The sequence below is a fragment of the Boleophthalmus pectinirostris genome, unplaced genomic scaffold (assembly GCF_026225935.1).
Source record: "Boleophthalmus pectinirostris isolate CB_2022bp ecotype Guang Dong unplaced genomic scaffold, ASM2622593v1 HiC_scaffold_23, whole genome shotgun sequence".
NCBI lineage: Eukaryota > Metazoa > Chordata > Actinopteri > Gobiiformes > Gobiidae > Boleophthalmus > Boleophthalmus pectinirostris.
In genome coordinates this window covers 36,501,717-36,573,805 of record NW_026571207.1, presented here as the reverse complement: position 1 = coordinate 36,573,805, position 72,089 = coordinate 36,501,717, and the positions used below count along the sequence as shown (strand labels likewise).

Genomic DNA, 72,089 nt, shown 5'->3' with positions numbered 1-72,089 from the left:
CTCTCCGGTCCAGTGCAGGCCTGTAGTCTGATAGTCATGTGGGTTTTATATTCGCTTCATGAGTTTATGCGGCTAAGTTTCCACTTTTGTCTTTTCTCTGTGTTAAATCATGTGGTCTCTGTCCCAAGACAAATGAATAATAATAGATAAATAATAAAAGATAATCTTATTTTACCGTAATCGAGTGAATAAACATTTATGTGAATGAAGGAATCTAAATGTGATTTTAAAAGGGTGACTCAGCTTATGTGACCCCCAAGTGAAAATGTTGAACATGTGTCCCTTCATGAAAAATGTTTGGACACAGATTTGGTGATACCATTAAAGACATAAATGTCTCGTGAAGCTACTTAAAGGTGCACTATGCAACTTTTCAGGTTGAGCTGTCTCCATAATAACAGAAACTGAAGATGATCAATGTAATGTGCCTGTGCAGTTGAAGTCAAACATGAAACATGTTTAGTGTGAGCTCCAGTGGGGGCATGTGTTGGAGGGGGGGCACACCAGCACCAGGGGGCATAAGACAGATCTGTTTAGGGAGCAGTGCTCTGGTCTTTCATCATAAAACAAACGTGTCAAACATGCCTGATTTCTGTGGAACAGAGACGATGCAGGGCTCAGTATTTGATATTAAGTTTGCTGTGGTGAAGAGGGGGACAGCAGGGACACACAGCTCTTATTGAAAAGGTGTGATCTGATGAGCTGTGCTGTCCGCTCACCTCTCCATAACTCTGCTCCTCTATTACACTTTGATTTCACAGCCCGACATCTGTGCTCTGGATGAGATTGTGCTATTGAATTCTTCTTATTGCGTTTTTACCCTTTGCTTTAAAGAGAGTGTCGAGCCATGTACAACTTATACTTTACATTTCATAAACTTGTCCTGTCATTTGTGTCCTCAGGCACGAGGTAAACATACAGCAGCTTTTACTGATGACATAGTTCTTTATTTATAATTATAAAACATAGGATGAATGAGCCTCACATGAGGGGCTATTTGGGTTGCCAGTTTGAACCCTGAAATCCAGTTGCTATAAAAAGAGGGTATTTTATTAGACTGATTCATCAGCCGATTTCACTTGGTGGAAACCGTATGACCTGGCAGCATTAGGATTCGTTTGCTCGACAGCAGGCAGGTATTTTTTTATTTAACCAATCGCTGCTATTTGGTCGTGACATATGTAATGCACCAAATCCCGTAGGAAGAAGGACAATAACGTCTTTCCTCTTGATAAAATTCACCAACCATTCTCTTTGTTCCGGTTTTAGATCCTCAATTGTGAGAATCGTTGCCAACACAGAATGTCTGTCTTCGTCTACATCCATCTCGACGCTTTGTTTACTGTTGTGCTGTTCCACAAAAGGGACACAGACAAATGCAACGAGTTTGACGTCATGGCTTCACAGCTCACAGATGATTGGCCAGTGCACAGTCTACAACTTCCGGGGTTCTTGCAAATCGTCTAGTGCAGGGGTGTCTGGATCCGGCCCTCCAAGACCTTTAATCTGGCCCTCGGCTGATTTTCTACTAACATAGTTTAATTATATTTTCTATTAAAATCTGTTAATTTTCTGCTGTGCTGAGTGTCGCAGCGTCTCCAGCGTCTCTGTACGTGGCCCCTCCCACCAGAGCAGCACAAATGAAGACTTGTCTCTTTCCAAACGCTCTTAAAGGACGATCGTTTTGACTGTTGACTGTGACACCCTCATCAACAAAATGTCCAACATGAGAAAAGTGGAGCCGAGTGCAGGATTTTACAAGAAAAATTGACATATTCCTATTTGCAAACAAGTTCATGTTAAAACATTGAGTTGAAATTGCATTTTTCTTAAAGTTTCAGGTTGTTCATAATATTATAATATTTTGTAAAAGAAAGAGTTCATGAATTAAAAAGATTTCTGTAATAGATTTGAGTTTTTCTGCACAAATATTTGAACTTATTGTTATTTTTGGGGTTTATATGACATGAGTTTTCTGATCCAGCCCCTTTGGGATCAAACTAGGTTGGATACGGCCCCCGGACCAAAATGAGTTTGACACCCCTGATCTAGTGTATTCTGGTTCCTGACCTAGTCGCTGGAGAGAAATTAAATTGAGCGGAGGCACTAGGTGGAACCAGCCTGGCTAATATTTTACTGCTTTGGGGTATTAACTTTCTAACACATATTTCGATCACCATGTTACTTTTTATTTTTTGAAAATGCTATATCCCCCCAAAACACTCACAATTTTAATTAACTTCTCTTTAAGTTTGACACTCAGTTCCTTCTCTTTTTGCTCCTCACACTAAGTCACTCCCCCTTCAGAGTGCTCACAACACAATCAGCGTGCATCCTGCTAATGACACAACTGAACATCACATCAGTTTGACATGTTTCTGAGTACAGTTTGTTTCATGTGTTTGTATATTTGTGGAGACTGTCGTGTGGGAGCATGGGTGATGAGGCTTGTGGGCGGAGCCTTGCATAAAACGTTACAGCTAACTGTAAGGAGGGTTTGAATGGGGCTCAGGAGAGATCTCTAGATTACTCAAACCTGTATGGATGACATCTTAAATTTCTTCAAGCATGTTTTTGAGGAGGGAAAAACATTATAACATTTTGGAAGCACCAAAACCTTGATTTTGAGTCAGTACCCTAAATCGACTTTCTACCATATTTAAACATTGTCCATTCATTAAAATAATAATAATAATAATAATAATAATAATAATAATAATAATAATAATAATAACACGCCTGAAGAGGTTTTAGATGAATCCATGCATGCGTTTATTTGTTTTTCAAAATAAAACCAAAAGTAAGAAAACAATTTTCTTCATTGTTTGTCTCCAAAACCAAAATGAAAAAAACTGATAACAATTAATTTGTTTTCAGTTTTCGATTTTGTGTTTAAATGAATCATGGAAAAAAGGGATAATGACCATTTCTTGTTTCTGTGACTTAAACTGCGATGTCGGACTGAACCAGGACTGAACCTGGACCAAAACAAGATTAAACCAGGACTAAACCAGGACTGAACTGGATATGAGTGTCAGGACAGCCCTGCGTAGACTGTCCGGTTATCAGGACTGAGACCGGGACCAGACCGGGACCAGACCGGGACTGAGACCGGGACTGAGACCGAGACTGAGGTTTTATCCTGGTTTAGACCTGGTTCACTCCTCTTTTAGTCCTGGTTCAGTCCAGGTTCAGTCCAGGTTCAGTCTTGGTTCAGTCTTGGTTCAGTCCGGCATCTCAGTTTAAGTCACGGAAACAGGAAACAACCGTTATGTTTTTTTTACACTACAACTTCTTCAACTTCAACAGCTTCACAAAACTGTAATTTCATTAGATTTGAAGGAGAAGTGACTTAGCATTGAGAGCAAAAGGAGAGGGAGCTGAAAGAGTCACAAAACTTAACAAGTGATTAATAAATATGTATTTTTCGGTGAATGTAACATTTTCAAAAGATTAAAAGTTAACACTGTGATCTAAATGTATTATGTGTTAGCAGTTAGATTAAGCATTTTTAGAATTGTGTTTTGTTTAATTTGAATCATATAAAAATAACAGATAAATGTGATTTGTGGATGACTAAAGCGGCCGCTCGTGCTTGTGGTTGGGCAAACACCTGCAGGGGGCGTCACACACAGAGAGTAAAGGTCTGCAGCGTTTCATTGAGAGGCCTGTGGTTTTCTTTCAGGTCCGGTGTGATTGTTTTGGCTCGGTTCAGGTCATGAGACGGGCTCGCGGCTGAAAGGTGAGCTCACTACTGTGCTTTTGTGCCACAAACACATTTAGATTCTCCTTTGAGCTAACGGACGCAGTGAAGAAGCAACAGAATCAAAAATGACACCGAGGCTTTTTAACCACTGCAAAATGTTTAGAACTGTGTGAAGGACCTAATGTAAACTGTCAATTGTCTGCTAAATTCTTGTAATAAAGGTAATAAAAGAGGAAAATATTATAAACCAAATCAAATTTGTTCTGTAGAATTGACTTTTTAGAGTTTTTAACCATGTTCTCATTTACCATCTTGAAGCTGTATTTAGAGTGATTTGTGCACGTTTTCACAATAAACTCAAGTTTTCACTACTACCTGCACAGACTTTGGTCTCCAGTTTTATTTTCTTAATAGGCAAGGCAAGTTTATTTGTAGAGCACAATTTGTACACAAAGTAATTCAAAGTGCTTTACAGAATAAGAAATTACATTAAAATCATAATAAAAACAAATCAAAACATAAATAATCATAAAGATTAAAATTAAAAAAGAGAGACATAAATTGGAGAGAAGAGTGCAGAATGAAAACCTTTCAGTTAGATGCACAGTTAAACAGAAATGTTTTGAGTCTGGATTTAAACAGCGTCACAGAAGAGTCTGTCTCACATGTTCAGACTGTTCCAGGTTTTAGCTGCATGAACCTGAAACTCTGACTCCCCTTGTTTAGTCGTGACTCTGGGCACCAGCAGGAGGCCGGTCCCTGAGCTCCTCAGAGTGTGAGATGTTCATATGACACTAACATGTCACAGATGGACTTTGGTGCTCGTCCATGGAGACACTTGTACAAGCAGAGCTGCTTTAAAGTCTCTGAGTCACAGGAGCCAGAGCAGAGACCTGAGCACAGGACGCATGTGCTCGTACTTCCTAGTTCGAGTCAGGACCCGAGCTGCAGCGTTCTGGATGTTCTGGATGTTCTGCAGCGTCTCACAGCTCGTTTGGAGAGACCAGTGAGCAGAACATTACAGTATCTAACCTACTGGAGACAAACGCATGGATAAGTTTCTCCAAGTCTGATTTAGACAGTAAACCTTTGATTTTTGCTATGTTTTTTAGATGGTAAAAAGGCTGCAGATGTTATTTAATTTGATGTGGCTGTTAAAGTTCAAGTCTGAGTCCATTATTATCCCGAGATTTCTTGCCTGATTTGAAGGTTTTAGAGAGAGAGACTGGAGGTGACTGCTGACACTGTCCCTTTGTTTCTGTGGACCAAACACTATGACTTCAGTCTTGTCTGAGTTTAGCTGGAGAAAGTTGTTTTGCATCCACACACTGATCTGTTGGATGCAGTGACAGAGTGAGTCCACTGGTCCATAGTCTCCTGCTGCCAGAGAGACGTAGATCTGAGTGTCGTCTGCATAATTGTGGTAGGACACGTTATTGCTGCTTATTAACTGGCCTAATGGCAGCATGTAGAGATTGAACAACAGGGGGCCCAGGATTGACCCCTGAGGCACCCCACAGGTCAGGGCCATGTGATCTGAGACACAGTTTCCAATTTCAACTAAATAATAGGTATTAAGCATAGGATTCAGCAGCACTGTGTAGTTATTTTGGTACAAATGAAAAATAAATACATAAATAAATAAAATAAATCCTTGCTATTGTGATGTGCAGCCATCCATAGGAGGGACTGACAACTGCAGCGGCTCTTGTTTTAGATGAATATTGTGATTTAAAATGTCCAAAATATACCATAAAGATCCACAGGTGTCAGATTATAACAATTTCTCCCCCCCGTGACTTTACCGTCCTGTCAAATAAAGCGACCCCATCTTCACATCCAGCCTGGTGGCAGAGGAGCGGGCAGTGCCTTCGTATTCATGTCAGGTGAAAGAAGTGATAGATTTTGTTCTGAATGATACAGTGTTTTGGAGAGCAGATGTCTTCTGCAATTGAGAAACATGTGATACAAATGAGCGGCTGTGATTGGTCCCAAGTTCGGGCGGAGGTCATTTGTTCTGGTCCCATTACAAACACTTCTGAATTGTAACAGAATGTAGAAGGGACCGGCTGCTCTGGCAAGTGAAAATAAATTCTCTCAAATATTTCTGGGTTGTTTGGTATTTCTGTACTGACAAGAAATCAAGAACTCAAATGCAGAAATTCCAGCCAGGCCGATTTCAGATATCTAAAATATGCATTTTTAAAAGTTAGAATACATATATTTATCTGAATATATTTGAAACCATGATTTATATTTCAGTTTCTCTGCACACAGATTTAATTGTTGGATTAAGCAAAAGTGCGGTGAAAATGATAGCCTCTAATCCAAGATAAAACTCTTAATAGCCGAGTTTATCCTAAACTGATGGTGTCAGTGTCAGATCAATACTATACGTGCCCAGGATAAGGAGGTATCAGATCACACATCAGAGAAAAGTTCACAACTTCTAACAGATGTAACTGACACTTTAGAACTGCACAAAGAAGTACAACTTTTTTTTTTTCTTTTTTGTAAAACACAATTCAGTTTCAATTCAAATTCAGTTTCAGTTAATATTCCCATATGGAAAAGATATAGACAAATCATACACCATTTTAACATGTTTCATATGAATCCTACAAGATTTGTATTTGACAGTGAAAACACTTACAAGATCTTTGGTAAATATGTGCAGCATGAAACATATAAAACTTTGTAACCTGCAAGAGCTGAATATGACACTAATCCCACACACAATGTCCTCACAAGTGTTGGACAAATGTCATTTATTTCATAGAAAAACAAGTGAAATGGTGATTGTTTCCTTAAACTTGATTGTTGTGTTGTGTGTGTATGAGAGTGAGAAAGAAAATGATCACAGTGTGTGTTTCTGTGTGTGTGTGTGTGTGTGTGTGTTGGGGGTAAACACAGTAATGTAAATATTGCATTAAAACCTTAAAAAACATCTTCCACTGATCTCACAGTGAACAAACATCAGGCTGTAAAAATATTTTTACTCTGCAAAATCCTAATTATTACAAAGGTTATATTGACTTGTAATATTCCAAAAAGCAGCTTTACACTTCTGTTTTTTTCACATGCCTCAACTGACAAGACGTCATATCAGTTACAAATACCAAGGTACTTGTACTTGTCCTCAATATCTGCTGTTGTTCCCTCTGGAATCAGCAGCTGGTTCGTTCTATTGGTGAGTTACTGGACTTTCACATGATAGATCTGGGTTCAAATCCCCCTTCAGACTCTGATTGTTTATTCTGCAACATATAATGAAAGAATACAAACATTACATGGAACACAAAGAAAATGTAGTTTATCATGCACATTACCTGTAAATGTCATGCAAAATGTTCACTTTATCTTTACTAGTTTTTCATAATATAGTTGTATGAGAAAAATACAAAAGGGGAAACACTTTCAGGAGTAAACCACACATGACACATATGAACCTTATATAAAGATTTACTACAAAGACACTGGTAAATTCTTTTATTTTCCATATGGGATTCCACATATTTGAATTCATTCAATGTTAACATTTGTATGAAATAAGATGTAGTTCATGTATTGTTTATGTAAGTAAAGGGTGAACACATTTTCAAAATCAAAAACTGGGACATTCCTGGTTGTGACAGTTGGGTGATAATAAAATTGTGAAACGAGCGCATAATTATTCTGCACTCGGCTCATTTATGACTAACACGTGGTCACATTTTCTTTGTGTTTTTGTCTTTTTTAAGCAGCTTTTCTGTAGTTTACCTCAACAAATGACAATGTATGTCTGTACTGTTGACAGGGATCAGATTGGTCAAAAATAAGAGACACCTGTGACATTTCTTCTATAAAACTGGAACAAATCAATGATTTTGGATAAATCCGCAGGGACAGGGGACACAGGCTCAAAACTGGCACTGTCCCAGGGAAATAGGGGGGTCTGGTCAAGTGGTAACGAAGGGAAACAGGGGCAGATTTTTGACATTCAAATGTCTCTTATTCAGAAACTAGAGGGACTATTGAAATAAGTAAAGTATCAGAATGTAGGAAAGAGTTACACTCCAACAGGGTCAAGTTAAACCTGTGATATTCTTTCAAGTTGTTGACAAAAAATTTAAAAACTCATGTCAGTAACGGAGGGAATGAAATATGCAGCACTTTTTGGGCAATAAATCCAAACAGTGATAACTCTTGGTTCTCACTTCCATATCCTTAACAAACTGGTTTGAATATTTGCTTCATATAGTTTTCTACCATATGGTACAAGATTAGGTTGAAAAACCTCTTACTTTTTGAGTCATGAGATTTTTTATGAAGAAAGGTCATGGTAACGGAGGGAAAAGTAACGGAGGGAAAATTGTGTAAGCAAGTAGAAGGTGCAGGATTTTGGGTAATTTGTCACTTTTTTCTTCTGAATACTTTAATATTACTTCAAAATGAAAGGAAACAATTTCTATAAAATATGTCAGTCCTTCCAAGCAAATTTTTATCATTTTAAATACTTTTTTTTTTTTTTTTTTTTTTTTAAATCCTGTACCTTCATCAACAGTTCAAAGATGGAATAACACAAGATATGATGAAATACATCCATTTATTGACATGATTTTCAGGTCTTTGAAATTTGGGAAATAATTTTTGTTCCATGTTTCATACATGGTCTGTTTAAAACATATGGAACTTTAGAACCAAAAATGGTCCAGAAAAAAGGTCAACAGTTTCATAAACTAGAGTACATATGTATCTGTTCAATACATTTTTATATCAGATGCATTAACTTGAATTTTTGGCCTTGCTGTTTACTTCTGCTTGACCGGGCACAGGGACGTCTGGTCACACTATTTTAGTATCAACATCGTCAGCATCTCCTACCAAAGTAACTAAATTTGTCCATTGTTTTGATAAGGACTAGTTGTTGGTCTTAAAACTTTAAGCTCATATGACACTATTTGATCTATGTTCTCATGATGTTTCCTCACCACAAACACACCTGTTCTTGTTTTGTTTGTTTTGCTTCATTCACACTTCTTCAACACACAAACCCTGCACATTTATGTTCATCTTCTCTCAAACAAAAAAACACTCTGTTCCACCCTGTGTTTTAAACTCCTTACACCTTCACTAGAATAGTTTGGATGATGAAAAGGTAAAAAGTAACATGAAAACTACCACTACATGACATCATCAAGTGGTACAGAGCATTTTGAGCTTTGGAGATGTAGACAGACTGATAATAGAGACTTATTCAGACATGTGTGAATGATACAAAGCATATCTCTAGTTATATTTTGGATGAGGTAACAACATTCTAACATGGCTTAAAGAGTACAAGACTCATTTGTGCTTCATATTAGGACCTTTAAGTATGTTCCTATTATCCAAACACAATTACATTCTTTTTTTAAAGCAATTTTTTTGATTCAAAACAGACAACCTGCATTTCTGTACTTGGCCACAATGTTCCTCTATTTTATACACAACCGTTCAAAAGTTTGGGGTCACTTAGAAATTTCCTTGTTTTTTAAAGAAAAGCACAGTTTTTTTTTTCAATGAAGATAACGTTAAACTAATCAGAAACACACTCTGTACATTGCTAATGTGGTAAATGACTATTCTAGCTGCAAATATCTGTTTTTTGGTGCAATATCTACATAGGTGTATGAGGCCCATTTACAGCAACTGTCACTCCAGTGATCTAATGGTACAATGTGTTTACTCATTGTGTCAGAAGGGTAAAGGATGATTAGAAAACCCTTGTGCAATCATGTTAGAACAGCTGAAAACAGTTTAGCTGGTTAGAGAAGCTATAAAACTGACCTTCCTTTGAGCAGGTTGAGTATCTGGAGCATCACATTTGTGGGGTCAATTAAACGCTCAAAATGGCCAGAAAAAGAAGAACTTTCATGTGAAACTCGACAGTCTATTCTTGCTCTTAGAAATGAAGGCTATTCCATGTGAGAAACTGCCAAGAAACTGAAGATTTCCTACAACAGTGTGTACTACTCCCTTCAGAGAACAGCACAAAAAGGCTCTAAGCAGAGTAGAAAGAGAAGTGAGCATCTTGACCGTACGTACGGACGCAAGAAGTGTCCATCCAGTCAATCCAACTTGTGGGAGGATTCTTGAAGCGTGGGGTGAAATTTCTCCTGATTACCTCAACAAATGAACAGCTAGAATGCCAAAGGTCTGCAATGCTGTAATTGCTGCAAATGGAGGATTCTTTGATGAAAGCAAAGTTTGAAGGAAAAAAAATATATTTCAAATACAAATCATTATTTCTAACCTTGTAAATGTCTTAGGGATGGGCATGATTAATCGATCAATCAATAATTGATCATTAAGAATTTAATCGATTACGTTCATTTTAATCGACAAACCGAATGTATGTTGCTGTGTGTGTCGTGACCAAACAGGTGTGTACATGTGTCTCTGCATCAGAAGGAGCGAGACACAAACAGTGGGTCAGTCTGCAACGTACCGAAGCACAAATGCATATTTAACGATGACTTATACAAGAAATTCCATGCTTTCCGTTGCGTTCGGGACAAGTGTGAGTCCATGTGCACAGTGTATAAAGCAGCACATATGTTTCTGTGTCCAGTGGGAAAAAGTTTTGCCAGGTGAGAGTCGCTCAATGTCGATGACGAGTCCCCGCCCCCTCTCCCCCGTACGGTGTCCTGGTTTTGACAAACACAAATCTGGTCACACTAACCTGTATTCACCTGAAGTCATGTCTTTTAATCCTGACAGAAACTGAACCACATCAGTGACACAAGAGCTGTAGTTTTATCTTCGCTTAGTTTATGCAAATTAGCGATGTGGTTTTAATTTTCGTTTCTGTGAGAGTTGAACAAAACTGAATTAAACACATTATAATGTCAAACGGGCTGATGTGGCTCTAGAGTCATTACAGTTTATATGTCGTAAAGTTGAATTTATTTATGCAGATTAGTAGTGCAGATAGTAATAATAATAAGGATGATCATTTTAATATAAAAACGTTAATGATTAATCGATAATCGATCGTTAATTCTTCTGATGATCGATTAAGAAAATTTCATCGAATGCCCATCCCTAGTCTTGACTATATTTTCTATTCATTTTACAACTCGTGGTGGTAAATAAAAATGTGACTTTTCATGTAAAATACAAAATTGTCTGGGTGACCCCAAACTTTTGAACGGTAGTGTATACTTGTGATATTTTTTTTTTTTTTTTTTTACCAGCCATATTTGTTTTAGACCAAGTGTGTCCCTGATTTATTAATCCACCTGCCAACTATTCAACTATAGACTGTGTAAAGGAGTGGACTGAAGGAGAGTGACGTCACCCACAGTGTTTGGCTCGAGGGAAAATGAAGCTCGCTCACTTCTTCTGAGCTGAGGAGTAAAAGCGAGCGGCGGTCCTCTCAGGTCAGTGGACTTTCTCGGACATCTCCGGTTCTTCTGCTCTGGTGAGTATCCTGTGGTCTGAGCGGCTCGTCTGGAGTCTGCAGATTCGGCTTTTACATCGCCCTCAGGAGTACACTTTATAATGGAGGGATTTGAGGCTCGATCAGACACAGGGCAACAAAACACGCCGTACAAAGAAGAAAAAGAAAGCAGAGGATGTGACTGCAGGCTGCGGGGAGTGATTTACAATAGGTTTACAAGAGAATAACAGAGCCGAGAGGAGCCGAGCGGAGCCGGGGTGGCCTCCATTCTAACGCCTCATCTCATCTGAATACATTATACTGCTTTTGTTTCTGAGGACTTTTTATTCACCACACGCTAATGTGGAGGAGACGTATCCATTTCCCTAACCCTCAGGCCCTCCCAGGAGTTTCCAATGAATATGTCTCGCTCACTGTGTTTACTGCAGGAAACTGAATCGGCGGCCTGGTGCGAGAACAGGATTTCGAAAGTGTATGTACACACAGAACTTTGACTGAGGGGTGCTGTGATTTGAATCTCCCAAATCATATAAACATATTTGGAGAACTCTGAAACTCTGATCGTGCTCAGAACTCTGCTGCATTTAACAGTGCACCAAACACCCTGGGGAGTCAATGGACCAGCAGGATGGTCTTCGTCAGGGCATGAGACTAAAAGCGGGCACACAGTTGACTTGAAATACATACATTAAATCACTGAATGTGTGTGGAATATGTGGACCCGCAGAAAACCAACGAGATTCAACAACCGTCCTGACAACAGACCATCACACATGCACAACAACAAAAGTACAAACAGCAACCACTGCACCACACATCAGCACTGCATTTTAATATACGTGTTTAATTAGCAAAAGGTTGAAAAATGTTTTTTTTTCATTATATATATTGTATTAATTACACATGTAAGTTATAGTATATCTCAACACAATTGTTCATAATCCGTGTATCATTCGTTCATTCGTTTTTCAATATAAAACCAAAAATAAGAAAACGAAAAAACAACTGTTTTCTTCATTATTTGTCTCCAAAACCAAAATAAAAAAAATGGATAATGATTCTTTTTTTCAGTTTTCGATTTTGTGTTTAAATGAAGAACAGAAAAAAACGGATAATGGCTGTTTACATGACTTCTGTGACTGTGATGCCGGACTTCTGCACCACATATGGACTGAACCAGGACTGATCCAGGTCCGTGACCACACCAGGACCAGAGCGGGATCAGACCGGGACTGAGACCGGGACCAGACCAGGACCAGACCAGGACCAAAGTGAGACCAGGGCAGACTCTGAGCTTTGACTCTGAGCCTCCGCGGGGTCTGAGCCTCAGCTTCGAGCGCCGGCCCTGCTGCGGGCTCTGAGCCTCTGGTCTGGTCTCGGCCTTGTCTCGGTCTCAGTCCCGGTCTCGGTCTCGGTCTGGTCCCAGCCTGGTCTTGGTCTCCGTCTCAGTCTGGTCCCGGTCTGGTCCCGGTCTGGTCTTGGTCTCAGTCCCGGTCTGGTACTGGACCTGGATCAGTCCATACGTGGTGCAAAAGTCCAACATTGCAGTAACGAATCATTATCCGTTTTTTCATTTTGGTTTTGGGGACAAATAATGAAGAAAACTGTTTTTTTTTCTTATTTTTGGTTTTATATTGGAAAACGGATGAATGAATGACACACGGATTGTTCACGTAGAGCATAAGCGAGTATTCTGATTTAGGAATGATGAGCACCCTGCTTTTGCATGACATGACACCTGACGAGAGTTGATTATGTTCATGGCAGCAGGTCAGGACATGATTCATATTTCTTCCCAAATCAACAGTTACAGATGCTGTAGGACATGGGGAACAAGAAAAAAATGATTTAAAATACGATTTCATAGTCAACTTCTGCGAGTAAATGAGGATTATATTGATGCTACACACTGAAAAAATGTGTGTTTGGTAAAATGACAAAACAAGGTCCAAAATTTGGTGTGGTGCATTCACATTTCATTTTATCATGATATAGAAGCTGATTTTCTAACTCAGTACATGACAGTGATGCGGCGCTCGAGTGGGACTTTCAAGTCAGGGGGACGCTCGAGCCGGTATTCTTGGGTCGTGATGAGTTCACAACATTCTAGACCTGGAATCTCCAACATTCACACGAAACTAAAATTGGCACGTTCAAGGTCTCAGGATAAAAATAAATAAATAAATAAATGTAACATTTTGTGCACATCTTCAGAAAGCAGTGACAATATTTAACACCAAAAATATGATTGTAGTCAGTTCAAATAACTTCAGGCCAATGTACATGACAAATATAGCAAGTTGAGGTTTAAGGTTCAGGTGGATAATAAGTTTGGATTTTCCTTTCAAAAACTGTGAATCTCCTCTACCAGTCCTCTGAAACTATGACAGCAACAAACTTTAGACCACGAACACAACCCTTTTGAAGCAGATATTAGTGATAATGCTAAATTAAATTACTAAATGCCCCTGAATGTTGCTTGTAGACTGGGGCAAGAGTGATCCAGTTCATTTTTAGAGCTGAGACAACAGTCTGATAGAGCATACTCTGATTTATTTGTGCATGTAAACTCAAATGATGGGTATTGGTCCGGTCAAGTGGTAACGGAAGGAAACAGGGGCAGATTTTTGACATTCAAATGTCTCTTATTCAGAAACTAGAGGAACTATTGAAATAAGTAAAGTATCAGAATGTAGGAAAGAGTTACACTCCAACAGGGTCAAGTTAAACCTGTGATATTCTTTCAAGTTGTTGACAAAAAATTTAAAAACTCATGTCGGTAACAGAGGGAAAGAAATATGCAGCACTTTTTGTGCAATAAATCCACTTTTTGACTCATGAGATTTTTTATGAAGAAAGATCATGGTAACGGAGGGAAAAGTAACGGAGGGAAAATTTCGCAAACAAGTAGAAGGTGCATGATTTTGGGTAATTTGTCAACTTTTTTCTTCTGAATACTTTAATATTACTTCAAAATGAAAGGAAACTATTTCTATAAAATATGTCAGTCCTTCCAAGCAAATTTTTATCATTTTAAATACTTTTTTTTTTTTTTTTTTAAATCCTGTACCTTCATCAACAGTTCAAAGATGGAATAACACAAGATATGATGAAATACATCCATTTATTGACATGATTTGCAGGTCTTTGAAATTTGGGAAATAATTTTTGTTCCATGTTTCATACATGGTCTGTTTAAAACGTATGGAACTTTAGAACCAAAAATGGTACAGAAAAAAGGTCAACAGTTTCATAAACTAGAGTACATATGTATCTGTTCAATACATTTTTATATCAGATGCATTAACTTGAATTTTTGGCCTTGCTGTTTACTTCTGCTTGACCGGACCCTTATGTCTCTCTAACTATAGTTTCTGATTATTAAAAAAAAAAAAAAAAAAAAAAAACTTTCTGTACCTGATGTTGAATCAGAAGTGAAAAATCTGTTCTTGTTAACCCTCACACACCCAGTCCCTCACTCCTGTGTTGAACCATGACGTTCTGAGGTACTCCCATGGCTGTTTCCATATGCTTCTCCATAGCTTCTGTCCACTTAGTGCAGCACTTGTACCTTTCTGATACTGAACCTTAACACATTGTGCCTGTTAGATTTAAAAAAGAAGTGTCCCTCGCAACAGCTTCTATAGGGTTCTCATCCGACGTAATCCCTTTTAAAACGTTCTGTCCTCTCGTCTCTTCTCTTTAATGGCTGCTTCATTGCACTGCGCCGTGTGAACTAAGGACATGTACCTCAACAAGATCAGGTCAGTCAGGTACAGGACGCTACATACACCCACACACTCCGCTACACATGCCTGAGAGCTGATGAGAGTATACACCGACTGTAATTTAGATCCAAGTAAAAATATATATATATATAAAAAAATCAAATGTACTTTTTATTAAAAAAGCAGATTATTACATCTTGCAATGTGTAAATTGAAATCACACATTCCTGCTTTTACATTTTTAAAACATATACAAACTCGGAGCAGGTTGGGGAGCCAGGGAACCTCTTTCACTATTTAACAGAATACTGCTACTGTGAAGTAGTTTTATATGAAGTCTGATCTCACCGGCTTTACATCCTCTGTCCATTTAAACCACATCTTATAAAATAAGTCCAGCTGCACTTTCAATAAAAATGAAACCTTTTCCATCGTGTAGATCTCTCGCACAATGTCAATCCAGTTCTCAATTGTTGGTCGCTCAGGTTTAAGCCACTTCCTTGTTATTGCCTTTTTACTTGCTGCAAATAGAATATAGAGTCATCTCTTGTTCTTCTCTAATATTAATTTACCAAGATACAAAGCTTCAAATGCAAAGTAAAAATGTTATATCAAATGCAGTAAGGAATAATTCAGACCCTATGTTACCCATATACACCAGTACCACTGTTTTACTTGTACTTTATTACATACAGTGTTGAGAGTAATGTGTTATAAAAGTAACTAATTACTCATCGCTTTTTGCTGTAACGCAGTAATGTGGCATTACAGGGAAAAAATAGTAACATTTTACTCTGTACAAATGTGAGTAACGTGTGTTACAATGCTTTTTTAACCTGGATTGAAGTGGTGGGTTTTCATTCAGACAAATTCACTAAAATCACTTTGATCAGCAGTGATGAAACGCCAGAGCTGTGGCCATGTAGACCTGTCAGGTAACCGCAGGCAAAAGGACCAACACCGAACTCCACACTGTTTAGACCTGGTTTAGACCTGGGTCAGTTCTGGTTTAGACCTGGTTTACAGTCGTCCCTCGCTCTATCGCGGTTCACTTTTCATGGTCTCGCTGTTTGGCAGATTTTTTTAGTGCAATTTTTCATGCCTTTTGTTTTTACAGTGTATGAACATGTATTGTGTTCCTCCCGCTGCGTCCTGATTGGCTAAGGGACTCCTGTCTCCTGTACAGTACAGAATGTTTTCAGCTGCCAAATTTAAATAAATACTCAATCTCTAGCAGTTTGTGTTGTATGTTTGTAAGTTTTTTCCTCGACAAAACCCACAATGTCGATGAAACTTTCTGCACTGACAAAGACTCCTGCGGTCGCATTCAAAAGACAGAGGAAGATGTAACCATCGCACAAAAAGTTGGACTTCTGGACAAGCCGAAGGAAGGTAGAAGTTACGCGCTGTAGCAGAGTCTTGCACCGGGTCTTGTACTCGCAAATAGTTGCTGAAATCAGGACCACGAGCCCGAGCAGCAGGGTGTCCATAAAGCGCGATCGGGCAACAGCCGCTCTTACCTCCGTGAGTTGCAGAGCAGAGCCGCTCCTTTCTCCTGCGGTCACCTTCAATCCCGTCCCGACAGTGAGTCCTGTTCTAGTCCTAGTTCAGTCCTAGTTTAGTCCTCCTCTTCAGTCCTGGAATCAGTCCGAGGTTAGTCCTGGTTCAGTCCATATACGGCGCAAAAGTTCAGCATTTTCGCAGTTATTTTGGTGAGAGTAACTTAAAGTGCTGCAATAGTAATGTAATGCCTTATATTTTAAATACAGTAATACTGTAATGTAACAAATTACTTTGAAATGACAGTAATAAGTCATAAATAATGCATAACAGTTTTAAAGTCACTTGCCCAACAGTGATTATGTACACTCCCTGTATCTTAACTCTATTCAAAGTATTTGTAGTATTCTAGATTAAATGAGTATGTTAGTCATTCTTTCTTTTTTTTTTCATAAAAGCAAAATTGTGTTTCAAAGCCACCATGATTCAGTGCAGCAGTGTAGTAAAAATAATATAGAGTCCAATCAGAGTCTGATTTTACAGCCTAAGTGCTGTTGGCAGAAACTGTGGAGCAGTTGAGTAATACTCTGAGACCGACGCCGTGGACATGGCGAAGAATCAAAGTGTTGCACTTAAGAAACAAGAGAGGAGAAGGAGAGACCACCGCAAACAGGCTGGTGTTTCCTCTGGAAGGTCTTTCACCACTAAAAAAAAGTCTGTATCACCTGTAGACTATATATAGAAATGGACATACACTACCGGTCAAAAGTTTTGGAACACCACATTTTTTCCAGTTTTTTTACTGTTTACTGTTGACCATGAAAGTGTCCACCTTTGGCAGATAGAACAGCTGAACACACTCCTGGTTCCTTCTTTTTACAATAGAAATACACTACCGATCAAAAGTTTGGGGTCACTTCGAAATTTCCTTGTTTTTGAAAGAAAAGTACTGTTTTTTTTTTTTCAATGAAGATAATGTTAAACTAATCAGAAACACACTCTGTACATTGCTAATGTGGTAAATGACTATTCTAGCTGCAAATGTCTGTTTTTTGGTGCAATATCTACATAGGTGTATAGAGGCCCATTTCCACCAACTGTCACTCCAGTGTTTTAATGGTACAATGTGTTTACTCATTGTTTTAGAAGGGTAAAGGATGATTAGAAAACCCTTGTACAATCATGTTAGAACAGCTGAAAACAGTTTAGCTGCTTAGAGAAGCTATAAAACTGACCTTCCTTTGAGCAGGTTGAGTATCTGGAGCATCACATTTGTGGGGTTGATTAAACGCTTAAAATGGCCAGAAAAAGAAGAACTTTCATGTGAAACTCGACAGTCTATTCTTGTTCTTAAAAATGAAGGCTGTTCCATGCGAGAAATTGCCAAGAAACTGAAGATTTCTACAACGCTGTGTACTACTCCCTTCAGAGAACAGCACAAAAAGGCTCTAAGCAGAGCAGAAAGAGAAGTGGGCATCTTGACCGTACGTACGGACGCAAGAAGTGTCCATCCAGTCAATCCAACTTGTGGGAGGATTCTAGCAGGACTGACACCGCTGTGGTCCCGGTTTGGGGTCTGGTCTCAGTCTCGGACTGGTCCCGGTCTGGTCCCGGACCTGGATCAGTCCTGGTTCAGTCCATATGTGGTGCAAAAGTCCGACATCGCAGTCACTGAAGTCACGTAAACGGGCCATTATCTGTTTTTTCCATTTTTCATTTAAACACAAAATTGAAAACTGAAAAAAACGAATCATTATCTGTTTTTTTTTATTTTGGTTTTGGAGACAAATAATGAAGAAAACTGTTGTTTTTTTCGTTTTCTTATTTTTAGTTTCATTTTGAAAAACAAATGAACAAATGATACTTGGATTAGTGAGCACCTTTAACTATCTACTCCCTTTTTACTCACCTTAACAAGTGCACTTTTAGTTTTAGGCTCTATGCAGTCATGTTGAACCCTGATAAAACAAGCTTCCATGCGTTGTGCTCGGGGCTGGGTGCGTCTCTCACATTGATCCGAGCTGTCATGTTTACTGCAGGTGGAGTCACACAGTGGAACTCTGGGAATCGTAGTGCGCCGGATCGATGAGCTGCTCTGTGAGTGCTCTGTGGCTCTGGCCCCTCTCCTCACACCGCCGGGCCCCTCTTATCGACGCCTCTCCTTTGGCATGAAAAGCTCCCTGGCTGTGCCGCCACTAGACAGGTATATTTAGCATTTAGCCGCTGGCAGCGCTCATCGATTTGAACCTGAGAGAGGAGGTGACAGTAAAAGTCTGAACTGTGCGTTTTTTATGAGGAGAGGAGTGAGTTTTTCCCGTAGATTCGCCCTCCCTCTCACTGTACCGGGGCTGCACATGCGCCCTCTTATGGCTGGGTTCACATGATGTCATAACTGTAAAGACTCATTTTTATTTCTCTGGCTCCTTTTGCTCAGAGGTCACAGCAGCCAAACCGTCCTGACAGGATTTCACTATAGGACTGAGAAAGTAGAGAGAGCATTATGCAAAATCGATTTTGCAGCTTTTAACCATGTTATAGTTGTTTCCTTCTCTTTGACCCTCTGAAGTTGTACCTGGAGTGCTTTGTGCATCTTTAATTGCTTCTTTTCAAGATGCCATATGGCCAATCAATTCCTGTTTTCACTGCCACAGATACTGCTCTGCACTTACCCTGTTCTCCAATTTGAGTTTCTTAATCAGTGATACACGTAGGATTTGGCAGCACTGCGTGATTTTGGTACAAATGAGACTTCCGGCAACTTCACAGCTCTTTGTTGTGATGATGTTTATGGTGACGTCAGCTCGTGACGTTTAGATGAACATTGTGATTTATCCCTTACATACTATTCATTTCCGAAGCCTTCACAGTATGTTTCGGGTCAAATTTGACCCAGACCAAGAATTCCCTCATAGTAAGTGTCAAAAACAAATTTGGAACTACAGATCTATTTAGAATGTTTAAATAGACTGTCCCACTTTAATAAATATGTGTAATATATTATAATATATATATATATATATATATATATATATATATATATATATATATATATATAATATATATAAATATAAATGTTTCAGAAAGCAGGAAGAGCATTTTGTTTTTTAAGTTTTACAAAAACATCTACTATCACAAGTATCATGTCCTGTTTTACAAAACACCTAAAAACATAAAAGCCATTATGATTTTTATATTTTATTGCATTTGAAAATGACATGAATATTCTGGAACTGTTGGAATTTATAATATATCCATGTTTATCCACTGCGGCCCTTATGCTTATTTCAAACTAGTCAGTGCATTCAGAGCAGTGGTAGAAAACCTTGTGTGTGTGGGACTGTGTTTCTGTGTTTTCCACATTTGCAGCAGGTTGTAGCTGTTTTTCAGTCCTTCTTTGCAGGGCTTAAGTTGCATCTCCTTCTCTTCTGTGCCCTTGTGTTGGTTTCTGGTGTGACTTCTTGATCAGGGTCAGGTTCAGATCACTGCACTGGTCTCACCAACGCTGCTGAAGCTGCTGTGTGGGGAACCTGGTGTCTCCTTTGCATACAGGGTCCTAAAATTTGTAGCACCTGTACAAATGTATACAATTTTAAAATATTTAAATTTTTGTGTATTTTGGCAAAATTTAGGAAAAGTCATCAAATTTCAGGATAAAAGAATGATGCTTAGGGTATTTTTTCTACTGTTGAATGGAACGGGTCAAATTTGATCCGAACAGTATGTGAGGATTAAAGTGTCCAAATGATGACATAATGATCCAAAGGAGTCATAGTCTAAAACTACTAGAATATAGCAGGCTCAAGGACGATGTCTTTTTCAAAGAGGAAGTATTATGCAAACCTGTTTTTGTTTTTTTTTACATGCAGGCACAATGGCAGTGTAGGTTTGGTTGAGGTTTGCACAGGTGACATGTCTCCACTCCACTGTAGCTCTGAGAAGAAGTGGGCTCTCCTCATGACATGTTCACAATACACAAGTTCATTAAAACTCAACTTTTGCTTTAGTTTTTTCAGAGTTTGTGCCATTATATATTTATTCATCAACTTCACCTTCTGTGATACTGAGCAGTTTGTCTGTGTTACCATGGGGACAAGCCTACAAAATACAAACAAACCCAAACTACTGCATATGCTTGGTGACCTTTATACAAAATCAGTCTCATAGAGCAAATGGGAATTGAAACTGCTCTGTATAATTACCGTTTTTCCTTCAACACCAGTGACAGCCAGTCCAGACGTCAGAGGTGTAACCAACTACAGAAGTTCTTATTGTTTGTTAATCTTTGCATGCATTGATAAGTCGATTAAAAATAAAAGTCTCACATCTGTGACCTGAGCATGTACCCCAGGAGCACAGGACAAACCCTTCATTATTATGAAGCTGCATGATTATTTGTATAGAAAAGACATACATTCATAATTCATTCCAAAATGTCCAGATAATTCACTCACTCTCTTCTCTGCTGTTGTCTCTCTGTTGCACATCTACATCTGTTATAAAAGCACTCAAATAATTAGTTGAGAGAGAAAGAGAGACAGGGAGATACTGTATTGATCCTGAGGGAAATTCAAGTTTTGTTGAATTGTGGCAGCTGATGTTGCTGCAACATTTCCACTGTGTGTCTCAGTGTCCTTTGTGTGTCAGTCAAAGGTCTCAGGTCAGTGTAAAAGGAGCACTGGTCAGGGAGAGTCAGCAGATCCTGTGGAAGAGCCAAAAGTGTCCCTCCTCAGTGTCCTGCAGCGTCACAGCAGAGTCCAGGAGACTCTGGTGTTTTGATTGGTCACATTGGCTCCAAGTGTTTCCTCTGGAAGGACTTCTGCCACATATGCACTAAAAAGCCTGTAGTGTCTCAAATATCCACTCCTTAGCTAACTTCTTGCCCAGTCTCCATGGATATGGGAAAAATAAACAGCTCATTACACAAAATCCACCAGTCTCTTACTTACTGTGTGTCTGTTGAAGTGCACATGCTGCTCTTCTGAGTTTGTTAAAATCCCTGATATGGTTTTAAAAACTGAGCTCAAATATCAAAAAGTTTCAAAAACTGCTCAGTTTGTGAGCATTATTTGAATTTATCAACTATTAAACTTAAAGAGAAAGTATTTGCCTGTGGTTTATGAACTGCTAACACAAACATTAATTAGATCTTCATGTTACCTTTTATTGTTCTGAAAATGTGATGTTTGCTAAAAACACTGTACTCCCCCGAACAACACAATCAGTGTGCAGCACAAGAGCCACTGCACGTCGCATCAGAAATGTGTCGTGTTAAGTTTTGTGTCATCTTTTTCGTATATTTATGGAGATTGTCGTGTGGGAGCGTGGGAGCGTGGGTGATGTGGGTGATGTGGGTGATGTGGGTGATGTGGGTGATGTAGGTGATGTGGGTGATGTGGGTGATGTAGGTGATGTGGGTGATGTGGGTGATGTAGGTGATGTAGGTGATGTGGGTGATGTAGGTGATGTGGGTGATGTGGTGATGTGGGTGATGTAGGTGATGTATGGTGATGTGTGATGTGGGTGATGTAGGTGATGTGTGATGTGGTGATGTGGGTGATGTAGGTGATGTGGGTGATGTGGTAGATGTAGGTGATGTAGGTGATGTGGGTGATGTGGGTGATGTGGGCTTGGGGGCAGAGGCTTGCACAGAATTTTACAGCGAACTGTAAGGAGGATTCGAATAGGGCCTGGAAGAGATCACTAGATTACTCAAACATGCATGAATGATCTAAAACCTCTTCAGGCATGTTTTTAATGAGGGAACAATGATATAGCATGGTGAAAAGTAAAATAATAGTAAATAATAATAAATCAATTTTACGTAAAGCTTTTGAAGCACAACCTTCTTAACGCTGCCGGAGCTCCTGCCTTCTCTCAGGTCTTAAGCTAATGTCCTGTAGCATCCACTTGAGAGGCTGTAGATGGCCTTGTAGCACGGTTTGATCGCCACGGCAACATTCAATTCATTTCCTGTGTTACAAAAGAGGACATATCGATTAAGTGCTCGCAGAGAATTTGTGGAGAGCGAGGACTTCTTCATGGCTCAATCAATGCAGCCTGATCTGATGTGCAGAGAGATCCATAGAACATTTACTCATGCACGCCGGCTGTCTCTGCCTGAAGACATATGCAAAACAGAGCAAGAGATACTCTGCAGCTCAGCTCGTCAACATTCTCTGGGGCTGTGAAGCTAACTGTAGACACTGCTCTGTCTGAAGCTCAGTTACTCAAGTGAGACTTGAAATCAGAGCTTTGCTTTAACACAGTAAACTCTATTAACTTTTATGTCACAAACTCGGAAAACATTTGGAAACATGCGATGACAACTTCTGGTGTAGTTCCCGATTGGGCAGTAATACAGTATTACGGTATACCGCGGTATCAAAAAATAGCAACGGTATCAGTTTCTTTACCATTTTAAAAAATCAGCAGCACATAAGGACCTAATATAATATTCTAATTTACTTTTATCTAAATTTGTTTGTGCAGCACATGTGTGGTTGTATTTTCAATTTAATGCGATCACAGTTTATATCTAATAGTATTTTATAATGTTTCTTGGGGAGATGACGTTTGATTAGTTTGATTCCGTTGTCACTTAACCTCATAAGAGACAAGATAAGACTCAAGTACAGCTGTAAGAGAGCTGGTCCCCCCAAAAATACTAGTACTTCCGCAATTTGGCAGCATTTTGGCTTAAGGTGCACATTTCTTTACTTTTTACAGAAACAAAAGTTCAAACCACATGGCTAATTTGCATGAACTGTTAGCGCTGATAAAAACAGCTGCTTCTTGTGCTGCTGATGTGGTTTGTCGGACTAAAGGACACGACTCAGTGGAATATGTGTTTTTTTGTTTTTTTTTGTGGATTATATGTTTTTTTTTTGTGGAATATATGTTTTTTTTTTTTGTGGAATATATGTTTTTTTCTGCGACAGAGGATGTTGCGGCTGACGGTGAGTCTGTTCTGTTCGTGTCGCGTTGGAGACAGTTCGTGTTTTAACTTTTCAGAGATTATGGACATGGCTCCACTGCATGTGTGTATTTCTCCCTACGCGAGCGTAAAAACTGCAACTTTTGGACACGTAACGTTTAGAATGCATGGAACATGAATGAGGGCGGCGCTCGTATGGAGCAGCACGTCCTGCGCACATAGATAGATAGAGAGCATACAGAGCATGAATCTTTGGTTGTATTTGTGCGTTTACCATCAGTACAGAACTTGCACATGGGACAGTTCTGTGTCGTGTGAAAGAGCTCAGGTCCAGAAAGACTGTTAATAAGTGCTTTAAAATTTACTTTTGAAATCCTGGTGTTTGCCGTCGTGAGTCTGTACAGAAGGTAAATACAAGTGTGTTCAGCTGTTAGTTTCATTGTGAACCTGATACAAACGGCTAAACGTGCCCAGTCAAGTTTGATCGTCTTTCCCATTGACAAACACAGAGTCAGTGCTGCGCGTGTACGTCCTGCTGCAGCTGCCGATGGAGCAGCTCTCACTTTGATGCGCGGCTGTGGTTTCACGAGGTTACGCACATGACCGCTGACGTTTTGGTAATACGGTAATACCCTATACCCTGGTAAAATCCTGAGACGTATCACGGTGTCAAAATTTGGATACCGCCCAACCCTAGTTCCCGACACTGAGCTCACCTAACATGGATCTATTAAAACCGACTGTGATCAAAGTAAATGTGATCAGCAGGAAAATGAAGACTGCAGACGTATGTGCTGTTTGGTATGACATCAAAACAGTCCCATAAAACACAACCACGATAAAACATGCATTCAGCCGTATTATATTATTTCACGTGCATAGATATTAACTGTGAGTGAACTATGTCTGAGCACAAAACAACCACTGGGGGGCAGATGCACCCTTGAAAAGTTGAGCTCGCGTGAGATTCAATTTTTGCTCTCTCAAAGTTGTTTTCTGTTCAAACACGAGGTGAATTTCTGAATCTGTGTCATTCGTTCATTTGGCTTTCAAAATAAAACCCAAAATTATTATTATTATTTTAATTTTTACTTTGAAAAACAAATGAACGAACTGATACATGGATTCATAAATCCACCTTGCGTGTAAGCAAACAGAAAACAACTTTTGAGAGATCAAAAATGAATCTCGCGCGAAGCCAAAATCAACTTGGAGAGAGCTCGTTGTCTTTTCATGGGCGTGTCTGCCCCCCAGTGTTTGTTTTGCGCGCAGGTCACAGATTTCTCCTCGTGCAGAGATCATTTGCTCACTCGCACTTAATACCTGCATGTGTGAAATAATACAATACACCCGAATGCATGTTTTATCGTGTGTGTGTTTTGTGGAACTATTTTGATGCCACATTTGGAATCATCTTGAATTTGGCGCCTCATCTCTTCTAATCACATGTACTCGGTGCGATCGGAGTTTTGCGTCAGTGGAGAAATGATGGTTGGAATTGTTAATGAGTCGAACATACTGGAACTCTACAATGACATGGACATGAAGAAAACTGGGCCTAAAAAGTTGTCTTTGCATCTCTCCAAATGTCTTCCTGGTTTGTGCCTATATGACCAGAAATAACTGACTTAGCTGGAACGACAACAGAACAGAAGAGCTGATTTGTGCTGTTAAACAATCCTGTGTATCATTCGTTCATTTGTTTTTCAATATAAAACCAAAAACAAGAAAATGGAAAAAACAACTGTTTTCTTCATTATTTGTCTTCAAAACCAAAATGAAAAAAAAACGGATACGGACTCGTTTTTTCAGTTTTCGATTTTGTGTTTAAATGAAAAATGGGAAAAAAAAAAAACTGACTAACTCGTTTACGTGACTTCTGTAACTGCAATGTTGGACTTTTGCACCACATACGGACTGAACCAGGACTGATCCAGGTCCGGGACCAAACCGGGACCAGACTGAAACTGAGACTGAGACCAGACCGGAACCAGAGCGGAGGCTCAGACCGCACAGCAGGGCCGGAGCTCGAAGCTGAGGCTGGGACCCTGCGGAGGCTCGCAGTCCACTCTGGTCCCACTTTGGTCCGGGTCTGGTCCCAGACCTGGATCAGTCCTGGTTCAGTCCGTATGTGGTGCAAAAGTCCGACATCGCAGTTACAGAAGTCATGTAAATGGGAAACGGTCATTATCAGTTTTTTTTTGTTTTTTTCCATATTTCATTTAAACACAAAATTGAAAACTGGAAAAAACGAGTCCGTATCCGTTTTTTCATTTTGGTTTTGGAGACAAATAATGAAGAAAACAGTTGTTTTTTCATTTTCTTATTTTTGGTTTTATACTGAAAAATGAATGAACGAATGATACACGGATTTGAAACAAATCCCTCACATATACAATTAAAGTCATCAAAGTATTTTAGTTTTGTTACACTCACCTTTTTGCTGAAAATCAAACTCCTAAACAAGACCATGAACTCTCAGATTGATCACAGGCTCCTGAAAATGTGCTGTTTAAATTCATGTTGTAGTTTTCATGCTGTTGACACTGTTTGCTGCTGAACATTCCACCACAGTCATACATGTAAAACACCCCCAACATGATGTCACTGCAAAGTACCAATAACCAAACTACATTTTGATCAAGTATGTATATCAAGTATATAAGATGATTCATGCTCTGGAATCAATACCAAAATATAAAAAGTACTTTTCCACTGAGCTGTATCTAACAGAGCAAATATAATGTATAGTTCCATTGCGAGCTCTCGGTCTGTGATTACAGTGTTGGTACAGCGGGTGTCAGGGCACATGCTTTAAAGTGTTTGAGTGAGCTCTATTGCACCATTACATTCTGATGTCCTCCCATAAACGCTCCACAGCTCACAGAGATCAGCACAAGGTGTCAAAAAGAGGGAACTTTTTTTGTATTGATTTGAATTATTACACAAAGAGGAACCTGCATTGCAGAGTCTCTATTTCTTTAGTGACATACAAACAGAACCTAGAATACCAGTCAAAAGTTTGGACACACTTTTTTTAATGGTTCTTCTTTATTTCCATGATTATTTACCATATTATCCGGGCTATTAGACGCGCTCTTGAGCCTCCAACCTCATCAATAAACGACCGTGCGCCCCACAATCCAGAGCGCCCTATAGAGGCTTTGCACCATCACGTGACCCCTATAACAACGGTACCTACGCCGCCATGACACCGGGCACACTATGTCATTGACTTCAGCAGCATCGGAGAAACATGGGCAGGTTTTGTTATGTATTTGGTTGTTCTAGACGCTCTGAAAGGGATAAAACAATTTGTTTCTTCACTGTTCCTCTGGAAATGACTCATCAGGAGCTCGAACAAGGGAATTATCAAAAAAAAGATGTGGATTATGGCTAGAGAACATAAACCATGAAGAGTTTTCCAATGGTACCATCAAGACACCCGAAGTTTCATCAAGGTATTTGCTATTTAAATAGTTTCATAGCTTATTTAATGAAAGAAGCACATTTACTGAACTAAAATTTCATTAATTTATCCAGGAAAACCCGCACTAGTTTACTATTCAACAAACCCACACTGGGCTCCTATGATCAACATGGAGCACGAGTCGAAGAGTCTGTGAGCCGAACCTCAAAAGAATCGGCCATGAAAAGATCCTCGTGAATGTTACAAAGATCCACTCGCAAAAAGTTGATTAATTCTAGAAGACATAGTTGTGGATAAACAAGACAATAAAGAAAACATGGGTCCTACGACGAGTGACATGTTTATATGTGGACTGGAAGATACAGTTTCTACTGCCACTCACACTGCAAATGTTTTCTTTTTACATTTTAGTTCAGTAAATGTGCTTCCCATTAAATAAACTATGAAACTATTTGAATAGCAAATACCTTGATGAAAGTGACGTGAGTGCACTGTAAAAAAATTCTGTAGTTTCTACAGTAACTTTTACAACTGCTTCTTGCTTTCACAAATTACATGTCATAACTGTAGATTGCAATGCATTGTGGGACAAAAAAATATTACAGTTAGTAAGAACCTTTTCTACAACATCCTGTTGTAAATTAAAATGAGTTTGTGCTTTACTGTAGATGGGAGGATATTACATGTAAATGTTGTATTTTCAAATGTTTCTACTCCGCACACATTCAGTTCAGAAGAGCAGAGACAAAGAGGAGCTCATCAGGATAATGCACTGGTCCATTCACTCCACAAAAGAGTAAGTAACCTGTTGTTTTGGTGTTGTTTGTTTGTTTTTAAGTCATTTTTATAATTTTTTTCACTGTTGTAATACAGTTTGTAGGATAGCTTATTTGTTTGTTGTGCATTGTGCATTCATTCATCACAAAAGCATTCAAAGAAAACTCTTTCCATGGCTAGTCCATAAGTTAGCTTTAGCCTCGTGCAAAAAGATGACTTCCTACATCAGATACCATCATGTGACAATAATCAAAGTTATCCATGATCCATTAAGACTAAGGATGAGACAGAAAAGATATTTTAAACTTACAATTTTAGTCAAGTGTCCCACAATATTCCATTGCCAGGATTCTCGGCCTCTGAACCGCTTCGGACAGATCACGTGCCCAGAGCTCCCCACGTGCTACTCCGGTTCAGATATACCCCCACATATACCCTCACCTCCTGCGCGCTCCACTCCTGTGTGACTTTTACGCAGGATGCACCAGTATTTTATAATAATTCTATTGTAAACACCCATGTAAGTAAAATAAGATCCATGGATGCAGCTGTGGATCTGTGGCTGCAGCAGACATTACGCACAATGCACTGCAACTTTATGCCAGACAGATTTGTGTATCGATATGACGCAGATTACTCCTTTTGTTTACAGAAGATATTATGCAAGTGACAAATGCACACTGCAACTTACAAGCCCGGTAAATCTTAACTTTAACCTTAACGCTACAAGGGGAGTCAGCAATGAACTGTAAGTGTGTTGTCCACTCCCGATATTAAAGCAGGTTTGGCACCTTTGAGTCCATCTCACAGCAGGACGGCCGTCCCATGTTCAGATCTGTAGTTGTGTCAGAGGGAGTCAAATAATGCTCGTCTCTTCGGTCACAGCAATTTGTGTTCTAAAATCTGGAGCCCCTGCCCCTTTGTCCTGCGCAGGGTTAACCATTAGAGGGCGCTGTAAGGGCGTACTCAGTCTGATGCACTTGATTTCTGAGTCTAGTCTGATTGACAGCAGAACTGTTCTGTTTATGCACTTGGCAACAACACATTATTATTATATATACAGAGCAGAGACCAAAACCTTTGGCAAAAACACATGCCTTTAGTTCGTATATGTGTTTTATTTAATAAATGCAATTCTTAAGATAATTAAAAGTGAACAAGAACAACAACAAAAAACATTTCTAACAAATAAAGAAACACAAATTATTATTCCTCCCCATCCTCCTCTCCTTCTCCCTCCACACAATCAGCACCCACTTCCTCATACTCTTTCTCCAAAGCGGCCATGTCCTCTCTGGCCTCAGAAAACTCTCCCTCCTCCATCCCTTCTCCCACATACCAGTGGACAAATGCGCGCTTGGCGTACATCAGGTCAAACTTGTGACTTGGTGTTGCTCATCATGCACGCAGCTCTGTGCACTTTGGTCAGGTCTCCTCCAGGGACCACAGTCGGGGGCTGGTAGTCACTGTTGGGCAAGTTACTTCAAAACTGTAATGCCGTATTTATTACTTATTACTGTCATTTCAAAGTAATTCTCTACATTACAATATTACTGCATTTAAAATGTAAGGCATTACACTACTATTGCATTACTTTTAAGTTACTCTCACAAAAATAACTGGAAATATGGATCTTGCAATGTAAATATAGCTCATGAAGCTCAATTAGCTCATCACACACCAGTGGAAGGTGATGTGGTATCTGAGTGAACTACGCATATTTTTAAAGACAGTAGAATATAATAACCACAATGATAGCTCATATCACAATATAAGGAACAATCATAAGAACAGACAAAAGGTCAAAGTCTGGCAAATTGTGATAGAAATACTGTAACTTTAGGTCTATTTAACATATAACATATTAACATTAATTGAACTGTACTGTATTGTAATGTCTAAAGAAATAACAGGATACAAAATTAGCATGTTTATGCTTTTAATGTTTTTGTCATGGTTCATGTTTTGTAGTGGTTGTAGTTTGTGTTTTATTTTGACATTTGTCCTGTCATTTTTGAGTTTTACTTCCTGTCTTGATTGTTTGCCCCGCCCTAATGTGTTTCACCTGTGTCTATGTGTGTGCATTTATACCCTGTGTTCTCCTCTGCCCTTTGTTGGTCCATTGTCTCTGTCCGGGTTTTCTCCGTGTCGCTTGTCATGGCAATTTACTCTTGAGTTTTGGATTTTTTTGGTTTTGTCATTAAATACTTTGAAGCAGTCCTGCGTTTTGGGTCCTCCCTCTGTTTCCACGTGACAGTTTTCATGTTTTAGCATTAAGCATTTTATGCTTCATAAAAAAAAAAATTTAAATGATATGACTCCGTCATTTCAGAAATTTAACAATGGCAAATTGTAGCCTACAAAAACTGGCCTAAGAAAAAGAAAAACACAAGTCTTTTAAATCACAGCTTGACAATGACTATTAGCTAGGCTATATGAGACTACCCAGTCACATTTTGAACAATGGAATTACAAAAAAATAACAATCAAAGTGCTTTTAATGGTATTGAAGTGCTTAGGCCTATTGGCCCTCGAAGGAAATACAACTCAAGTCTGACTTCTGACCAGAAGGACAAAAAAATGTAAACAGACTACCAAATATACAAACAGTGGCAGCATATAGTCAAACAAGAACGTAAAATGAACTTATATAGTCTGTGCATGTGTTTAAGGATAGTGGGCAGCTAATCCACCTGCCTGACTGAAATATCTGTTAAAGCGCATCAGAAGAAGGCGCTGAAAGCGCCCATCACTAAGACGGTTACGTTTTGGGGTGAGCACAAGACTGCCAAGACTGAAAAGTCTTTCTACTGGTGCACTTGATGATGTTGGTGCATTGTAACGGAGTGCGATTTTTTTAATTCTTGGAAACAGATGGAGACTTTCCATCACAGGGCCAGAATTCAAGTAGGATGTTACCTCTGTTTCTACTGACATGGATGTATCCGCTGAGACATTCACCTGGTCATCAAAGGAGAAAAAGTCCTCCTCACCTGGGACGACAGCAGCAGGGTGAGGGGGATTGGGCATCGGGGCTGCAGGTTCCTGTGTTGTTAAGGTGCGGCACTCTGTTGTAAGGAGAAGAGTGATGTAGTCTCTTCTGGTTTCCTCTTTTACCCAGCGTAGCTTAAACTTGGGTAGTGAGACAGAAGCCAGTAGTGCAGCCTTGGAATCAATTATTGCAGCAAATCGAGTTTTGATTGCTCCCACAATAACCTCAGGCAGCCCAGTGGTCATTGGTGATAGACCATTTTTCATCGCTAAGGTTTTGGCCATAAGAACCTCCAGTGTAGGTTGAAGTGTGCCATAAAAACAAGTCTCCTCTCCCTGTAGGATGTCCAGTGCAACTGTGAAAGGTTTCATAATGAGGCAGTACTCTTTCAGAAACTGATATTCTCTGTCATTCATACATTTAATCTGAAACTGTGTGCAAAGATTATTAATGTCAGTGAGAGGCATTTCTGTGATTCTTGCATACGCATCATAAAATGAGTTCCATCGTGTCACTGTGGGAACAATCAACTTTTTATTGCTAACCTCTTCTACGCACTCAGCTGCAACTGTGGAGCGGCTGGACTTTGTCCACAGCGAAGAACATTTGGCTGTAGCACTACGATAGACCGCTCTTGATTCTGGATTGGTTGCAAGCCATTTGTCAACCTCATTGTTTGCAACTAAATTCAGTGTATGGGCTGCACACCTATGGTGGGGAGGCAGTACACATAGCCCAACTTGGGCATCTTCATCATCAGCACTAAGCACACTGTGAAGGTCTGTAAAGTGAACTTCCCCTTCACCACTGTCCTCCTCTACCTCCTCTTCCTCCTCCTCTTCGGACTCAACACGCTGATACTCCTGAAATGCCTTCACAAAGTTGCTACCATTATCGGTCACACATGCTGTGATTTTGTCATGAGTAAGGCCATATTCTGAGAAAATGTCCTCAAGCTCTGTAGCAATTTTGTCATATGTATGGCGACCCCTGAATCGTCTACAAGCTATTGCCGCCTTCCTCCGTTTCAAACTTTCATTGTCAATCCAATGCACTGTGACCCCAAGGTAGCTTCTGTTATTTGCACTCCAAAGATCAGCAGTGGTGGACACATGGTTCTGTACTTCGATGATCTTTTTAAATTCCTTTGTCATGATTGCATATGCCTTATCCAAGTCCTTTGTGAAGCTTTTTCTGCATTGAAGTACATGCTGAAAATATAAGAAAATACCCAGATATCAAATTCAAGGACTTAATATATAAACACTACACATTAGCTAAAGGGCCTTATGATGTATACCAACTATTTTTGTAAGGTATGGCCATGCTGAACATGAACATTTACATTGAAAATCAATGTGTGTCAAAAACTTGTACTGTATGAACTGTATGTAGAGACTCTGTTAAGGGAAAGCTAATGAACCTATACAATAGGCTACTTTCTAGGCGTAATTAAACATGCACAGAAATTTCTCACCTTTCTCTTAGTCATGGATAGTAGGCACCTAGAAAGTTGCTTATATTGTATAAGTTCATTTATATGTAAAGTTTTTGACACACATTTTCAATGGTAAATGCTCTCATAGGACAGGTAGGCTAGTGCACCCGTGTTTCAAAGTTCATTTTTCATGTTCAGCACAGCCAGCCCTTAAATAATGTTCCACATTATATTTCAAATTTATGAAACATATATAGATAAAAATCCATATGGGGCAGAAAGAGGCAGTGCATCCTATATTTTCCATATTAATCTTCAAATTCAAGTTCAGCAGCGCTACACATCTTAAAGTTTACTGAATTAAACAGAAGTTTTTTGTAGACTACGTTTCATCTTAATAATACATTCAAAGGGATTCACAATGAAGTTATGTATCTGTTCTGATCTAGAAACTAGTGTTAATAGCAGCAGTCCATAGATCTGGAACGGTAGATCTCCCTACAGCCTCTTGGCATACTTTAATGCCAGACCCACATACAGACTGAACCAGGACTAAACCAGAACTAAACCAGGACTAAACCAGAACTGAACCAGGTTAAACCAGAACCAGGACTGAACCAGGAAAACCAGGTCTAAACCAGGACTGAACCAGGTCTAAACCAGGACTGAACCAGGACTGAACCAGGACTAAACCAGACTGAACCAGGAACCAGGTCTAAACCAGGTCTAAACCAGGTCTAAACCAGGACTAAACCAGGACTAAACCAGAACTGAACCAGGACTAAACCAGGACTGAACCAAGGACTAAACCAGGACTAAACCAGAACTGAACCAGGACTAAGACTTGGAATCTAGAACTGTCCCTAAGAGAACCCCGAGTCGACTGCGCCTAGCTCCGTGGAGCGCGGAGCTCTGCCGGTCCTTTCGCCCGCGGTCACACGTCTAGGCGGTTGCGCCTTCGGGCTCATCCCCGACACTCAGAACCGTAACAACGGTAGCCTTGCTTACCTTGTCATCATTGCTGCTAGTCGCAACAGGGATCTTGCTGACAAGCTTTCGAAAAGCTGGTGAGTCCACTGTTGAAAGCGGTAGCATATCTTCAACAACATACTCCGCCACGAGTCTCCTAACCTCTTGAGGTTGTACAATACCAGAGCGGGAGAATGTTCATTTTGCCTGCTTTGTGGTTTTATCGGCGCTCTCATCTTCCGCTAGCTTCCTTGCTAATTTCATGTTACTATGGCACCTTTGCAAATGTTTAGTTAAATTACTGGTGCTATTTCGAGAAGTGGACAGTTCTTTAGGTTTAGCACACAAAGTGCATTTGACTACAATGTTCTTCATATCCTTATTTTTCACAAAATTAAAGTAATGAGCGTATGCCCATCTGGAGAATGTGCTATCCGATGTCAGATCATCTGCAGGTTCACCCATCCCTCTCTTCTGTCTGACTAGCCTAAAGAAAAGGAAGTGAAACATTTTGCGGTGATTTTAGCGAATTTGTATGACGAAAAATGAAAAACCACCACTTCAATCCAGGTTAAAAATACATTGTGCATTGACATTTGTACTGAGTAAAATATTAAACATTCTTTCCCTGTAATGCCTTATATTACTGCGTTACAGCAAAAAGCAATGCATTACAGTAATTCGTTACTTTTATAACGCGTTACTCCCAACACTGCTGGTAGTTGATGCCCACCTTGAATCCTGTGGGACACCAGTCGACAAACTGGATCGTGTGCTTGGTCTTAATGGCGGCAATGGCAGAGTTGACATCTTTGGGAACCACAACCCCGCAGTAAAGCAGGCAGCTTTGTTTTTTGTTTTTTCTGATAATTCCCTTGTTTGAGCTCCTGATGAGTCATTTCCAAAGGAACAATGAAGAAACAATTTGTTTCATCCCTTTCAGAGCATCTAGAACAACCAAATACATAACAAAACCTGCCCATGTTTCTCCGATGCTACTGAAGTCAATGACATAGTGTGCCCGGTGTCATGGCGGCGTAGGTACCGTTGCTATAGGGGTCACGTGACCGTGCAAAGCCTCTATACAGGAATCCACTCGGGTGTCCCAGCACGACTTCAGTAAACTACAAACATGCACCACCCGCAGCGCACGCAAACACCCACAGACACACTCATCACTCCACGCCGACGAGGAACGGAACAGAGGAATGAGCCGAAAAAGCGAGTACAATGTGCCACTTCTAGACACAACTGAACAACTGAGTCACTGCGAAAACGCCGACAATCCGTTGGTCCCAGACAGCACCCTCCCTACACACCACAACTGAACAAAGCCCAGAGTCACCGTGAACGCCACAAACAAACAAAACCACTCACCCATCACACTGTTGTGTTTCCTTTAAAGTCCGGTGCAGTTTATTTGTGAAAAAAGTTTAATGACCATTTAATGACAGTGCGCCACATAATCCAGAGCACCTAATAGCCTGGAAAATAAGGTACATTGTGGATTCTCACTGAAGACTTGAAAATTGTGAATGAAGCATGTGTAGACAGACATGCACCTAACTAAAAATAAACTCAAAATAATGACTTTACTTTTTACTAAAAATAAATACTTTTTCTTGACCCTGAGGCACAGCTGTGAAGTGAAAACCATTTCAAGAGACTTCATTATGAAGCTCACTGAGAGCAGGCCGAGGGTTTGCAGCTGTCGACAAAGCAAAGGGTGGACAATTTGAGGAATTTGAGTATAAAATATAGCCAAAAATGGAGCTGAGTTGTTTCACACTTTTCCTTCTGTATGTGTTTTCAATTCAGAAAATAAACCTTGAATGGTGGTGTGTTCAAATGTTTGACTGGTACTGTATAAAAATAGTTGGTCCAGTACGAGAGGAACTTTAAAATCTCCAGGTGCTCAATGCTGCGTCCATGTTTGGACAACTTCCATAAACACAGAGCACGCTCGCTGCGGTTGACGTTGTCATGTCTCCAGTGGACATGGACACTTTTATGCCGTTTAATGTTCACACTGGAGTCACATACAAGTCACATTTAATTGGAAATGTGAACGACCTCGCAAAAACATCGGATTTCACAACAAAATCGGAATTGAGCGTTAAGCCCTGCAGTCTGAACGTAGCCTTAGTTTGATTACTTTTGAAATTACATTTGTGGTGTACATGTGGCTTTAGATCATGTCCGTTCATCCCACCGCTCTTCAGCTCATCAGCTCGTCATGTTATTACTATAAGGTTTTCTTCGTAGTCTTGAGTGTATAAAAGAGCAGGAGACTCTTAAGATGAACATTATGAGTGATCCAGCAGGTCTGGAGACATTTGAACAGGCTACACAGTATTGATCACTGCGGCTGAAGAGGGTTAAAGAACCTGCCAGTGCCATATAGAAGAAGAGTAAAGTGCGCACACATCAGAACATTTTGGAATAGTAGCTTCGACCGTGCACTTTGACCTCATAGACATTCGTAAAGTGCAAGTGCTAGATGTGTAGATACTGGGATAAGCTCAGTAGAGGAAAAAAGGAGTTACAATCATAGCGCAGTCACTTAAATGTTCTGTTGTCTCTACAGTAGTTAACAAAAAATACAAGTAAGAGTAAAGGGAGTCTAAATACAATTTAAGATGAGGAAAAACACAAAGACTACAAAGCTATTATGTACAATATGTCAGTATGAGTATGATGGTCCATACATGAATGTTTATGTACAGTTAGGGCGACTCGAGAAATCTAGAATCACCATCATCAATCAAATCATTCTTTCAAACCAGTACTTCTGTAGACTTAGGCTACGTTCAAACTGCAGGGCTTAATGCTCAATTCCGATTTTTTTTGTGAAATCTGATGTTTTTGTGAGGTCGTTCACATTTCCAATTAAATGTGACTTGTATGTGACTCCAGTGTGAACAGTAAACGGCCCGAAAGTGTCCCGCCTGTGCACTGGAGACACGATGACGTCAACCGCAGCGAGCGTGCTCTGTGTTTACGGAAATTGTCCAAACATGGACGCGAGTATTGAGCACCTGGAGATTTTAAAGTTCCTCTTGTACCGGAGCCAGAACATGAACAACTTACTTGTTTTAAGGAGGAGATTGAGAAGGAGAAGGACGAGGTTTTTGGCCGTGGCGTTTTGTTGGACAGCGGCAGCGACGTCCGTTGAAAGGAACATGTGGATGTGGAGACGTAGTCAAGAGTGGTGAGTGGTGATGTGCTTCGCTTCAGTGACACGGAGTTCATTAACAATTTTCACCTACTTCAGCGCAGAATAGTGACGTTTGTGTCTTGTTGATAACGTGTAGGTGGATGAATGCACTTTGGCCATTCAGACTGAAGTCACATGTCAAAAGATCAGATATGTATCGGTTTCAGGAGCACATATCCAAGTGTCCTGGGTCACAAAAAATCGGATCTGTGAAAAAATCAGATCTGTGTCATTTAAAAGATCAGATACAGGTCACATAAGGGCCAAAAAATCGGATTTGGGTCACTTCAGGCTGCAGTCTGAACGCAGCTCTAGTGCCACATAAATGTGTTAAGGGCTGCAGGATTTTCTTACAAGTACTGTTAACTGCAATGAGATTTATGAAATATGCTTAAAAAAAGTAGTATTGTGTTTTGAGTGCACATTGTAAGAACTTTTCAGACCTTCTAAGAGTGATGTGTGGCCCTTGTATTTGTTGCCGAAGTGGTTTTTAGATTGATTTGGTGTTTTGTTTTTGTTTTTTTAACAAATTACAGCATATTTCTGCCACCCTCCCATGTGACAATGAACTAAGCCTGTTACAACGATGACACAGCAGCTACACCTATGATGCCTTTGACGTAGCAGAAAGCGCTTCACACCCACCTCGCTCCACCTCCGCCTCCACCCCGTCTTTACCCACTCACACACTGTCCTGCGTCTGCACCATACAGGTCTGCTGTTCTGTGTTATTTATCTTTATTTTTCGCTTCAAACATACTTTTTGTAACCATGTCCTTGTGGAGAAAGTGCGTATTTGGCTGTGATGGCAAGTCAGAATTATTTGTCATGCCGACAGAAGAAGCAAGGCGTGCTGGAGTGACTGGAGTTTATTTCCAGGAACACAGACAAAAAGGTCCCCAAGAATATTTTTGTTTGCGAGCGACACTTCACCAAAGACACTTCCAGAACTACGGTATTTTAAAACTGGACTTACAAAAAAGCAGAAGTGACACTTTGGAAAAGGATGCTGTTCCCACGACCAGGGTCCCAGGATGGTGATCCTAGATCTGTAAGGAGGTAGACCCTAACGCTGAAAGTTTAAACCGCTGGAGAAGAGAAAAAGCAACAAAAGCAGCAAACTGTATATTTTTGAAGATTATCCCACATATAATTTCAATCTGCATGTCATCTCCCTTGTTCTACCTGTTTTAATTTGACAAACATTAGAGCATCATTTTATTCTAGTAGTCTTGAGTGAGAAGAGGCGTCTAACCTCAGTCATTACAACCACTGATTTTGCAAGAGAAAAAAACGGCGATTACACCTCAGTCATTACAACCACTGATGTTTAGTGGGAGCCTATACAGATTATTACCAGCTCACTCATCGCCTACGTCACATTTGGAGGACGGAGCCTGTGCTTTCTCAGGATGGGCGGGGGGATGAGCAATAGTCTCACTTTCATAGTTCCTGGTCTGTGATGCCTCCAAGAAATCAGTAAGATTTCAGAACTATTGTGTAATGGATGTTCCAAAACCCAAATAGTGCTTGTTTATGTGCAGAAGATACAATGTGAAAACAGTTATTTTGTATGAGATGCACTTTAAATATTCCATCCAATATTCCAATCCTTTCCCACTCCACAAAACACCCAAAGCAAATGTATTATTGCACCAAACTGTTCATGTAAATGTCTGTGTTGATAGAATAATGTTTGAAATAAAACTAAACTTGCATCGCATGAATCGTCACATGTCGAGGGACTATTTTCTCATATCAGTCCGCCGCTCCCGAGCTTCTATCAGGAAGTACAACTCACTGCTGCTGCTCAAACTTAAATCCTTCAAATACAAGGCTGGTTTTACTTCTACAATTATTCCATTGACACAGACATTCACATGGACAGTCTGGTGTAATAATAGATTATCTTTGGGTGTTTTGTGGAGTGGGTAAGAATGTTTTTAGTGTTAGGCTAACTATGGCCATTGACATGCACTAGCCTAGCACCAGTGACCTCTGCAAATACAAGGACTGGATCAATTTAATTATTTTTTTTAAAGTTGTAAAAAAATCTGGACTGTCCCTTTAAGACGAGACCTAAGAGATATAAAGTGATGAACTCATACAAGCATCCCATGCATCTCAGAACATTCCAGAATATTTTAATATTTTGTTAATATTCCATCCAGTCCTTGTATTTGCAGAGGTCACTGGTGCTAAGCTAGTGCATGTCAATGGTCATAGTTAGCCTAACACTAAAAACATTCTTACCCACTCCACAAAACACCCAAAGATAATCTATTATTACACCAGACTGTCCATGTGAATGTCTGTGTTGATGGAATAATTGTAGAAGTAAAACCAACGTTTGCATTTGAAGGATTTATATCTGAGCAACAGTGAGTTGTTCTTCCTGATAGAAAACTCGGGAGCAGCGGACTGATATCACCTAGCACCTATCTTAAAATTCCGCTGCTGCTGAGAAAATAGTCCCTGAACATGCAACGATTCATGTGATGCAAGTTTAGTTTTATTTCACACATTATTCTAACAACACACACATTCACAGCAACAGTCTGGTGTAATAATAAATTTGCTTCGGGTGTTTTGTGGAGTGGGAAAGGAATGGAATATTGGATGGAATATTTAAAGAAGTGTCTAACTAGGAAATGAGGTCCTATGTCCAAAATCCCAAACTGTCCCTTCAAAACACTCAAAACACAATACTGCTTTTTAAGCATATTTCATAAATCTCATTGCAATTTGCAGTACTTTTAAGAAAATCCTGCAGCCATTAACACATTTATGTGACACTAGGTCTACAGAAGTATTGGTTTGAAAGAATGATTTGATTTATGAGCCATATGACGGTGATTCTAGATTTCTCGAGTCGCCCTCACTGTACATAAACATTGATGCATGGACCATTATACTCATACTGACATATTGTTCATAATAGCTTTGTAGTCTTTTCCTCAGTTTTGATTGTATTTAGACTCCCTTTACTCTTAATTGTATTTTTAACAGAACATTTTTTGGGCGCATTATTTGGCATTAATAAAAACATTTGAAGCAGCCTAAATTTGTGTCTAAAATGTTCATATTAGACAATTCCTTTCCGCTTCTCCATGTTTGATAGAGCGGGACTGAAAATTTTAATTTTTTGCAGGAACGGGACTGCACAATACGGGTGCGGGCGGGACCGAAAATTCTCTCCCGACGCAGACCTCTAATTCACAGTTTGTGTTGGACATTCTACTATCGAAATATTTGCAATTTGGGGATTGTGCCAACTGAAACTGTGATTTTGATTTGATATTTTGTGCAGCCTAGTGGTTTTTGTGAAGCTTATTCTGAAAGCAACAAATGATTAGATGAGTGGCCTTTTCTCACGATTTAGCAGACTAAAACTAGTGCTCATTCCATTCTGAAAACAGCACAACTGATTGTATTTTTGTACTGCAAAGTCTCCTTGACTACACAACCATGGAAGCTTGGACCTCCTCTTCCACTCATTTAACTCCAGCCTGACGCAGAGCAGCTGCACAGTCCCCGGACACATGCACACAGAACCGTGAACCCCATCGTCCATTAGGTCCACAGCATCGATCTGCCTGTGTTTGAATAGCCCTGCTGCAGTGGGGCCCTTATACCTGGCTCTCCTCACACCCCCGGAGAACCCACCACCAATAACACGTCCCCGCGCTCCCCTGAACCGACACCGGCACTTTTAATGAGACTTAATGTGTGCCGTGGAGTGAGGCGCGCTGCCTGTGCTTATCCTAATGACAGATGCAGCCGCTGCTCTTGTAGGCACACGGGCCCCCGGGAGCCCGCACACAGCTCTGAGAGGGACTTTATTAAACTGATGAAGAAGCCTGACACTAAATCCAATCGGGCGTCAGGACCTAGCCAGAATTATTGGTTTTCTGCTCTCCTCGCTGGCATTATCCAAGATTGCTCCGAGCCCTGGGAGCTGTTTGGACACTTGGAGAAATAAATCCCACACAGTGTTAGACATTACGGGCCAATAATGCTTAAACACGTCCAGTCCACCCTTTTCATTAACAGAAGAGCGTTGAGTTGGGGCACGCTCATATCTGTGGAGTGGAGGGTCCGTCGTGGTGTCACACGTGGCGTCAGTTAGACCTGATGGATGAGCGCACAGCGGACCGCCTCCTCTACGCCGCGCTGCAGGACGCTCCTGGTTATGTGGAGCAAAAGGATTGTTTTGGTGAACATTCTCAAAACATAACAGTGATAAACATTTTCTTTTGTTAACCTATACATTTTGAATAATTTTGTGATTTTTTTTTCTATATATTGGCATAAGCACTAGTGTCGTAGTACTCGACACCAGTCTTGGACCATTTTTTTTACGGTCTTAGTCTCATCTCAGACTTGACTGCGTTTGGACTCGGTCTTGTCTCGGTCTTGAAGGTGCTTGGACTCGCTCTTGTCTCGTCTGACAGTTGACGAGTGTGATCATATTTCATTATGGCCGCTGCGGTCAGCAATATACTTGTACAGGGTGACCATATTTCCGTTTGTGAAAACCCGGACACCTCACCAGGGTGGGAGGTGGGGCCTAGACATTGAGCTACAGTCGTCCCTCGCGATATCGAGGTTCACCTTTCGTGGTCTCACCGTTTCGCATATATTTAAAAATTTTTTTTTTTGTGTGTGTATGCATGTTTTTTGTTTTGTTTTGTTACGGATGGGTCAGGACTAAACTAGGCCTAAACTAGGACTAATCTTGGACTTAAGAGAGAGAACGGCAAGCAGTTTGCCTGGAAAGTGCGATTGGGCAATTGCCGCATTTGACTTTGTGAGGTGAGGAGCTGAGCCGGTTCTTTCTCCTGTGGTCGCCTCTGAGCCCATCCCGACAGTGAGTCCTGTTTCAGTTCTGGTTTAGTCCTGTTTTAGTCCTAGTTCAGATCTGGATTAGTCCTCCTCTTCAGTCCTGGAATCAGTCCTAGGTTAGTCCTGGGATAGCCCTGGTTTAGTCTTGATTCAGTCCATGGCGTAGGCAAAAGTTTGATATAATCTCAGGTTAATGGGCAGGTGTGGTCCTGTACTGCACAGGTGTGGTGTTGTACTGCACAGGTGTGGTGTTGGACTGGGGGTCTCCAGAAATGGAGTCGTGCAGGACTCTGAGCTGTACGCTCCATTACGGTATAAATTGAATCTTCAGTTCGTTACATAAAGAAGGAGGAAAATAACAAAAGGAAAACAGCAGCAATAAGTTTTAAGAAGGATGTGAAAAGGGTTGCACCTGTCCTGTCTGAGAAAAGTGTATAAAGTTTGTGCTGAGGGGTTTTACAGCCTTAAAACAGATAGAATAATTGTAAAATATAAAGTTGACTACTTCGCAGATTTCACCTATCGCAGGTTATTTTTTACAACGTAGCCCCCGCGATAAACGAGGGACCACTGTACTCTCACCTAGCAACACTTGTAAAATGGAGAATTACTTGTATAAGTCATTGTTAAATGCACATTTGCACTTCGGCGTAATGCAGACTGACCGACTGTTTGTGTCTGCTCGCTCCTTCTGAGTCACAGAGCTACTAGAGACGCTCAGTTTAATGCCCCCAATGAACGGTAATGAAAACTTGGACATTTCCGTCACTTAAAAAAAAAAAAAAAAAAAAAAAAAACTGACGCCCAGGACAAGACGCAAAAAACAAACATGTCTGGGGAAAAACGGACATTTGGTCACCCTAAAATTTGTATCGAGTGCTCAGGGTGTCTCGCTGCAGCCTGTACGCACATCTGGGCCTGCTGGGCAACTGTTTTAACACTGCAGTTAACTTTTTAAAACATCCTCCATGTCCATCTGCCTCTCTACTCCTCCTCGGGTTTTTCACTCTCTCGCTCCTCCCCGTGTATAACGCACACAGACTCCCTCTTCAATGCACTGATTAGAAGGGCAAGACAAAGCAAAAAATAATCAAAATTTATGCTACAGTGTTGGCACAAAGCAGACTACCTAGTTCTAGCAGTTCTACCTAGTTTGTCTAATAAAAGTGTGCTCCAATCCGTTTGTAGCAGTGTGTGTTTGGTTTGGTAAATGTGCAAAGGGTGCTCAATATCACTGCAAAACCATTAAGATAATGTAAGTCCAGTTAGGAAATCAGGTTTTAAAATCTGACCTAGTTTCTTCACTTTCTTCATAGATTTCTGCAAAGTGCCAGTGGAAGTTCTCTTAAAGAAGAGGGTTCTCAAACTGTGGGTGAGGGTCCAAAAAAGGGGCACAGAATGTTTCAGTGCAGTACAGTTTGCTTGGCTTATTTTATGATTAAATTAACATTAATCAGATAAAATGGAGATAGATTTATAAAAACATTGATATAAACTTGTAAAAATAACTGTAAAATACAAATAAATGTTGAAAATGACAAAGAGGGTCTTGATTTGGTCTCAATGGGTCTTGACCTTTAAAAGTCTTGTCTCAGTTTCGGGACCCTGTGGTCTTGAAGTGGTCTTAATTAGTGCGCTTTGAGTTTTTTTGAGAACGGGTTCCAGAGTGGAGAAATCTGAGAACGCCGGCATCGCGTTTCAGTGTGGACGAGCAAACCACAGCTTTTGGAAAACGATGACATCACGATCCCCGATGCAGTGAAAGCTGCAGCCCTCGAACTCCTCCACAGACTGCAAGAGCGTTGCCAAAAGGGGACAGGTGTAACCTACAGAGCAGCTCCTGTCACCCAGCATCCGAGACACGTTTACACTGAAACAAATCCGCGTTTCACCGTATCAGAAACTACACGTCATTTCTGTGTCCGCAGGTCTTCCTTATCCACACAGTTTTGTACATATTTGTTTACGTTTTACAGAAATGAAACTTAAAACCACATGACTAATTTGCATAAACTATGCAGTCAATAAGAGCTCGCTATCGTGCACTGATGCGGTTCAACTTCTGTCAGACTAAGCGACATGACTCAGTGGAATATATAGGTTCTTTCTGTGACATATGTTTAACTTTTGCCAAAACAAAGTGGCGATATTTCTGGGATACATCTAAAATCGGTTAAATTACCTTAAAGCTTAAAAAACAGTGATGAGATCTGGATTATTAAATATTATTATCATTGTTAACAGCACCACATACAGGTGTGGTAGATGTATTACATCGTTTTCACTCAGTGCTCCGTTGCCGTGTGGACGTGAATATTTACTAATCCGGCACGTGTGTGGATGCAATTTTTTTTCAACCCGCAAAGAAAAAAATCCAGGAGCGTTAAGGTTAAGGTTCCAGAGGGGCCATAATTAGTGTGGCACACCCTGCAGCCTGCATACTGCATACTGGTGAGGTGTACTCCACTTGTGATGGGGCTTTCGGCTCCTTTGTGGGATCCAAATCTTTTGGATCGATTCATGCGAAAGAGCCTTTCAAAAGACTGTCCCTTTTTATATTTAATTATCAGTTCTCTCTAAACTAATCACAGAGAAATGACCGAGGCTCAGATCTGTTTAAAATGGTACGAAGTAAGAGTGGGAGTGTGTTTACTCTTTGAAATGATGAAAACTGAAATAAAGTGTTATAATTATTCAAAAACTGTTATTAAGATGCCAAATGTTTTTTTTGTTTTTTTTCAGTTTTTTTTTTTTTTTTTTATGCATAAAACTCTCATTCGTATTGCGTACTTTGTGCTGTGTCGAGTGTTGGCTCAGCTTTAATCAGTCTAAAAAAAAAAAACATAAAAATTGGTTCTTTTCAAAAATTAGATCTGGATCCAACTGTTCATGCTGAGAGCTGACTTGTTTACAAACTATCTTTATTGAAATTAATAATTATTTTTGGCCTGTAAAACCTTTTTTTTTTCTTTCCCTTCGTGTTTGTAGAGAGATCAGATCTTACTGTCCGCTCAAGTCTGTCTTTTGCCACTGTTTTAAAGGGCATTAAAGCTCCAAAAAGAACCCTGCCTCCTGTGACCACTTTGTCCACGATCCACACCGCTCGCACTTCTCCAGCGCTCGCTGTTATTGTTATGGCCTGGGCGGTGTGGCGGTGCGGTGATAGCGGGGTGCAGGTGGAAGATGGCGTTTAGCTCCTTAGGCTGCTCGTTTAAAAGTCATCGAGAGCGTGAAAAGTGCTGAGTAAAGTGTTAAGTGGAGGAGGAACATCTGTGCGAGCGTTTGTGTGCGTTTAGTGCCGGCGCTGTCCCATCTCCAGGCTGTCCAACGCTGCGTACACTCAGCCTTATTTACAGAGCACATTCACAGCACAAACCAGACGCCTCCTCCTCCCTGACGACTTTACACCGGCGTGTCAATGAGGGACTGCGGGAAATACATTAACCCAACTACGAGATATCTTTAAAGAGGAGGATTAAGTAAACTTGCCTTTTTGGAGCTTTCTACCATGTTATAACTTTTTGTGTCATCCATTCATTTCTGTAATCTAGCAATCTCTTCTGTGCAATACTCAGTCCACATGCCTACATCACCCCATGCTCCGAGGACAATTTTTCATAAATACATGATACAAAGCAGTAACCCAACCTCACAAATCTAACGTGATGTGCAGTATACAATATGTACAAGTCATTTTATTAGTAATTATAGCTGCAAAGTATTAATGCTGCTAAAATTACTGCTACTACAGATAAATTATGGGCTGCGCGACATTGGAAAAAAATGACTCAATTTTAGTTATAATAAAACCAAAGAGATTTCATGCTTTAATTTACTAGAGAGAAAGAAAAAAAAAAAAAACAATACTGAGACAAAACCAGGAATAAATCAAGGCAAATTTTGGACTTAATAAGGAAAATACTACTAAACTACTAATACTAAACTAACTTAATTATGTCAAGTTGCTGTAACATGTTCTACTTTCTGAGTCATTTGTTTTGAGTAAAGGGACTATTGTAGGTATATGTGAGTGTATCATAAAAACACAGATGAGGTACAACTTAGTAGAATTAAGTGGTTAAAAAATAATATCTAATGTGTGTGTAATGTACTATGTGTACACTATAACGTGTAATGTATTATTACATGATATACATATTGTATAATATTGACTAGTAAATCTCCTGACTTTTACATGAGGAACCTGGTGTAAAATCCCCCTCCTACAGTGTGAATAATGTGTGTGTACTATGATGTGTCTATATATGGAGTTAATATGATTAACCCTCTGAGACCCAAGCATTCATTTCCTGGATGAAAACATTTTTAACCCTCTTTAACACTTAAACCTCTTCCTAGTTTTTACTAAGCCTCCAATGTAGAAAATAATTAGTTTTTTTTTTTGTTTTTTTTTGAGGAATCTGTGGAAATGTAGCAAAATTGCAACAGCGGGCTTTAGTGGTTACAAATATTACAACTTCACATTTAATAAACTTTGTATAAGATATTACTCACTAAATAAAATGAAAACATATTTTAAAATGAATGAATTTAATTGAAGAAGAAGAAAAAAAAAAAAAACTTTTGGTACCAATACTAACTTCATCAGTGGAGTTAGTTTGGACTATCCCAGCTTGTCAAAGCCTGATCTCGTCAGATCTCAGAAGGTAAGGAGGGCTGGGACTGGTTAGTACTTGGCTGGGAGACCACTGGGAATTCCAGGTGTCACAAGGGGGCGTCAGTGGCAAAAACTGTTGTTGTGTCCTTAGGCAAGACACTTTACCCACATTGACTAGTATGAAAGTGGTGTGTGCAGTGGAGGTCAGAAGGGCAGATGGCGCCGACTGGCAGCCTCGCTTCTGTCAGTTTGCTCCAGGGCAGCTGTGGCTACAGTAGTAGTTTACCACCACTGAGAGTTGAGTGAATGAATAATGAACTGTAAAGAGCTTTGGGATCTTGACAGGTGCTCTATAAATGCAATGCAATGATTCATTATTTAATAAATAATAAAATTAATATAATAATTAATTAATTATGCTCCTCTGTCACAATCTGTTGGTATTTCTTCATGAATGACTTGCTTCTGTTCATGTGTAACACTGAGGTTGTCCACAATGTGGAAGATGAAAGCAAAGCACTGGAAACAGTTTTCACTATCACTGTTCTCTGATTGTATTTCAAAATGATACAATATTATATACTACACAACTATAAACACACACAAACCTATCCATCTATTCTATTGGCTCAACACTCCGGGCTGAGGGATTCTCTGTGTAAAAGGGGCACCCTTTGTAACCCAGTGTTGCGTTTTTTGCAACATTTACATAAATCACTCTAAATCATATGTAGTATACTTTTTAAAAAATATATTTAACTTTTCTAACAGTAAACATGTTAAGAATGAAAGAAAAAAAAATATTACAGATTGTTTACTTGCTTCTACAATTGTTAAAATTGATCCAGAAAAGAGAGCTGGGTGGTCAGTAGAATGCAGCCATGTAGTTTGATTTTGGAATGTGATATTCACTCCAATATTCATATTTTCCCTCCAAAAATGTGTGATGTTATACAGAGTGTTGGGTGCTGGAACATACAGTTTTTGTTACATTCAGTCAGTGTGAGGCACTACTAGACAGCTCTAAGTAAATGTTGCAATTCTTAAGATTCAGGAGCAGGACCACACCCCGACCGCCCGCTGCTCCTCACCTGCGAACCACAGCTCACTTCGACCACGCCTCTAATTTCCCAGAAGCCTATATGTAGCAGCATTTCCCATCATCCCAGTTTGTCTCAGCTAACTCGACCCCACCCTCCCACCCCTGAACTTGTTTGTCTTTCAGCCATAAGACGCCTACGAGGGGGTACGGTTCCGGCTGGGCCAATTGCAGATTGAGACGGAGCCCCCACCTAGAGTCGCAACCCAGTCATCTCTGCTCCTCGTACATCAGCAATAAACTTCTTTTCGCACTGTCATTCTTGGCGTGGTCCTTGCTAGTGAAACATACTATAATGTATGTAGATATACTGGATTGTATGTACTATGTGTAGAAAAATCATGGATTACATCTAAAACTGGAATTTAATTAAATTATTACAGTTGTTTGAAAACTCTTTACTGCAGATATTTGAGTTGATCTGAATGAGCTCTTTGAATTCAGCTGTCATCAAAACGTACAAGTAGCAAGTCATCCAATCTTTGAAGTTCTGGAAGATTGTGACTTTTACTTTTAAGTTCATCAATTTAAAATAACTGAGACAATCGGTTGCCTCAATTTGTTTGAGTTCTGGTAACATATCCAGGTTTACAGTGCAATATATTGTGCAGCCCTGGAGAACAGTGGAGTTGTCAGAAGTACTGAAAATCAGATATTGATCAACACTAAAACTAGTATCGAAACTAAAACAGGAGAGAAGAACAAGCATCAATACTAAAAAAGCCACACTGTCAGGACAGAAAAGAACCTTTGCTGAATAGTTTTAAAATGATGTTGAGCTGTAGAAGAGCACATAGACTAGTACACACACACACTGACACTGTGAACCTACAGGAGCACTGAGGATTACACACATATACACTACTGTTCAAAAGTTTGGGGTCACCCAGACAATTTTGTGTTTTCCATGAAAAGTCACACTTTTATTTACCACCACGAGTTGTAAAATGAATAGAAAATATAGTCAAGACATTGACAAGGTTAGAAATAATGATTTGTATTTGAAAGATTTTTTTTTTCCTTCAAACTTTGCTTTTGTCAAAAAATCCTCCATTTGCAGCAATTACAGCATTGCAGACCTTTAACATTCTAGCTGTTCATTTGTTGAGGTAATCAGGAGAAATGTCACCCCACGCTTCAAGAATCCTCCCACAAGTTGGATTGACTGGATGGACACTTCTTGCGGTCAAGATGCTCACTTCTCTTTCTACTCTACTTAGAGCTTTTTTGTGCTGTTCTCTGAAGGGAGTAGTTCACACCGCTGTAGGAAATCTTCAGTTTCCTGGCAGTTTCTCACATGGAATAGTCTTCATTTCTAAGAGCAAGAATAGACTGTCGAGTTTCACATGAAAGTTCTTCTTTTTCTGGCCATTTTGAGTGTTTAATTGACCCCACAAATGTGATGCTCCAGATACTCAACCTGCTCAAAGAAAGGTCAGTTTTATAACTTCTCTAACCAGCTACACTGTTTTCAGCTGTTCTAACATGATTTCACAAGGGTTTTCTAGTCATCCTTTAGTCTTCTGACACAATGAGTAAACACATTGTACCATTAGAACACTGGAGTGACAGTTGGTGGAAATGGGTCTCTATACACCTGTGTAGATATTGCATCAAAAAACAGACATTTGCAGCTAGAATAGTCATTTGCCACATTACCAATGTATAGAGTGTGTTTCTGATTAGTTTAACGTTCTAACGATCTTCATTGAAAAAAAAAAACAGTGCTTTTCTGTCAAAAATAAGGAAATTTCTAAGTGACCCCAAACTTTTGATCGGTAGTGTAAGAGACATGGAATAGAAAAGTACTACGACTACATTTAATGTTGAAAATCACATTGTTTTCATGATCATTATCGTATCGAAATCTGTATTGAGCATCGAGTCTATTCTTTTGTATCAAAATCAGTTTTTAGTGTGACACTGGCAGAGAACAGTGTGCTGTAGATAGAAGCTTTGAGTAGGGAACAGTGTGCTTCCATTGTTCCATCCGTTAATATTCTCCAGAACAGATGAGGCCCTTCAGGCTACGCACACAGCTCATCAAATTACCAAGCAATGAGCTGTGAAAAACCGCCACGTTTGACAATCGCACAGAAGCTGGAGTGTCTGACAGAGCTCAGTACTTTAGCGTGCTCAGACACGAGCGCGTCCACTGCCCGAGCGCAGACATCTGTCCATCTGTCCACGTGAGGACGAGCCGACACGAGCATGTCTCACATCTGCAGCATCTGGACGTCTGAGCACCAACTGTTTACATCTGTGACCTGTGAGCCCCCAACAGCAGGCGCACACATATACACCAACGCACACATATACACCAACGCACACATATACACCAACGCACACATATACACCAACGCACACATATACACCAACGCACACATATACACCAACGCACACATATACACCAACGCACACATATACACCAACGCACACAAAAACACCAACGCACACATATACACCAACGCACACATAAACACCAACGCACACATATACAACCACACATATACAACGCACACATATACACCAACCACACATATACACCAACGCACACATATACACCAACGCACACAAAACACCAACGCACACCAACACACAAACACCAACACACACATATACACCAACACACAACATATACACCAACGCACACACATAAACACCAACACACACATATACACCACACAACGCACACATATACACCAACGCACACATATACACCAACGCACACATATACACCAACGCACACATATACACCAACGCACACATATACACCAACGCACACATATACACCAACGCACACATATACACCAACGCACACAAAAACACCAACGCACACATATACACCAACACACACATATACACCAACGCACACATATACACCAACGCACACATATACACCAACGCACACACACATATACACACACACCAACGCACACATATACACCAACGCACACACAAAAAACACCAACGCACACATATACACCAACGCACACACAAAAACACCAACGCACACATATACACCACGCACACCAAACACCAATGCACACATATACACCAACGCACACAACATACACCAACGCACACATATACACCAACGCACACAAAAACACCAACGCACACATATACACCAACGCACACAAAAAACACCAACGCACACATATACACCAACACACACATATACACCAACGCACACATATACACCAACGCACACATATACACCAACGCACACATATACACCAACGCACATATATACACCAACACACACATATACACCAACACACACATATACACCAGTGCACACATATACACCAACGCACACAAAAACACCAACGCACACATATACACCAACGCACACATATACACCAACGCACACAAAAACACCAACGCACACATATACACCAACGCACACAAAAACACCAACGCACATATACACCAACGCACACATATACACCAACGCACACAAAAACACCAACGCACACATATACACCAACGCACACATATACACCAACGCACACAAAAACACCAACGCACACATATACACCAACGCACACATATACACCAACGCACACAAAAACACCAACGCACACATATACACCAACGCACACATATACACCAACGCACACATATACACCAACACACACATATACACCAACGCACACATATACACCAACGCACACATATACACCAACGCACACATATACACCAGCGCACACATGTCACCAACACACACAAAAACACCAACGCACACATATACACCAATGCACACATATACACCAACGCACACAAAAACACCAACGCACACATATACACCAACGCACACATATACACCAACGCACACATATACACCAACGCACACATATACACCAACGCACACAAAAACACCAGCGCACACATATACACCAGCGCACACATATGCACCAGCGCACACATATACACCAACGCACACATATACACCAACACACACAAAAACACCAACGCACACATATACACCAGCGCACACATATACACACATACACCACACGCACACATACACCAGCGCACACATATACACCAACGCACACAAAAACACCAACGCACACATATACACCAACGCACACACAAAAACACCAACGCACACCATATACACCAACGCACACAAAAACACCAACGCACACATATACACCAACGCACACAAAAACACCAACGCACACATATACACCAAACGCACACAAAAACACCAACGCACACATATAACACCAACGCACACATATACACCAACGCACACATATACACCAACGCACACACATACATACCAACGCACACACACAACGCACACATATACACACCAACGCACACATATACACCAACGCACACATATACACCAACGCACACATATACACCAACGCACACATATACACCAACGCACACAAAAACACCAACGCACACATATACACCAACGCACACAAAAACACCAACGCACACATATACACCAACGCACACAAAAACACCAACGCACACATATACACCAACGCACACAAAAACACCAACGCACACATATACACCAACGCACACATATACACCAACGCACACACAACACAACACACACAAACCACACACACACGCACACATATACACCAACGCACACATTATACACCAACGCACACAATATATACACCAACACACACACACAAACACACAACACACACATATACACCAACGCACACATACACACATATACACCAACGCACACATATACACCAACGCACACATATACACCACACACACACACCAACGCACACATATACACCAACGCACACAAAAACACCAACGCACACATATACACCAACGCACACAAAAACACCAACGCACACATATACACCAACGCACACAAAAACACCAACGCACACATATACACCAACGCACACAAAAACACCAACGCACACATATACACCAACGCACACATATACACCAACGCACACATTTACACCAACGCACACATATACACCAACACACACAAAAACACCAACACACACATATACACCAACGCACATACACAGACCACCTCAAACACACCCTAACCCAGCACACACACATACCACGTCACACACCCAGTACACACACACACACACACACACACAGAACTCACACACTCAACACACACACCAATTACACACGGACCAACTCACACACCCATCACACACACAGACCAACTCACACACCCAGCACACACACAGACCAACTCACACACCCATCACACATAGACCAACTCACACACCCAGCACACACACAGACCAACTCACACACCCAGCACACACAGAGACCAACTCACACACCCAGCACACACACACCCGGCACACACACAGACCACCTCGCACACCCATCACACACAGACCAACTCACACACCCAGTACACACACAGACATACTCATACACCCAGCAACACACAGACCAATACACACACCCAGCACCACACACAGATCAACTCACACACCCTGCACACACACAGCCAGTACACACACAGACCAACTCACACACCCAGCACCACTCACACACACACACACGAACACACACACACACACACACACCCAGCACACACACAGACCAGCGCACACATGGAGAGTCTGCCAGCCTCTATTGTGGATTGATTATTAAACATCACACATTATGTCATCCTGAAAGATGAGTGTGTGCCAGATGTTCCAGATCACCTCAACATATTTGCGTCAAGAGCAGAATATTTTCATTTAAAAATAGAGTTGAGAGAAGATGGAGGAAAAACAGCACAATCTGGACCTGTCCATATTAAACCAAGTGTGTAATAATAAAATATTGTATTGTTGTTATATGGACTGAAAAAACTAAGAGAGGGTTTATGTCAAATTTACTTTTTGGAGCGTTTTACTCGTATCAAAAACATGCCTTAAAAGGTTTCAGATGTTATCCATGCATGTTTAAGTAATCTAGCGATCTCTCCCAGGACCTATTCAAACCCTTCTTGCATTTAGCTGTAAGATTCTGTGCAGCGCTCCACCCACAAGCCCACTTCACCCATGCCCCTGTGTGATCATTTTTCAGAAATATACAAAAGCATGATACAAAACAATACACTACAACTTCACAAACCTAATGTGATGTGCAGTCGTTTTATTAGTGAAGTGCACTCTGGTTGTAATGAGCTCTGATGTGAAGTGAAGTGACTGAAAGGGAAGGGACACTCAAGAGTCTCAAAAGTCTAAAAAAAAAAACTGACTATAGCATTTTCAAAACAATAAAAGGTAAAATGGTGATATTATGTGAAAATATGTCATGTGCGAGCTGTTAATACCCCAGAGAAGTGTCTTTAAGGTTACAACAGTCTACATGAATATGTGGGGATAATGTTGAACATAGTGCAGTAGAAGCTGAAAGCACATTTGCCGTGTTTTTGCCAATCATGAGTGTGATGTGATCAACCCTGGAGTGTGAATCAGAGGCTTTAATCAAAACCCTCTGGAGCATCTGAGAGGCCAGCTGAGCTCAGTGTGACACAAGACGACAGATACAAACAGAACATAGACCTGCCCCGAGTCACCTCATATCCACCCCGAGTCACCTCACCTCTACCCCGAGTCACCTCACCTCTACCCCGAGTCACCTCACCTCTACCCCGAGTCACCTCACCTCTACCCCGAGTCATCTCACCTCTACCCCGAGTCGCCTCACCTCTACCCCGAGTCGCCTCACCTCTACCCCGAGTCACCTCACCTCTACCCCGAGTCACCTCACATCCACCCCGAGTCGCCTCACCTCTACCCCGAGTCGCCTCCCCCTCTACCCCGAGTCGCCTCACCTCTACCCCGAGTCACCTCACATTCACCCCGAGTCACCTCTCTCTCTCTCTCTCTTCATATATATATATATATGTGTGTGTGTGTGTATATATATATATATATATATATATATATATATATATATATATATATATATATATATATATATATATATATATATATATATATATATATATGCATATATTATATTTTTTTGTTACATTATACACAGTACAAAGAGCCATGGAGATTCCGTTCACAGAGAAGTGAGGAGAGGGGGGTGCGAGGTGGACAGAGAAGAAGTGAGGAGCGCTGAGGTGCTAAACCAGAACTAAACCAGGACTGCATGTCTGGACTGACCCGAAGGTGTGCCCACGTAGACTGTCGGGTGAACACAGACGAAAGGACAGTACCGGTGCAGTTTTTGGCTGGTTCTCTCTCTGACTGTCCAATCACCTGGTCTGAATCTGGTGACGCTGTTCACTGCTAAAGGCCCTGGCAACACCAACTCAAAATCTGATTGGTTGAAGTAACAGTTTCATGGACATTTTATATGAGTATTTTGTGTTCGAGGGCCTTCAGAATGGAGTGTGAAGGTGTCAGGGAAACTTCTTTGTCTCTGCCTACAACAAGTGAAGGCTGAAATGTGATTGGTCAAATGCTCTAATATGAAAATACTTGTGAATACTTGAAACAGCACAAGCATCAGAAAAGCTCTGAAAGGAAGTGATATATATATATATATATATATATATATATATATATATATATATATATATATATATATATATATATATATATATATATATATATATATATATATATATATATATATATATATATATATATATATATATATATATATATATATATATATATATACCGTTCCTTTCAGAGCTTTTCTGATGCTTGTGCCGGAAGGAAGGGGGCCGAGGACTAGTGAGTGTGGGAACCACTGTCCAGGATGAAACATCCAAGCTCCTTGAGTACATCAAGGACAAGGCCCCGGCAGATGAGGTGCTCAGAGAATGTCTCAGACAGTGGGGTCCAGAGGAAGAGGTGCTGGAGGGACCATCATGGCAGGACAAGCCCCTACATGGGGCGAACCACCGGAACATAACTGAAGTGGCTGATATCAAGAAATCCTACCAATGGCTTGAGAGGGCTGGTCTGAAGGAGACACAGAGCCACTGATCCTGGCTGCTCAGGTGCAGACCCTGGGCACTCGAGCAATAGAGGCCCAGATCCACCAGACAAGAGCCACGGTGTAGACTGTGCAAAGAGGCTCCTGAGACAGTCCAGCACATAACTGCAGGGTGTAAGATGCTGGCAGGTAAAGCAAACATGGAGCGACATAACCAAGTGTCGGGCATAGTGTACAGAAACATCTGTGCAGAGTACGGGCTGGAAACCCCAGGATCAAGGTGGGAAACACCTCCAAAGGTTGTGGAGAACGACCGAGCCAAGATCCTGTGGGACTTCCAGATGCAGACTGACAGAATGGTGATGAACCAACCAGACATAGTGGTGGTGGATAAGAAACAGAGCAGAGCCGTGGTGGTGGACATCACAATACCAAGCGATGGTAATATCAGGAAAAAGGAACATGAGAAGCTAGAGAAATACCAGGGGCTCAAGGAAGAGCTGGAGAGAGCCTGGAAAGTGAAGGCATCAGTGGTGCCTGTGGTGATTGGACACTCGGGGCTGTAACCCCCAAACTGGAAGAGGCTTCAACAGATACTGGGAAAAACAATGGACATCTCAGTCCAGAAAAGTGCAGTACTGGGAACAGCAAAGATACTGCGCAGAACTGTCAAGCTCCCAGGCCTCTGGTAGACGACCCGAGCTGAATGAGGGTGAGAGACCAACCACCGTGCAAGGTGAGAAACACATTTTTTTTTTTTTATACATATATATATATATACACATATATTTCATTATATCTTGTAGTGAAGGTACAAAAAGGTAGTTTAAAAAACACAGTGGAGCATTTCCTGCATCACCACTTGATGACATCATAAGGAGGAACAGAGTGTCAGATTAAGAGAAGACCTCAGCCTATGCAGGTTTGTGTGTTCAACATGTTCAACAAAACTTACCTGCAGGTCTGTTTGTGATGAGGAAACAACATAATAACAGATTTTTAAAAATGCAAATGTGTGAAATCTGGAACTTTAAAAGTGGATTCTTCATAATAAGTCCCTTTTAAGTGTGTTTTACTTTCAGCGTAGCTATGGTCTTTTAGTGTAATAAATGAAGTAATTTCCTTTTGATCCAAACCTAACCCAGAACCTGAGCCTTTTACCTCCTGTAAAAATGCAGTAGCATTTTTCAAACAGTCGTGTGTGTGCTTTTGAACTGATGAACTGTTTATTCACATTCAGAGCACAGCGCTCCAGTCACCTTATTAATGGAGCATTCCTGTTCACCAAACACTGTGATCCAGAGGAGAGCAGAGTGAAGGCGTCTCTGTGTGATACACGGAGTCTTAAGAGCACACATCTTCTGCTTTGGAATGACGCCGCAGGTAAACCACTGCAACTGGTTCAAACCAAACTGGTGGGAGCACAGAGTTTTTCAGAAAAGTAGCAGGAGGGGCTGGTTTGTGGTCTCACAAATAGAACAGTCACACTCAGATACCCTGGCACAAAACCTTCTCCAAACTACTTTTTCTGAACTGTCACTGTTGGAGTACTACAGTAAATATCAATAATTGTTTTAGTTCCTCTTTAAAAGGGGCTGTACCTGATTTCTTTCGAGTATTTGAACAAAGTGTTCCCCAGTACATACATTGTCTATTCCATCTATTATCATTTCACTGTACAACAAGTAGGAAGTGCATGCTTTGTAGCCTGCTAGTTGTTTTTGATGATGATGGTGATGATTTACTGTCAAGACAAAACTCCATCTCTAGAATCTGAATTTTGTGAGTCCTAATGACTCACCACAAACTCATGGTGGTGAGTCATTAGGTGCTTAAGGTACGTGAGGAAAACTGAACCACTGTAAACATTTGGATATGAACGTGTTTTGTTTTTCATGTTTGAAAGCTGTAAAAATCAAGAACAGCTGCTTCCATTTCCTGGTTGGCTTCTTTTTTTACATTATGAAAAGTGCATAGAAAGTGACATTACACTTGTCTATCATGCATCTGTTTTCAAAGTGACTCGGGTCGCCTCTCTGCAGATCTGACCTGTAACCTGACTGGGTTTCAGATGACATGACAATAGTCTATAGTCCAATCATGTTTAAAAGCCCCCAACCCTCCCCTTTGATTTCCGTCACTCTCTCTTCAGGGCGTTATCACAACACAATTAGCGCATGCATTTCACTAATGTAATTACTGCACATCACTTCAGGTTTGTGAAGTTGTAGTGTGTTGTTTTGTATCATGCTTTTGTATATTTATGGACAATTGCCGTTTGGGGTTGGCTGAGTCAGGAGAAAATACTCTCAAATGCATAGATGATGACATGATGTGTTAATTTTGCATAATGCCTCCACTTCAATACAGATGTGGAAAATGTAAAAAAAAAAAAAAAAAAAAAAAAAAGTCACTTATAGGTTAAACATTTGGTAAATTGGCATTTATACATTTCATGGCAAAAGCAAAAGGAGAAATTCAATTCGTTAACTGGACAAAAGTTTTTTTTGGTCAAATATTTGATCAAAAGTTCACAAGTTGCTTTCCTCGTTCTGAAGAAGTGAAGAAGCAGCTTGGATGGCCTGCGAAAAATGCAGTATTTGACCAAAACAGACTTTTGTCCAGTTGACAAATTGAATTTCTCCTTTTGCCATGGATTCTACCTAGACGACTCATTTCATGGCAAAGTACACAGTAATCCATTGGGAAATCGGTCATCACATTCTAGAATCTGACAACCACCAAATATCTGCATGTCAGGTAAGGTTAAGGTTAGGTTAAGGTAAGGTTATGGTACACTTTAATGTCCTCTGTATTTGACCCATCCTTCAGTGCTGTTGGGGCATCTCCTCAGAAGCACTGGGTGCCACAGTTATGCATCTTTTGAGTTGTTGAGAGCTCAGAGGAAACCCATTCATTGAGAATCAAACCTGGAAACTTCTTGCTGTGAAGCTTGAGTAATAGAAATTCTGCCACTATACTGTCTCTGTGTGTAGCTAAGTTTAATGCCATATTGTGAAATCTCCATGGCGACAAACAGGTAGCACATACAGAGCACTCTGCAGCAGTGACAGAACATCTTTGTATCAATGTGTCATATTTAGTAGTTACACTGACACAGCTCCACCTGACCCAGAGGTACGGTTTACAGAGCTGTGGTGTAAATACTGGGAGTAAACGTTTCTGTGCAGGGCCTCTCCACACAAGCACCAACTCCACACAGCCTGAAAGCTTTTGTGCCATTGTTATTCCACTCACAGCTGCTCACAAACAGCCTTCTCCCTCCACATAATGAGATGTGAAGTATAATAAGCAGAGTTGGCACCAGGCAATTTCAGAATCCACCATCTGATGTGGCGGCTCCTCGCGCTTTCATCCGCCTTTTGTTTGGCGCGCGCTCGTTGCCATGGAAGAGGCAGCGCTCCGAGGATGAAGGATCAATAACACGCTCGCTCAGATTACAGCTCACTCCAAAGAGACAGTATCCGGATACACGGCGCACGGATACCTCTCTGGAATGCCGGGCTGTTTTTAGGACTGGCAAAAGGATGTCTGCATGGGAAAAGCAGCTTGAGTTCGGCTTGTATAGCATGGTCAGAGAGAAGTCTACTGCTGACTGCTGTGCGCCATTTTCATAAAAGTAAAATAAGATCTGGAAGATGAACCAAAGATGGTGTCACATTGTTTTCAACAGACTATTTTCAATTGGTCCAAATTGGTAAAAATAAATAAATGTTTTTCTTTCTTATTACTTCTTAATACTGGTCTAGAGCCACCCGCCGTGTGACATCAGAAACATGCACCACGTGATCTCTTCTGACCAATCAAAAAGCAACAGCAGCTAGAGCAATAGTGGCTACAGTGAGCTATTCTAATCTTTCAAATCTAATTTTTAGGTGCACTGAGGATTTTTTTTATTCTATAAAGTACATGTTGTAAAATTAGGAATAGGTTAGGTTCAGTGTTGGGGAGTAACAGATTACATGTACTGGAGTTACGTAATCAGGTACCACTAAACCAGGTCTAAACCAGTTACTAAACCAGGTCAGGTCTAAAACCAGGGTCTAAAACCAGGTCTAAAACCAGGTCTAAACCAGGTCTAGGTCTAAACCAGGTCTAAAACCAGGTCTGTCTAAAACCAGGTCTAAACCAGGTCTAAACCAGGTCTAAAACCAGGTCTAAAACCAAGGGTCTAAACCAGGTCTAAACCCTAAAACCAGGTCTAAACCAGGTCTAAAACCAGGTCTAAACCAGGTCTAAACCAGGTCTAAACCAGGTCTAAACCAGGTCTAAAACCAGTCTAAACCAGGTCTAAAACCAAGTCTAAAACCAGGTCTAAACCAGGTCTAAACCAGGTCTAAACCAGGTCTAAACCAGGTCTAAAACCAGGTCTAAACCTAAACCAGGTCAGTCTAAACCAGTCTAACCAGGTCTAAACCAGGTCTAAAACCAAGTCTAAAACCAGGTCTAAACCAGGTCTAAAACTAAGTCTAAAACCAGGTCTAAAACCAGGTCTAAACCAGGTCTAAAACCAGGTCTAAAACCAGGTCTAAAACCAGGTCTAAAACCAGGTCTAAACCAGGTCTAAAACCAGGTCTAAACCAGGTCTAAAACCAGGTCTAAAACCAGGTCTAAACCAGGTCTAAACCAAAACCAGGTCTAAACCAGGTCTAAACCAGGTCTAAAACCAAGTCTAAAACCAGGTCTAAACCAGGTCTAAACCAGGTCTAAACCAGGTCTAAAACCAAGGTCTAAAACCAGGTCTAAACCAGGTCTAAACCAGGTCTAAAACCAAGTCTAAAACCAGGTCTAAACCAGGTCTAAACCAGGTCTAAAACCAGGTCAGGTCTAAACCAGGAAACCAGGTCTAAACCAGGTCTAAACCAGGTCTAAAACCAAGTCTAAAACCAGGTCTAAACCAGGTCCAAACCAGGTCTAAACCAGGACTAAAACAGGTCTAAAACCAGATCTAAACTGGATCTAAACCAGGTCTAAACCAGGACTAAAACCAGGTCTAAACCAGGACTAAAACCAGGGTTTAACAGGACTAACAGGACTGCGTGGACCGTGTCTCCTTGTCTTCTATCAATAATATTTTAAATTTGGTTAAGTAAAGACTCGTCTTTTCTTTGTGTTTTAACAGACAAAACATCTGATGTGAAGATTTCCTGGTCTTTGCTTCTCTACATCAAATCAAGTAATCCAAAGTATTCAGATTACATTACTCACTTAAGTAATTTAATAGATTACGTTACAAACTCCATTTTGGGGTATGTAATCTGTAATCTGTAGGGGAATACATTTTAAAAGTCACCTTCCCAACACTGGTTAGGTTTGGTCGCTTTATTCGTACCCGTAGGTAAATTTGCTTTTCAGATTTGAGAGGCAGGCCCCACATTTCACATTTCATTCATCCACATTATGTGCAATAAACACATATAGCAACACAATTACAAAATAAAGTGTTACAGTGCTCCAGTGCAGATATTATACATACTATTCTAAAACTGCAGATTTTCTGGGCTTACAAGTGCTTCTGAAGGATTTTCAGTTAAGACAATATTTTGTGCCCTTAAGTACCAGTATGTTGGAACAGTTCTATGGGAGAAGTGTTTCTGGGCCGGAGCTCTCAGGAGCTGCAGTATCTGGAGAGGCCACTTCTCGCCCCAGAACGGCAGGGTTTCTTATCCAGTAACTATTACAGATCCATGATTAGTTTTGTATAACCACACAGGTTATACACTGTTCTGTCCTGCACATCACCATAGCAGAGGTGACCACTGGAACTACTGTTTGGAGGGACTAGTTTCAACTAAAATGCTTAGAGTGTTAAGTGTTTTCTATCACTATAGCAACACAGCAGCCTGCGGGTTCAGTCTGTTCAGCTCCATGTGTGCTCGTAGGCACAACAGTCAAAGGGATGGAGTTTTTATTCACCCTGACGTTCAAAGTGTTCAACTGGTAACACATACAATCTAAATAAATCTTAACTTGTCAAAAATACTAAACTCAAGGCTGTGCAGTGATTGTGAACCCCCGTACATCTTGTGTGTTTGCAGCGAGAGACGAGCAGCACGGTCGATCCTCCGCCTTGGACTGGCTCTGGACTTTAAGACGCCGCTTTGAAAATGTTGACGTTGTCTTTGCTCTTGGTGTCTGTGTTAGGAGGAGCTGACAGCCGCTCCGCTCTGCAGCTGAAACATCCACTGTGTGTGTGTGTGTCTGTCTGTGTGTGTGTGCGTGTGTATGTGTGTGTGTGTGTGTGTGTGTGTGTGTGTGGGAGGCAGCTCAGAGCAAACTCATTTGACTTCATTATAGTATTTGGATCCACATATGCTGCGTTATTACAGACCCGGCTGAGCTTCATCCCTCACTTTCCTAATGTTGAGAAGATTTTATAGATTCTGTTTTCAAAAACTAAACAATTAACTCTGACCAGAAATAAGACGCGTTTGTCTTTGTTCTATATGTAACTCAGTGTATGAAAAGGTCAAGCTGAATTCCTCCCTCGATCATAACCCAGAGAGAAACAGCACACACGAACATGGAGGACAGACACACACATACACACACACATACACACACACACACATACACACACACATACTTTATTGTTATTGTTTCACACACAGAGGAGAGACGACATAGATACATCACTTCCAAATGCAGCTTTGAGCTCAGTGAAGAAGATTCCAATTTCAATTTTATGAAGAGTCTGTGGTTGCCATGGCTGTGGTTGGCTGCTCTTGTGACTGATTAGCTAGCACACTGAGCAGGTTTGAAACTTTTAACTTAATAGTTGAGGATTTTGGCCCCAAGTGGAGTTGGTGCAGTTCAAAGGACAGAGATGAACAGTGTTGGGGAGTAACAGATTACATGTACCAGACGTATGTAATCAGAGTACAAATTATGAGTAACTGTATTCGGTTACATTTACTGTTTAAGTGAGTGGTAATTAGATTACAGTTACTTTGTTGAAATAAATGGATTACACAGAGGTATTTTCCTGTTTTCACATTTTGGGCTATATCCCTTTATTTATTTATTTATTTATTTTTGGTAATTCAACTCATTGCCGGACACTAAACCCAGGTCTAAACCAGGACTAAACCAGGTCCAAACCAGGTCTAAACCAGGACTAAACCAGGACTAAACCAGGTCTAAAGCAGGACTAAATCACGCTGTGTGGACGTTTCTCCTCGTCTTCTATCAATAATATTTTTAATTTGGTGAAGTAAAGTCTGGACTTTTTATTTTCTTTTAACAGACAAAACATCTTATGTGAAGATTTCCTGGTCTTAGCTTCTCTACAGCAAACCAAGTAATCCAAAGTATTCAGATTACATTCCTCACCTTAAGTAATTTAATGGATTCCGTTACAAACTACATTTTAGGGTTTGTAATCTGTAATCTGTAGGGGAATACATTTGAAAAGTCACCTTCCCAACACTGGAAATAAACGACTATTGGAATGTGTGGTTTGAGCAGTTTATGCCACAGACTTTCTACACCAAACATGTCAGAAGATGTTTCAGAGGGAAAGTTCCGTCTCGTCACCAAACAAAACACCAGAGTATTAAAGAAGAGAGGGAGGCTTAAGAGAGACTTTGTGTTGTGATGCTGAAGGACAGAGAGGACACAGAGGAGCAACACCTTTGTCCTGAGGATTGTTACTCTCCTCACACTGCCCTGACTCTGGATCTGATGACTCTACCTGTGGAGCTGCACTGAGACTTTTGTTTGAACTTTCTATTATTATTGTATTTTGTGTTTTTGTATTTAAGATTTTGGTACATTACCTCCTGGCATGTCCTTTTGGTGGCATCGAAACTGGGTCAAATGTGTCGTTGCTGGTTTATACAGATCAACAATGTTTTAAAATCAAGTTTTTATCATTTGCAGCTTTTATCTAAAGTTAAACCTTTTTTATCTTTTAAACTTTTTGAACAAGTTATGCAGGCTTTTATTTCATCACACCTGGACGACTGGAACGTACTTTACTCTGGCATCTCACAAAACGCACTTTACCGACTACAGTTGGTCCAAAACTCTGCAGCGCGACTTTTAACAGAAACAAAAAGAGCACATAACTCCAATCTTTGCATCTGTGCACTGGTTTCCTGTTCATTTTAGAATTGATTTTAAGATTTTATTGTTTGTTTTTAAAGCTTTGAATGTTCTGGCCCCACAGTACGACTTGGACCTCATCCAAATGTATACCCCCACGAACGCTCTGAGGTCTGAGCTCCAGCTCCAGCTCTCGGGGGCTAAGACGAGACTTAAAACCAGGAGGACGGGGCCTTCTCTGTGGTCGACCCTAAACTCTGGAACACTCTGCCCCCCCACGTCTGAACAGCCCCACAGTGTAGAGTTTTAAGTCTCATCTTAAAGCAGACTTTTATTCTCTGGCTTTTTATCCAGTAGCAGTACATTTTAATGATCAGAGACACGATATTTGTTCTCTACGTTTCTGTGGCATTGGGCATGTCACCAGGACCGTATACTTAAACATAGGAAAGCATTTTGGATTCACACCCTCCAAACTTTAGCTCCAAAAGGACTCAATTTGGGTGGGCTTTATATGGACTACATTTTAAGATCCATATATATATATATATATATATATATATATATATATATATATATATAATATATATATATATATATATTATAAAATGTGTTTCTCACTTCCACGGTGGTTGTCTCTCCCCCTTCTCAGTCGGGTCGTCTACCAGAGGCCTGGGAGCTTGACAGTTCTGCGCAGTATCTTTGCTGTTCCCAGTACTGCACTTTTTCTGGACTGAGATGTCCTGTTGTTTTCCCGTATCTGTTGTAGCCTCTTCCAGTTTGGGGTTACAGCCCCGAGTGTCCGATCACCACAGGCACCACTGATGCCTTTACTTTCCAGGCTCTCTCCAGCTCTTCCTTGAGCCCCTGGTATTTCTCTAGCTTCTCGTGTTCCTTTTTCCTGATATTACCATCTCTTTTGTGATGTCCACCACCACGGCTCTGCTCTGTTTCTTATCCACCACCACTATGTCTGGTTGGTTCATCACCATCCTGTCAGTCTGTATCTGGAAGTCCCACAGGATCTTGGCTCGGTCATTCTCCACAACCTTTGGAGGTGTTTCCCACCTTGATCCTGGGGTTTCCAGCCCGTACTCTGCACAGATGTTTCTGTACACTATGCCCCCACTTGGTTATGTCGCTCCATGTTTGCTTTCCCTGCCAGCATCTTACACCCTGCAGTTATGTGCTGGACTGTCTCAGGAGCCTCTTTGCACAGTCTACACCGTGGGTCTTGTCTGGTGTGGTAGATCTGGGCCTCTATTGCTCGATGTGCCCAGGGCCTGCTCCTGAGCAGCCAGGATCAGTGCCTCTGTGCTGTCCTTCAGACCAGCCCTCTCAAGCCATTGGTAGGATTTCTTGATATCAGCCACTTCAGTTATGTTCCGGTGGTTTGCCCCATGTAGGGTTTGTCCTGCCATGATGGTCCCTCCAGCTCTTCTTCCTCTGGACCCCACTGTCTGAGACATTCTCTGAGCACCTCATCTGCCGGGGCCTTGTCCTTGATGTACTCAAGGAGCTTGGATGTTTCATCCTGGACAGTGGTTCCCACACTCACTAGTCCTCGGCCCCTTCCTTCCGGCCTGCGTACAGTCTCAGGGTGCTGGATTTGGGATGGAACCCTCCATTTCATGGTCAGGAGCTTTCGTGTCTTAACATCTGTGGTCTGTATCTCCTCCTTTGGCCAGCTTACATGATTCCTGCAGGTATCTGATCACTGGCAGGGTGTAGCTGTTGATTGCCTGCACCTTGTTCTTGCCATTGAGCTGCTTCTAAGGACTTGCCTCACTCTTTGCAGGTATTTGGCCTGTAGCCACTTTCCTTGTTGCCTCTTCGAGGAGCCATTTGCTTGTGGGACACCAAGGTACTTGTAACTGTCCTCAACATCTGCTATTGTTCCTCTGGGAGTGAACCCCCTCTGTGTGGACTACCTTCCCTCTCTTTGTCACCATCTACTACATTTCTCAAGCCCGAATGACATTCCATGTCTGTGCTGTAGATCCTGGTGGTGTGGATCAGTGAGTCGATGTCTCGCTCACTCTTTGCGTACAGTTTGATGTCATCCATGTAGAGGAGGTGACTGATGGTGGCCCCGTTTCTGAGTCGGTATCCATAGCCAGTGCTATATATATATGGTATATATATATATATATATATATATATATATATATATATATATATTATATATATATATATATATATATATATATATGTACAGTGTTGGGAAGGTGACTTTTAAAATGTATTCCCCTACAAATTACAGATTACATACACCAAAATGTAGTTTGTAACAGAATCCATTAAATTACTTAAAGTGAGTAACATAATCTGATTACTTTGGATTACTTGATGTTGTCGTGCTTTTTAAAACTACATGAATGTAACAACCACATCCTGAAAATTCATGTTTGTTCTCTTCAAATTGTTTGTTGAGCCCAAATCTCCATGAACAGACTTTTGTTTGTTGTAGAGAAGCAAAGATGAAGATGTTTTTATCTGCTAAAAGACACAAAAAGTCCAGTCTTTCCTTCGACCAGATAAAAAAAAAAAAAAATATTGATAAAGAAATTATTTTTATATGAGGTCACTGCTGCCTTCAAATATGTCCACCTACTGTTAGTGTCATATTGTTTAGACCTGGTTTAGACCTGGTTTTAGACCTGGTTTAGTCCTGGTTTAGTTCTGGTTTAGACCTGGTTTAGTCCTGGTTTAGTTCTGGTTTAGACCTGGTTTAGTCTCTGGTTTAGTCCTGGTTTAGTTCTGGTTTAGACCTGGTTTTAGTCTTGATTTTAGTCCTGGTTTAGTTCTGGTTTAGTCCTGGTTTAGTCCTGGTTTAGTTTTTCTGGTTTTAGGTCCTGGTTTTAGTTCTGGTTTAGTCCTGGTTTAGTTCTGGTTTAGACCTGGTTTTAGTCTTGATTTTAGTCCTGGTTTAGCCCAAAATGTGAAAACAGGAACATACCGCTGTGTAATCCATTTATTTCAACAAAGTAACTGTAATCCAATTACCACTCACTGAAACAGTAACTGTAACCGAATACAGTTACTCATAAATTGTACTCTGATTACATAACTGTGGTACATGTAATCTGTTACTCCCCAACACTGGATATAGAAGTGTATATGGCACGACAGCCACATACACTTCTATTATTATTGTATGATTTTTGTACTATGATAAATATTTCATGATTATTAGTAGTAGTATCATTATTATTACACTATATGTTGATTGTCTTTGTTCTGTGAATTATAGTGTTTTGGTACACTGTTTCTGTTTGACCTGTCACCCTTGGGTGCTTGCCACACCCTATTTAAGATGGTCACCTGAGCTCTCATTCTGCTCTCCTGACGAAGGCCAAGTGCCAAAACGTTGCACAGTTTGTTCTAAAAAATCTCACAATTTGCAAGTAAGACGGTGCGCAGGACTTTTTTTTTTTTTTTCTCCATTTTCTGACATGTTGTGTGCTCCTCTGTGTTGTTTTACTTATCTTTATGTGTTTTTATGTGTTTTATTGATTTAATTTATTTATTGGTTTATTTATTTCTATTCTATGATTTTGTTTTTATTTTATTTTTCTGGTTTTATTATTTAAGACTAGTATTATTTTAGTAGTTTATTTTATCATCTTATTATTGTTGTTATTATTATGTCTTTGTGCAGCACTTTGGAAATTGTTTGTTTGTGAAATGTGCAACAGAATTAAAGTGGGTTGAATTGATTGGATTGGATTATACACTTAATTCAGATTTGTCAAAATCAAGTACGCCAAAAGCGCTTTTAAAATTTTTACCAAATTGTTGCATCACAGGTAAAAATCCAGTGTAAAAGGTAAAAATAAAGCCTACACAGTTGTTGGGCCTATAAGCTGTCGCCAGACTTAATGCCCAAGGCCTTCATTTATTTATTTACTCATTGTTCATGTTAGTATTTTTTTCCAATTTTTAAAACACAACTTTGAGTGAGTTAATGATTCTGGAGAAGCATTATGACATGAAAACATGATAAACCTCTTAGAAGTTGATTTTGCATAAAGATAACAAAACCAACATTTTTATTTTTATGTATTTTTCCTGTTCCATTTTTCATGATTTATCCTGAAAATATAACATTTTCTCTGAGCCGTTGAGTGCCCTCTGACCAGCCTTCGCCCACACTCCTACAGACACATACAGTAAGCGCTCTGAAAGCAGGGCCCCCGATGTGTGGTGACCCCCTCCGCTTGGTCCATTATCTCCATGCTCCGCTCTCTGGGTCTGCGGGAGGGTCGGCGGGGGTCAGAACCTCCCTGTGATGTAGCTCCGCGGGGCTCCGGTGGGCCGCCTGGTGCAACAATCCCAACACGCTGAGCTGTGAATGAGGTGGAGCCCGAAGAGGAGCAGCCTGGTTCTGGTACGATGAGAATGTGTATCTGAGCAGACGCACAGATGAAGAGATCAATGCTGGATGAGCTAATAGAGAGTACCCCGCCGAGAGGCTTTAGGACGGTTTGGAGCAGGTTTAATACTCCTGTCGGCAGCATGTACACAAACACATCACGCATTTACACTACAACTTATACTAACATGTACACAAACACATCACGCATTTACACTACAACTTATACTAACATGTACACAAACACATCACGCATTTACACTACAACTTACTACTAACATACACATGTACACACACAACACATACACAATTACACTACATTTACACATGTACAACTTATACTAACATGTACACAAACACATCACGCATTTACACTACAACTTATACTAACATGTACACAAACACATCACACACACATTTACACTACAACTTATACTAACATGTACACAAACACACTACACATTTACACTACAACTTATACTAACATGTACACAGAACACACAACACACATTCACAACACCGGGGGGAGTGATGAGGGAGAGGAGAGAGAAGGGAGTGGCAGGGGAGTGGGAGAGGGAGAAGAGTGGCATAGGAGAGAAAGAGGAGTGGGAGAAGGGTGGGAGAGGAACAGCAGAGGAGTGGGAGTGGGAGATGGGTGCTGGTGTGCAGGTTCCAGAGTAAACATGAGGTGGTGTTTGTTTGTGACAGAGCTGGACGTGCTGCTGCTGCTGCTGCTGCTGCTGAGGTAATGGGAGCTCAGCATATGGCTGTGCATATTGTACACATCGGAGTGTGAGGAGGTATTTTCACTCTCTGCTTTGTTTTGGAGAAGAGACACTGACGTTTCCTGTTGGCAAACAGCCGGAGCCTGAGCCTGCTCGCCCTCGTATCAGTGCGCCTGCACTGGAACACATTTCAGTTTGTTTGCTGTGTCTCTCCAGCCCCCGAGGCCACATATGTTTGAAGGAAACTTGTCTCAGACCTTTCTGGAGAAAAGCTAATGTCGAAAATACTGTTATGGGCCCCTGAGGGCCACTGGCAGACACTGACAACTGCATCCGCATCTTAAGTAATCCACTGTTGTAATAGCGCTGTGGAACCCACCGTGAACATCCATCAGCCCACTTGTCCAACACACTCTGAGCTGAACTCAGCAAGAGCCAGAAAACAACACAAAGTGAACGAGAAGATCAGAGCAGCTGTGTGCACATCTGACACACACACAGAGAGGAGGTGCAGAGGAGTACATGAAGTACAGAGGAGTACATGAAGTACAGAGGAGTACATGAAGTACAGAGGAGTACATGAAGTACAGAGAGGTACATGAAGTACAGAGGAGTACAGTACAGAGTACATGAAGTACAGAGGAGTACATGAAGTACAGAGGAGTACATGAAGTACAGAGGTGAGTACATGATGAGTACAGAGGAGTACATGAAGTACAGAGGAGTACATGAGTACAGAGGAGTACATGAAGTACAGAGGAGTACATGAGGTACAGAGGAGTACACAGTACAGAGAGTACACAGAGTACAGAGAAGTACATGAAGTACAAGAGAGTACATGAGTACAGAGGTACAGAGGAGTACATGAGAGTACAGAGGAGTACAGTGAAGTACAGAGGAGTACATGAAGTACAGAGGAGTACATGAGGTACAGAGGAGTACATGAGGTACAGAGGAGTACATGAAGTACAGAGGAGTACATGAGGTACAGAGGAGTACATGAGGTACAGAGGAGTACATGAAATACAGATGAGTACATGAGTACAGAGAGGAGTACATGAAGTACAGAGGAGTACATGAGGTACAGAGGAGTACATGAAGTACAGAGGAGTACATGAGTACAGAGGAGTACATGAGGTACAGAGGAGTACATGAGGTACAGAGGAGTACATGAGGTACAGAGGAGTACATGAAGTACAGAGGAGTACATGAGGTACAGAGGAGTACATGAGGTACAGAGGGGTACATGAGGTACAGAGTACATGAGGTACAGAGGAGTACATGAAGTACAGAGGAGTACATGAGGTACAGAGGAGTACATGAGGTACAGAGGAGTACATGAGGTACAGAGGAGTACATGAGGTACAGAGGAGTACATGAGGTACAGAGGAGTACATGAGGTACAGAGGAGTACATGAGAGTACAGAGGAGTACATGAGGTACAGAGGAGTACATGAAGTACAGAGGAGTACATGAGGTACAGAGGAGTACATGAAGTACAGAGGAGTACATGAAGTACAGAGGAGTACATGAGGTACAGAGGAGTACATGAAGTACAGAGGAGTACATGAGGTACAGAGGGGTACATGAGTACAGAGGAGTACATGAAGTACAGAGGAGTACATGAGGTACAGAGGAGTACATGAGTACAGAGAGTAGAGGAGTACATGAGGTACAGAGGAGTACATGAGGTACAGAGGAGTACATGAGGTACAGAGGAGTACATGAGAGTACAGAGGAGTACATGAAGTACAGAGGAGTACAGGCTTTGTCCATCCTGGGTTATGGACAGGTCCCTGCTGCGCTGAGGTTCCTGCTGTGCTGGTCAGTGATCCAGACGCTTTGGAGTTTGTGATGTGAGAAAGTACTGTGATCTAAAAGCATATTTGAAGAATCCATCTTCAGCTTCTCCAGAGGTCAGCAGGGCAGCAGTCGGAGCACAGACTGAGGAGATGAAAGAACATAACAATGCTTTTTGTTTAGTGTATGTGGCAAACTAGAAGAAACTGTTGCATTGGCCTTTGCTGATTCATAGTTCAACATTTCTTGTACAAATGGACAGATGCAGTTTAAGTGCTCACAGAACTATGAAATCATGGCTGATGTAAAAAGTATTTGTTAAACCATTACCTGTGCAAATCAGAAACAGTGAAGATGTGAATATGAATATGTCAAACATGTTACATAAACATGTTTACTTCCTCTAAAGAATGAAAGAATGAAAGAATCTGTAGACAGTACAGCACAGGTAAGTTGTCAGGAAGAGAGCGACCACAGTGCAGCGCCATCTTCAACATGTCGGGGTTTGGGAGTCAAACTCTTCTGGCTCCTGCTGACTCTGGCTCCAATTGATTTCCATTAGAATATTGTTGCCCTTCTCTCTGTAACTTCTGCTGTGAATCTCATCACTTTGGTCTTAAAATGTTCATATTAAACCACTTTACGCGAACCTGGAGGTTTTATTTAGCTTTTTTTTTAACTTTAAAAATCCTATTCCAGATTCTTCCTGTAACCATGAGCATCGTGAGCTTCATTTAACTGGAGCTGAACGCTGTGGGTGACGTCACTCGCACTTAATCCACTTCTTTATACAGTCTATGATTTGAACACATAAGGTACAAACTTCCAAAGGCTGGAACTCAGCAGTAAAGTCAACTAAATGTCCCATCCAAAAAAATAATAATAAAAAATCTGCTAAAGCATACAGTTAAAGTGGGACAGTATTTTACTTGAGGAACTTTTGAAAGAAATTGCGAGTAAGTAAGTCTACAAGTGACAAAAGCTTTATGTTTGCAATGTGATTGAACATTTATGTTTCTGGCCCTGCTCTTTCAGATATGATTTAGTTAGACTTAGACAAACTATTGATCCACAAAGGAAATTATTTGGACACAGTAACTCACACGTCACAATGTAATACAATAACAAAGAGAGAAAAAAAAAAGTATAAATGGTAATAATAAATTCTAAATAAGAAGCAAAAAAGATAACAAGAGACTGGTGTCAAATAAAACATGATTATATAACTATGTATATGTACAAATCATAATAAAATAGAAAAATAAGTAAGCAATAAAATATAAAATCTCTGCTATGTACAAGAGATACAAGGAAGACACTGCAACAATGATATGATTATTGACAGTACATCGGGTTATCTGTTACATAAGGGTGAGTTGTTGTACATCTGCATGGAATATACTATAAAAATGTTATAACGTGAAAATTTTTATGTAATTACATTACATATTTGGGGGAGTGAGAGCAAATACACCACTGTAGTTTTCTGGATCAGAATAGTCCTGGTACGACCTGGTTTAGATCTGGTGGTGCCACTGAACCACTGATCCATGTCAAATGACCAAATGAATTCACTCTAATGAATCTAACTGAATGTTCTGTACGTGGTAAAAAGAGCTAAATAAGGAGAAGAGAGACTAACATATAATCTATTCATTTTACATAGCATTTTCTCCAGTGATCACTAATACAGACGCTGCTGAGAGGGTCACCTTTTTCATCCAATCAGGGACATTGTTACAAAGAATCATGGGTAATCAACTGCCTGATACTATTCCAGACACTTGGGCCCCGTCCACACTAGTACATATTTCGAGTTGTTTTCGTTGTGGATGCAGTGTTCATTCACACTAATCCAACTGAAAACAGCTCCAGCGCTGGTGCCTCCAGCTCCCACATATTCATTTGAGTACAGATCTGATCCGGCACTGTGTGGATGCCTGAAAACGCTGATACTCTGATGTAGGTCTGTGCACCGCAAAGTAATTCACCGGCAAAACACTAAGAGGCTAGAATATATGTTCATTCATATAAACGTGTGTCTGTGTGTACGACCTGCAGACGTATAATCTCTGAAAAGTTTAACATGAACCATCTCCAACACGACAGAAACACAGAACAGACTCACCATCAGCAGAACACCCCTCTGTCACAGAAAGAACTCATATTCCACCGAGTCGTGTCCTTTAGTCCGACAGAAGCTGAACTGCATCAGCGCACAATAGCGAGCTGTTTTTTTTTAGCGTTTAGTTTATGCAAATTAGTCATGTGGTTTTAAGTTTCGTTTCCAATTTCATTTCCAATACGGTGATACGTTTCAGTGTAAACGTAGCCTTGAGTTCTGTCATGGTGCATTTTCATTAAAAAAAAAAAAAAAAAAAAAGGTAAGCAGAGATCTGAGGAAACAATTGCCTGACATTATACCCGACAGTTGTTTCTGTGTCCTGGTGCGATATCATTGTAACAGAAGTGGGTAGGTTAAAACGAGTTAAAACAGTTAAAACTAAAACC

General features: G+C 40.6%; 1 pseudogene; it reads right to left on the bottom strand.

Annotated features, from left to right (window-relative positions):
• Positions 1-28,704: 28,704 nt before the first annotated feature.
• Positions 28,705-48,889, bottom strand: LOC129410608 (tubulin alpha chain-like; annotated as a pseudogene).
• Positions 48,890-72,089: the final 23,200 nt, after the last annotated feature.